This window comes from Pelophylax lessonae (genome assembly GCF_965119305.1).
Source record: "Pelophylax lessonae genome assembly, chromosome: 4".
Taxonomy (NCBI): domain Eukaryota; kingdom Metazoa; phylum Chordata; class Amphibia; order Anura; family Ranidae; genus Pelophylax; species Pelophylax lessonae.
The window spans coordinates 661,071,250-661,143,338 of record NC_138771.1 but is presented as its reverse complement, the minus strand read 5'-3'; positions in this window follow the sequence as shown (position 1 = coordinate 661,143,338).

Below are 72,089 nucleotides of genomic sequence, written 5' to 3'. Positions count from 1 at the left end.
CACACACATACACAATTAGTGTGTTGGTTGTCCACGAAACCTGGATCCAGGATTGGAGACTAGAGTTGAGCGAACACCTGGATGTCCGGGTTCAGCGGGTCGGGCCGAACTTGAAAAAAAAGTCCGTGTTCGTGACCCGGACTGAACCCGAACTTTACCCCGAACCCCATTGAAGTCAATGGTGACCCAAACTTTTGAGCACTAAAATGGCTCTAAAACAAACATGGAAAGGGCTAGAGGGCTGCAAATGGCAGAAAACTCATCTTAAGAGCATGGTAAGTGCTCTGCAAACAAATGTGGATAGGAAAATAACTTAAAATAGTATAAAAAACATACAAATAAAAAATAATAATCTTGAATGATGTAGGAGGAGGACGAGGCCCATATGGAGTAGGAGGTTGAGGTGGCGATGGATATGGCAGTGTAGGTGGAAGCGGCGGCGGCGGTGGAGGAGAAGGAGGATGAGGCCCATATGGAGTAGGAGTTTGAGGTGGCGGGGGATGTGGCGGTGTAGGTGGAAGCGGCGGTGGAGGAGGACGACGTAGCCAACACTGGTTTTTGTTTTTAATTGTATTTCTTTTTAAATTAGGGTACACCCCAAAAGAGTTAGAAAGATCAAATACAACAATGGCTGGGTAAGGCCGGTATACATGTCTATTCTGCACAAGGTACGGACAAGTCCTGTGGGATCCATGCTGGTTAATTTTAATGAACGTGAGCTTTTCTACATTGGCTCTGGACAGGCGGCTGCGCCTGTCTGTGATAACGCCCCCACCCGTGCTAAATGTACGTTCAGATAATACACTGGCTGCAGGGCAGGCCAGCACCTCCAAGGCATAAAGGGCGAGCTCAGGCCATGTGCCCAATTTGGAGAGCCAGAAGTTGAAGGGGGCAGACCCGTCATTCAGTACGTCTAGGCGTGTGCACACATACTGCTCCACCATGTTAGTGCTGGGTAGTGGTGCTGCTGGTGGAGCTCCTGTTGCAAGGAGAGGACGTGGTCGATCTGTGCCAGCTACACGCACAAGTGAAACACCTTTCTCAGCTGCGAGTAGGTGACAGAACCTTACAGCAGTATTTGGCAGGGCCTAATGCGCCTCTACAAATGTTGAGGCCAGAACAAGTACAGGCGATAGTAGATTGGGTTGCTGACAGTGCCTCCAGTTCCTTCACATGGTCTCCCACACCCAGTTTTCTGCTGAAAGGTCAGAGTTGGCACCTGCAGCTGATGTCCATCAATCTTTCACCTCACCCTCTTGCAAATCAGCCAAGCAGTCTGAGCCCCAAGTCAGGCATCAGTCTCTTCTTCTTTTTGATGACTCTGTTAGCATGGTTTCCCAGGGCCATCCACCAAGCCCTGCCCCAGAAGTGGAAGAGATTGAGTGCACCGATGCCCAACCACTTATGTCTCAAGATGAGTACATGGAAGGACCATCGCAGCATGTCTCCGATGATGACGAAACGCAGGTGCCAACTGCTGCGGCACTCAGAATTGTGGAGACCGACAAGGAGGGCAAGGGTGAAGACTGGGTGGAAGATGATGTGGAGGACGATGAGGTCCTCGACCCCACATGGAATGAACGTCATGCAGGTGACCTGAGTAGTTTGGAGGAAGAGGCGGTGGTCACACAGAGCCACCAGCACAGCAGAAGAGGGAGCAGGGTGCAAAAGCGGAGCGGCCATGCCCTAGACACTACGCCTGCTACTGCCCAATGCAGCAAGGGACCGAGCACACCAAAGCCAGCTCAAAGGAGTTCCCTAGCGTGGCAGTTCTTCAGACAATGTGCTGATGACAGGACACGAGTAGTTTGCACGCTATGCAATCAGAGCCTGAAGCGAGGCATAAACCTTCTCAACATGAGCACAACCTGCAAGACCAGGCATCTAAGTGCAAAGCATGAGCGGCAGCGGAGTAGACACCTCAAAAACCAAGAAAGGTCTCTGGCTCCTCTTGCTTCCTCTTCTGCTGCAGTCTCGGCCTCTTCATTCACCTCTGTAGTGAGACCGGCACCTGCCACCCTGCAAACAGAGGATCTGCCAGCAACACCACCACCTGGGTCACCAACAACCATCTCCCGTGGAAGTGTTCAGCTTTCTATCTCCCAAACACTGGAGCGGAAGAGGAAGTACCCCTTACCCACCCGCGATCCCTGGCCCTGAATGCCAGCATTTCAAAATTCCTGGCCTTTGAAATGCTGTCATCCTGTCTGGTGGAGACGCAGAGTTTTAAAAGCCTTATGGCGGTGGCTGTCCCACAGTACGTCGTGCCCAGCCGCCACTACTTTTCCAGGCAAGCCATACTCTTCCCTGCACAACCAAGTGGGTGACAAAATCAGGTGTGCACTGCGCAATGCCATCTGTGGCAAGGTCCACCTAACTACGGATACGTGGACCAGTAAGCACGGTCAGCGACATTATATCTCCCTAACAGCACACTGGGTAAATGCAGTGGCAGCTGGGCCTGAGGCGGATAGCAGTTTGGCGCATGTCCTTCCACCACCGAGGATTGCAGTGCACTTCAGTTTGCCTCCTGTTCCTAACTCCTACTCGGCTTCCTCATCCTCTACCGCCTCTTCATACGGTCAGCGTAACACCTTCAACACCAACTTCAGCACAGCCAGGGGTAAACGACAGCAGGCAGTTTTAATAATTGCCTGTTTGGGGGAAAAACCACACACCGCGCAGGAGTTGTGGAGGGGCATTCAACAGCAGACCGATGAGTGGTTGGTGCCAATGAGCCTCAAGCCCGGCCTGGTGGTGTGCGATAATGGGGGAAATCTCGTAGCAGCTCTGGGCCTAGCCGGTTTGACACACATCCCTTGCCTGGCGCATGTGCTGAATTTGGTGGTGCAGAGGTTCCTTAGAAATTACCCCGATATGTCAGAGCTGCTGCAGAAAGTGCGGGCAGTCTGTGCGCACTTTTGGCGTTCTCACCCTGCTGATGCTCGCCTGTCAGCGCTGCAGCGTAACTTCGGCCTTCCCACTCACGGCCTCATATGTGACGTGCCCACAAGGTGGAACTCCACCTTGCACATGCTGGCCAGACTGTGCGATCAGCAGCAGGCCATAGTGGAGTTTCAGCTGCAGCACGCACGCATGAGTCGCTCTGCGGAACAGCACCACTTTACCACCAATAACTGGGCCTCCAAGCGAGACCTGTGTGCCTTGTTGTGCTGTAACATATGGAGACTAGGCCGCAATTGAATATTTTTTCCCTAAATGGGTGTTTATTGAATAGCGGAATAGAACAACAGTATCCAATGGGTGTATCTCACTGTAACATATGCAGACTAGGCCGCAATTGAATATTTTCTCCCCTAAATGGGTGTTTATTGAATAGCAGAAACGAACAACAGTATCTAAAGGGTGTATCTCACACGAACAGATACAGACTAGGCCGCAATTGAATATTTTTTCCCTAAATGGGTGTTTTTTGAATAGCGGAATAGAACAACAGTATAGAAAGGGTGTATCTTACAGTAAAATATGCAGACTAGGCCGCAATTAATTTTTTTCCCCTAAATGAGTTTTTATTGCAAAGCAGAATACAACAGTATGCAATGGGTGTATCTCACTGTAACATAGGCAGGCTAGGCCGCAATTTGCTTTCTATCCCCTAAATGGGTTTTTATTGCAAAGCGGAATACAAGAGTATGCAATGGGTGTATCTCACTGTACCATATGCAGACTAGGCCGCAATTAACTTTTTATCCCCCTAAATGGGTTTTTTATTGCAAAGCAGAATACAACAGTATGCAAAGGGTTTATCTCACTGTACCATATGCTAACTAGGCTGCAATCTATTTTTTTCCCCCTAAATGTTTTTTTTTTTTTTATAAGCAGAATACAACAACAGTATGCAATGGGTATATCACACTGTAACGCATGAATGAAAATCTGAAAAATAATTGTCCCCTTAATTGGTGCTTGTTGAATAGCAGATTTGAAATGCAGTGTCTAAACGCTGTAAGTCACAGTAAAATATGAAGGAAAAAAATGTTTTTCTTTTTTAAATGCAGATTAAGCAGACACATATGCACTCAGCTTGCATTAATGGCCGCTACACACCCCATGCCTAACAGGTTGGATAATGTTGTTGTTCTATTCCGCTATTGAATAAAAAAAAACCATTTGAATGAAAAACTGAAAAATATATATTTTTTTCCCTAAATACTGAAATATAATTATTTTCCCCTTACATTGGTGCTTTTTGAAGAGCAGGTTAGAAAAGCAGTGTCTGTCTAAACACTGTATGTCAAAGTAAAATATGAAGGAAAAAAGTTTTTTTCTTTTTTAAATGCAGATTAAGCAGACACATATGCACTGAGCTTGCATTAAATGTGCAGCACCGCACGCCGCCCCCCTAACAGACTGATAAAAGTTTTTTTTTCTCCTTTCTCCTCCTCACTGGCCTCAGGTCAGGGCATAAAGATCGTGCCCTGCACCTCCCACACAATACAATCAATGTAGATCCCTGTCTGATTAAAGAAGATTCTTCCTATTCTTTGCCTCAAAGCAATCTCCAGCCTGACCCTACAATAACCTCCTATCTCTCCCTCAGCAGTATCAGGAACCTCTCCCTAGTATAGTTAGAGCAGAGTGATGCGCAGCGCTATGTGACTCCAGCTTATATAGACTCTGGATCACATGCTGCACTGGCCAATCACAGCCATGCCAGTGGCTGTCTTGGGTCCTTCCCAAGACACTTTGAAATCTCCAAACTACGGGGGGGGGGGACGTGACCGGAAGTCGCCTGAGGAGGACGCCAAAAAGTGAGCTCCGCGCCGGGATATATAATCTATTGCCATCCGACCATTCTGACCACCTGAAACCGGCACAAATCGATCCTCACTGTGTCTCTCTGGTGCCCTCTGTATAATTTGAGGCTTTTTGAGTGAAAAAATGGCTCGATTGCCTCCCGGGGACAGTGCGGCCTAGCGGCGGCCGGAAGCCGCGGCCTCGCCTAAACACCCCGCGGCCGCGATCAGCCATCCGGAGCGCCACGGACGCGCACTCGAACGGTGATCAGCTGGCCCGTCCTGCTAGCCATCTACCACTGTGACAACTGGGAGATTCCTCCCCGAAGCATCCCTTGGGCCTACTTGCCTCTATAAGCCGCGGCCTTGCCTGAAATCACCGTGATTGCGGCGGGGGGGGGGGCAGGGGGGCCCGAAGTGTCCATACCACACCCCCAGCCTTCCACAACTAACAATATACCCCCAGGGGCCCACCTGGACCACCACCACTAGGCACATATACCTCTGGCAACAGTGGATACCCAGGCACCCCTGTGTGGACTTTGGGGCCTTCTAGTAACACCAGCCGCAGCCTTTCCTCACCAATTGCGAGACCTGGCTGCTGGATTCCCGGTAGGTGGCAGCTATCCCCCTTCAGGAACCAACAGTTCCCATCCTCGGCCATAACACCCAGCTGAACACCCCACGCAAGGACTTATAACTCCCTCCAGTCTACATTACGGGGGTTCCAGCCATCTTGGCGGCATCCAGAGTTGTCACTACAGCCCTTCATCCCCACATCAACTATCTGATATCCATGCTGCTGTTTCCACACTCAAAGGCCCATATCCTCCTCCGCAACCAGCTCTATCTTTCCTTTGGCGGCAAATGCGGAGTCTTCTAGGCACAACATGATGGCCTAAAGCTCCGCATCTCCGGGGATAGGACAGCTCTGCCGCATCGAGTCACCATCACCTGCTTTACATCTACCAGACCCATCTACCCGTCCGACCAGAGATGGTATACGGGGGCACCAAATCAAAACTAAAAACTAAATCCGTCCGGGACGTGCTGATCAAGTCATCTTCCAGAATGGCGGGCCCGCCATCTTACAGATCACCCCACACTCCCTCCCGTATGCATTCTTCGGCCCATCCACAGGAGGGGGAATGTGACCCAGACTTTGGACTGACCCCACTTATGCTCCGGAGCGACGCCTCACAAACTGACCTCCTCCAGAAATTTGAGCGGATGCTCACCAGGGCCCTGAAAACGACCTCCGATGCTATAACAGACAGGCTCACACGTGAAATCAGGGAAGTGGGCCTCCGCACTACTGTACTGGAACAGCGTACTGAAGAACTAGAGGTTACGACGGGCAACCAGGCTGAGGAGCTTGAGACCCTCAGAGAGGAGAACCTGACCCTGCAATCCCGCTTGGAGGACTTCGAGAACAGAGCCAGGAGATCCAATATCCGGATCAGGGGAATCCCGGAATCGGTAGAGGACCTTCAATCCACCATAACAGCACTATTTCAGGAGCTAGCCCCTTCTATACCAATTGAGCGATTGGAAATGGACAGGATCCATAGATCCCTAGCCCCTCGCTCTGATGATGGACCACCAAGAGATATCATAGTGAAACTCCATTATTTCCGCTCCAAAGAGCAACTCATGGCTGCAACCCGCAACCGAGAAGCTTTAAACTTTCAGGGTCATCGCTATCAATTCTTTCAAGACCTATCACAAGCCACCCTTGCTAAGCACAAAGCTATGAAACCTCACTTGCTCACCCTGCAACACCATAAGATCATCTACCGCTGGATCTTTCCCTTTGCGGTTCGTTTCTCCTACAAAGGTACCTCCTACCAATGTAGGTCATCTGAAGACCTGCAACATGCTCTCCGGGAACTTCACTTGTCACCCCCAGAACAATCGGCAGACGGCTCTAAACGTCGTGCAGCATCTTCCTCACCACAGAAAACACAAGCCCGTGCTGGCCAAGAAGCCCAACCAGGAATCCACAAGAGAGGCCGCTACTCTTCACAGACTCCACGTCCTATCCACACTCCAGAAGACTCCATGGACTGATGGGACACCATGCCGTACACCAGCTTTCTAATACCTCGGCGAGCGCCTTATTGCTCTGCCGACCCCTTTTGGTGCCACGGTACTGATGCCTCCTTGGAACAGAAACTGTGAACCCCCTTTTATTTTTTTTTTATTTTTTTTATTTTTTTTTTTTATTTTTTTTTCTCTCTCTCTCGTGCCAGCAGCCTTTTTTGCTGCTCAATGCACTTTTGCCAGGCATTTGTGGTTGTTTAATAATCTCCACATTGACCCCCCTAAGCCAAACCCACACTACCCACGGATGGGTTGTAAAAGTTCTCACTACACTTTCTGAGCAAGCTAACGAATAGTATGCCTTGCCGCTTTATCTTCCCCCAACACCATCGCTGCCTGGTCTGAGTGCATTGATACGCAGTGGGCATCCAGGGCTTAATTCCCTGGTTGCCTGCTACTGTTTATATAGTTGGGTATAACTGTCCACCCTAATAAGTTTTATTGTTCAGAGTTTACTGTTTGACTGACTCGAATTACTTACCTCATTACATTATACTTTTCTTAGGCTGTCCTAGACCCGGGGACTGCTCACTGCACCCCACTTTTTGTCCACTAGAGCCAGCCCTGATTGGATTGGCATCTATTGGACCCTTCGATTCCTCCCGGCGGGATCCACAGTTCCTTCCGGAGGACACCTTTAGGTTTTACTAACCTTTCAAGACATTCCCTAAGCTTCCCTTCCCCAGCTTCCCTATCCTCTCTCTCCCTCCAGCCTACCTTCCCATCTCGCCCCACCCCCCCTCCCGGGGGGAGCCTCCAGCCCCTTGTGCCTGACTCCTACCTCCCTATCCTGACTTCCAATCCTCACCATGTCCACCTTGAATGTGCTTACCTTAAATGTGCAAGGCTTCAACTCCCCTTCTAAAAGAGTGAAAGCTTTCCGATCGTTTTCTTCACTATCCATTCATGTGGCTTGCCTTCAGGAGACGCACTTTTCATCACAATCGACGCCTAAACACTTTGGCCACCAGTATCCACAGGTCTTTACGGCCTCTGCCCCCACGAAGCAAAGCGGGGTACTGATTGCGTTCCATAGAACTACTCCATTTACGATTCAGAAGGAGATCAAAGACCCGGAAGGTCGTTACCTTCTCCTGACAGGTCGACTTCTTGACTCTGAGGTCACAATTGTGTCCTACTATGCCCCAAACAAAAATCCCCAGGCCTTCCTTTCCCACCTCCTGTCCGTCTCTACCACGCGAGAGAGCGGCACGCTCCTGCTCTGCGGCGACTCAAACCAAACGCTCTATCCCATGCTTGACAAATCCCCTGCCCCTACGACTCCACATCGACTCTCTTTTCAACAGCTCCTTAATGAACACTCTCTCTTGGACACGTGGCGCGAGCACAACCCCACGCGGTGGCAATACTCCCACTACTCTCATCCACATAAAGTATTCTCCCGGATTGACCACATACTTACACACGTGGGTACATCCCCACTTATCTCCACTTCAACCATTATACCATGCTCTTGGTCTAACCACGATGCAGTGATCACCTCCTTCTCCTCCATGGTCCCTAAACCTAACCTTCGCTCTTGGCAAATTAATGACAGCGTGTTGGCTAACCCTACTCACCAACTTGAAATAGAACGAGCCATCACCGACTACCTGACTACCAATTCTCAACCAGACACGTCCCCCTTGACTTTGTGGGAAGCCCACAAACCCGTTATTAGGGGGGTCTGCATTAGCAGAGCCTCTTACATGCGCAAAGAAAAGCGCCTCCTGCTCCACAAGCTAGAATCAGCCTTTTACAAGGCCTCAGCAGATTTTCAGGCGACCCCCAAGCCTTCCACGAGACAGGCTCTAGACAAAGCACGGCTGGAATTAGACCTCCTCCTGTCGGAATCGGCGGAACAAACGCTCCGAAAATCTAAACACACTCTCTATATGAAAGCAAATAAACCTGATACATTCCTAGCTCTGACACTGCGTAAAGCCGACTACACTCCGAAACCCATACGTCTTAAACTATCCAAGGACACCTACTCCAGCAATCCCCTTAAAATCCTCCGCAAATTTCGTGACAAACTCTCCGCACTCTATAAGGACCCCTCTGGATACGATCAAACACAGCTAGATGCCCTACTATCTTCTGTCCAACTCCCTTCCCTATCATCCACCCACAGGGAACTGCTGGAACAGCACCTCACAGCTGAGGAACTGCAGCAAGCCATAAAGTCTTTGAAACCACGTAAGCGCCCAGGCCCAGACGGCTTCTCCGCTACTTATTATAAACGCTTCGCTCCCCTTTCGGATCCCCCCTCTGGTAGGGGCGCTCAATTCCCTGCTAGATGGGCACCTCTTCCGGGAGGAGTCACTAACGGCTGCTATTTCTATGATTCCTAAACCCAACTCCGACCACACTTCTTGGTCTAACTTTAGACCCATCTCCATACTGAATATAGACATAAAACTACTAGCCAAAGTCCTCTCCACCCGTCTCAATACCGTCATTGGGTCATTAGTTCACGCAGACCAAACGGGCTTCATCCCGTCTCGCCAAGCAGGCGACAATATCAGACAGGCTACTCTCCTAGCCCACATCGCTAGACAACGCCGCATTCCCTCCTGCTTCCTCTCCCTCAACATTTGCAAAGCCTTTGACTCCTTATCCTGGCCTTACCTCACCTCAGTCCTCGGTCGTTGGGGTTTTGGCTCGCATTTTATGCAGTGGGTGAATGCCCTTTATCGGAACCCAAGAGCATATGTACACTACTCCGGCTTTCGGTCGGACTCCTTCCCCATTGAAAGAGGTACACGACAAGGCTGCCCCCTCTCCCCCCTCCTATTTGCCCTAGCTATTGAACCCCTCGCTATTCTTATACGCGCTGATCCTAACATTATGGGAATTGAGCTAGGGGGACATCACCATAAACTCTGCCTCTTTGCGGACGATGTCCTCATTTTTCTTACTGCCCCCCTGGTGTCGGTTCCTAGCCTCTTACGTACCCTAGAAATCTTTGGCTCCATCTCGGGCCTTGTAGTTAATCCTCGGAAATCGCTAGCCCTAAATGTATCTCTCCCGACTGATGTCCATACCCACCTTAGGTCCTCACTCCCGTTCCCTTGGGCAACCTCGTATATCCCCTATCTGGGGGTGAACCTCACGGCTGACCCTGCTAGGCTCTACTCCGCTAATTACCCCCACATGCTGTCTACACTTATGAACCTCATGTCTAAATGGTCCTCCCTGCCCCTATCTTGGATGGGGAAAATCACAGTGATCAAGATGTCCATTTTACCCAAAATCCTGTACCTCTTTCGAGTCCTCCCTATTCAGGTGCCGGCCTACTTCTTACGCATCCTACAAAAACGAGCTTTGGACTTTATTTGGAGCAAATCTAAACCTTGCTTACCGAGATCGACGCTATACCGCCCACGAATTCGCGGCGGGCTGAGCGTACCGCATTTCGCCAAATATTATTACGCAGCACAACTAGCTCAGCTCCCTAAATACCACGCCACAAAGGAAATTCCGATGTGGGTTTCCCTAGAAGCAGTGGAATGGGATCCATTATCTGTGGCCAATCTGCTCTGGCTACCACCCGCACAACGGCGGAGCATTACCAACCCAATCACGAAACATAGCTTGACCACCTGGGATAGACTTAGCCGACGCTTCCACTTGCAATCTCCTCATAACCCCCTACTCTCTTTTCTCCGCAATCCATCCTTCTACCCGGCCTGGTCCTCTCGGACCTCCTTTTCTGCCTGGACTAGTGCCGGCCTGATACGGGCCCATCAATTCTTCACTCCGCGCACCTTCTACCCATTCCCTACCCTGCGGGAAACTCACAATCTCCCGTCTGGGGAAATATTCCGCTACCTACAACTCAAACATTTCTTCACACAAGCTACTTCGGTTAGGGAGAACACCACCACCTTCTCGACTTTTGAACGCGCATGCAACACTGACCCTCACAGACGAGGGCTCCTCTCCGACCTCTATGCCCACCTCCTGTCTGTTCGGGAGACCACCCCGCCCACATACACAGCCAAGTGGGAACGTGACCTGCATATCACGCTTGATGACGAGGACTGGATACAAATTTGGCAAGCTACCAAATCGGCATCCCCAAATATTGTTGCACTCGAAACCAATTACAAAGTCCTTACCAGGTGGTATCTGGTCCCCTCTAGGATCTCTAAATATGTACCTCAGTACTCCCCCCGTTGCTTCCGGGGATGCGACTCCCCAGGTACCCAAGCACATATCTGGTGGGAATGCCCAGTGGTGCGAGCCTTCTGGTCCAAAGTACACAATACCCTGTCCACCATGTCTGGCACCTCATTTGCCCCCGACCCGGCATCTGCTCTCCTGAATCGCAAGCCACCTGTCCTTACCCACCGTCAATTTAAACTCTACCTATATGTCACGACTGCTGCAAAGCAAACCATCGCGAAAGCATGGAAAACCCCCACGCTCTGTCATCTGGCTATGCTACACAGGGTCACCCAAGCAATGCTACATGCTAAAACAGAAGCAATATTGTTGGACAACCTGACCCCCTATGAACGGCTATGGCGACCCTGGATTGACCATTGCCTCCCACCAGGCCTTGACGACAGCCTTGTACTCACCTGATTGGACGTCCTCATTACCGGCTCTCTTTCCCACCTGGGCCCCTAGGGGGCTTGAGATTCCCCTGGGCGCCTGCTGTTACCTCCCCCCGTGACCCTCTCCTACTTACCCTACTTTATTTCCAACCCTGCCAGACAGCCCCCCCCCCACTCGGCCCCCGGCGTACCCCATTGGGAGCTATACCTAGCTTTTGGTTGAGACCCCTTCTGTGTGGGGGTCCTTCCACGCAATGTGGCCTTGGCCACACCCACAGTTTGAGTATACCCTCATTGCTTTTCAGACGGGATGCCGGGTCGATCCCATTGATGTATCACCTAGTTATCTGTTATTTGAATGTTATATGTTGCAGTTTTATATTTTAAAACGCCTTGTTTTATCACGGCATGTACCTAATATTTTCACTGCATAATACTGTACCATGTTTCTTTTGCCTTTAATACAAACCGTTTAAAAGAAATCTCCAAACTACAGAGCCCCTTTCAGCTCTTTCTTTTACGCCTTCCTAAATCTGCTGATCAGCTCCTTTGTGGTTTTCGTTACCTTTATTGCGAGCACCATCGTCAGCGTTGGGTTTAACATGTGGTGCGATGCAATTACGGAGAAAGGAAGTATGCCCAACAGGAGTCATATCTGGATTTGTGACTGAGCGAGGTGTAGAGATATATATGGAATCAACCCTGGTTTATCGAAGCAGAGGAGAAAGTCCATCCCATAAGGGTTAACATCTCATGCTTAAGTGGCCCGTCCATTAATTTGGAGGCCCACTATTTGCGGTAAGCAGCCACCTTATTTAAACACACGGGTGTCTTTCCATCTCTGCTCTTCGCATCTTTGGATTTTCATTCTGAATTGGACTTTCTACCACCCCTGCATGCTGAATTAATTTTTGATGCAATGGACTCATGATTTTATGCACACTCTCGTTTGGTTTAGTGACTAACTATACTGCACTTTTAGTCTTTTAAATGCACAATTTATTTTGATGCTCCTAGCGCTGCACTATTTGATACATATTTGAGTGGGATTTCTATAAGTCCAGTGTTCTAGCTGCTATTTTGCTTGTGTCATCGTTTACGTTTTATTTGTCATTTGATCTCATTTATCATTAAGCGCAGGATTCCTCCCTTGATTTCATTAGTAGGCATGGCTTTGATGGCTTCTAAGGGTACACTAGTTAAACGCTTGCTGATTGGCTGCCTTGCACCTGTTAAAACCACGCCAAAACATCAAATAACATTACCGAACAACGGACAGTACCCGAACATACAGTGAAATGTTCGGGTCCGTGTCCAGGTATAAATACCCAAAATTCCGGTACGATCCCAAACAATACAGTCTGGGTTCGCTCAACCCTATTGGAGACTTCATCCAGGGTTGAAAACTTCTTACCACCCACATTTTTATGAAGCCTCTGGGCTCCAGGACCCAAACCAGCTTTTACCAACCACTGAGGAAACTGCAGTTTCCTCTGTATAAAAAGAAAACCCTGGAGTCCCTCAACCTTCCTAAATGAGAATCCTGGGTGACAAGTAACCCTTTTCACACCATGACAGGGCACAGCACATATACACAAGGCATGGACAAAGGTGGACAGGAGAGGCAGCTGCCCTGGGCACTGGGATATCATGCGAGGGAGACTTGTGTTGGGAGAGGGGAGAGGGGAATTGGAGTTGGAGTTTGGCATGTTTGCCCTGGGCTCTAGATGACCATTTCCCAGCTCTGCATATACACTGAATTCAGCTAGCAGGTGGGATCTCCAGGCATTAGCAGCATGGAAGCTCACACAAGAGACATCCCCCTGACATGGACAAACTTTGCAGAGACATTTTACAGGCAGTAAGGAGGTGGTATGATGCTTCCTTACCACCTGTTTTAACCCTGTTAATGCCAAGCTAACGCACAGCAGCCATGGTCATTGAGATCAGTTGCAGGGTGCCTGCAGTCCTTTCCCTATTTTCTTGCCCACCAGACATGACATGAATAGTTTTTGCCACAGATTCCAAGAAGTGCATGGTGACAGCAGCATGTGAACACCCCTGCCCGCTCAGTGGTGTATTTTGGTTTTGTGCTTCCCTAGGCAAGACTAAAATTGGGCACCCCATCTAAATTTGCCCCACCCTTTTTTTCTCATGTGGCTATTCTGGTTCTCTGGTGGCTATTCTGGGTCTCTGGTGGCTATGAGGGGCCTCTGGTGGCTGTGTGGGGTCCATGGAGAGAGAGGGGGGTTGAGAAATAGAGAGGCAGAGTGGGAGACAGGAGAATTGAGAGAGAGAGAGAGAGAGGGAGGGGGTGTGAGAGAGATAAAGAGAAGGGGTGAAAGAGAGGGAGGTGAGAGGGAGGTGAGAGGGAGGTGAGAGAGAGAGAGAGAGCGGGGACTAAGAGAGAGAGGGGAGGGGAAGGGGGTGAGAGGGAGGGGAAGGGGGTGAGAAAGAGGGGAAGGGGTGAGAGAGAGGGGAGGGGGTTGAGAGAGAGAGGGGGTGAGAGAGAGAGAGGGGGCTTCCCTATATCCCCATACAACACCAGGAGACTCTCCCATCCCCCCCTCCAAAAAAAAAAGCTGCAGTCACCACCACCTCCTGCTTCCACTTCCCTCCCCTTTCACTGAACTGTCAGTCTGCAGCCACCCCTGGTGTCCCCCCTCTGGCCAGTTTTACCCAGGTGTGGTCCACACACCCCGCACCCCTGTAGCGATGCCACTGCTTCTCAGCAGTCCTTTAAGTGTCCTTTCTTCCTGGGGTGGCGCCGCCCCTTTGAAAAAAGCCACCCAAGGCAAACGCCTTGTTTGCCTCATGGTACACCCCTACGCCCGCTGATTTTGCAGCTTAAGGGGGAGAAGTTGGGGACTGCAAAAAATACAGCTTATACTTGCACTGTTAGCGCCCCCCACCTCAAGTCTCAATAAGTCATTTACTTTGTGATTCCTCAAAGTATTCAGAAAACAGGATAGAAAACTGAAGGCTGTCATATGATGTCCTCAGCTGGCAGTGGTTATACCAGGGTGATGCCTGCAGCTACAGACAACATCCCCATATCAGAATTTTAAACTGCCAGTTCCTTTTCAGGCAGAAGTGATTCTAGCAGCTGAACAGCCACTCAATCACCCCAACCACCACCATTATTCCCGGTTTCAATTTCAATAATGAGTATTTTTAAAAAAATGCATTTGAAAAATCGCTTCCCAAATACTGTGTGTTTGCAATGACTGCCAACTGAATCCGACCCACCAGGTCTTGTCATGTGGCCCCCACGCCTAGTTTTGCAGTCGTAATGTGGCGGAACTCTATTCTGCCACCTCCGGCTCTCACCCTCCATTCACGCTCCCCATAGTGACTTGTAACCCAGAAGTGTTAACAAGGGACAGTTTGTTCTCAGCGCCTCCCAGAACTAACAGATCCCTGCATGCACTCATGGTTGGAACAAATCTCCAGAATCTGAGAGAGAGAATGATGTCCCTGCAAGGCGAGGCAGACCAGCCTACAAAGCGAGGTACTAGAACCAGGCCAGATATGAGAGAGAGATGTAAAGAAGCTTTGGGTGAGGGAAAGTTGGGGTTGCACACTACAGAACACCCCTGGACTATATACATAACCTAACTCACTCCTGAGCCCTGCACTCTGTATGTAGCACACCCTTAAACTCTGCACTCTGCATAGGGCAACCCTGCAACTGCACTCTGTACATAGTGCACGCCTGAACTCTGCACTCAGTACATAGTGCGCCCCTAAACCTTGCACTCAGAAAATAATGCACCCCTAAACCCTGTACTCAGTACATAGTGCACCCCTAAACCCTGCACTCAGTACATAGTGCACCCCTAAACCCTGCCCTCAGTACATAGTGCACCCCTAGACCCTGCACTCAGAACATAGTGCACACCTAAAACCTGCTCTCAGTACATAGAGCACGCCTAAACCCTGCACTCAGTACATAGCGCACGCCTAAATCCTGCACTCAGTACATAGCACATGCCTAAACCCTGCACTCAGTACATAGTGGACCCCTAAATCCTGCACTCAGTACATAGTGCACCCCTAAATCCTGCACTCGGTACATAGTGCACCCCTAAATCCTGCACTCAATACATAGTGCACCCCTAAACCCTGCACTCAGTACATAGTGTATGCCTAAACCCTACACTCAGTATATAGCACACGCCTAAACCCTGCACTCTGTGCATAGGGCACCCCTGGATCAGAATTCTGTACATAACAGTCCTGAATGCTGCACTCTGTACGTAGCGTGCCTCAGATACAACTGGCCCTTTGAGGGCAACCATACTGCTGATGTGTCACATCTAGGGTTGAGCGAACCCAGACTGTATTGTTCGGGATCGTACCGGACTTTTGGGTATTCGGTACCCGGACCCAAACCAGAACATTTCACTGTATGTTCAGGTACTGTCCGTTGTTCGGTAATGTTATTTGATGTTTTAATGGCGCGGTTTCAACAGGTGCAAGGCAGCCAAACAGCAAGCGTTTAACTAGTGTGCCCTTTAAAGCCATCACAGCCATGCCTACTAATGGCATGGCTGTGATTGGCCAGTGCAGCATGTGACCCAGAGTCTATATAAGCTAGAGTCACATAGCGCCGCGCATCACTCTGCTCAAACTATACTAGGGAGAGGTTCCTGATGCTGCTGCTGAGGGAGAGATAGGAGATTATTGTAGGGTCAGGCTGGAGATTGCTTTGAGGGAAAGAATATGAAGAATCTTCTTTAATCAGACAGCGATCTACATTGATTGTATTGTGTGGGGGTGCAGTGCACGAACTTTATGCCCTGACCTGAGCCCAGTGAGGAGGAGAAAGGAGAAAAAAAAAACTTTTATCAGTCTGTTAGGTGGGCGGTGTGCGGTGCTGCACATTTAATGCAAGCTCAGTGCATATGTGTCTGCTTAATCTGCATTTAAAAAAGAAAAAAACTTTTTTCCTTTATATTTTACTTTGACATACAGTCTTTAGACTGACACTGCTTTTCTAACCTGCGCTTCAAAAAGCACCAATGTAAGGGGAAAATAATTATTTTTCAGTATTTAGGGGAAAAAAATATTTTTCAGTTTTTCATTCAAATGGGTTTTTATTTAATTCAATAGCGGAATAGAACAACAACAGTATCCAACCTGTTAGGCGTGTGGTGTGTAGCGGCCATTTCATGCAAGCTGAGTGCATATGTGTCTGCTTAATCTGCATTTAAAAAAGAAAAACATTTTTTTCCTTCATATTTTACTGTGACATACAGCGTTTAGACACTGCATTTCAAATCTGCTATTCAACAAGCACCAATTAAGGGGACAATTATTTTTCAGATTTTCATTCATACGTTACAGTGCGATACACCCATTGCATACTGTTGTTGTATTCTGCTTATAAAAAGAAAAACATTTAGGGGAAAAAAATAAATTGCAGCCTAGTCTGCATATGGTAAAGTGAGATACACACATTGCATACGGTTGTATTCCGCTTTGCAATAAAAACCCATTTAGGGAAAAAAAAATTAATTGCGGCCTAGTCTGCATATTTTACTGTGAGATACACCCTTTCTATACTGTTGTTCTATTCCGCTATTCAATATACACCCATTTAGGGAAAAAATATTAAATTGCGGCCTAGTCTGTATCTGTACGTGTGAGATACACCCTTTAGATACTGTTATTCTATTCTGCTATTCAATAAACACCCATTTAGGTAAAAAATATTCAATTGCGGCCTAGTCTGCATATGTTACAGTGCAACAAGGCACACAGGTCTCGCATGGAGGCCCAGTTATTGGTGGTGAAGTGGTGCTGTTCAGCAGAGCGACTTATGCGTGCGTGCTGCTGCTGAAACTCCACTATGGCCTGCTGCTGATCGCACAGTCTGGCCAGCATGTGCAAGGTGGAGTTCCACCTTGTGGGCACGTCACATATGAGGCGGTGAGCGGGAAGGCCGAAGTTTCGCTGCAGCGCTAACAGGCGAGCAGCAGCAGGGTGAGAACGCCGAAAGTGCGCACAGATGGCCCTCACTTTCTGCAGCAGCTCTAACATATCGGGGTGCTTTCTAAGGAACCTCTGTACCACCAAATTCAGCACATTCGCCAGGCAAGGGATGTGTGTAAAACCGGCTAGGCCCAGAGCTGCTACGAGATTTCGCCCATTATCGCACACCACCAGGCCGGGCTTGAGGCTCACTGGCACCAACCACTCATCGGTCTGCTGTTCAATGCCCCTCCACAACTCCTGCTCAGTGTGGGGTTTTTCCCCCAAACAGGCAATTTTTAAAACTGCTTGGCTGTGCTGAAGGTGTTACGCTGACCGGATGAGGAGGAAGTAGAGGATTAGGAAGCGGAGTAGGAGGAGTTAGGAACAGGAGGCAAACTGAAGCGCACTGCAATCCTCGGTGGTGGAAGGACATGCGCCAAACTGCTATCCGCCTCAGGCCCAGCCACCACTGCATTTACGCAGTGTGCTGTTAAGGAGATATAGAGTCCCTGACCGTGCTTACTGGTCCACGTATCCGTAGTTAGTTGGACCTTGCGACAGATGGCATTGCGCAGTGCACACCTGATTTTGTCACCCATTTGGTTGTGCAGGGAAGGGATGGCTTGCCTGGAAAAGTAGTGGCGGCTGGGCACGATGTACTGTGGGACAGCCACCGCCATAAGGATTTTAAAACTCTGCGTCTCCACCAGACGGAATGACAGCATTTCAAAGGCCAGGAATTTTGAAATGCTGGCTTTCAGGGCCAGGGATCGTGGGTGGGTAGGGGGGGTACTTCCTCTTCCGCTCCAGTGTTTGGGAGATAGAATGCTGAATGCTTCCACGGGACATTGTGGAGATGGTTGTTGGTGATCCAGGTGGTGGTGTTGCTGGCAGATCCTCTGTTTGCGGGGTGGCAGGTGCCGGTCTCACTACAGAGGTGGATGAAGAGGCCGAGACTGCAGCAGAAGAGGAATCAGGAGGAGCCAGAGACCTTTCTTGGTTTTTGAGGTGTCTACTCCACTGCAGCTCGTGCTTTGCACTTAAATGACTGGTCTTGCAGGTTGTGCTCAGGTTGAGAAGGTTTATGCCTCGCTTCAGGCTCTGATTGCACAGCGTGCAAACCACTCGTGTCCTGTCATCAGCACTTGGTCTGAAGAACTGCCATGCTAGGGAACTCCTTTGAGCTGGCTTTGGTGTGCTCTGTACCTTGCTGCATTGGGCAGTAGCAGGCGTAGTGTCTAGGGCACGGCCGCACCGCTCTTGCACCCTGCTCCCTCTTCTGCTGTGCTGGTGGCTCTGTGTGACCACCGCCTCTTCCTACAAACTACTCAGGTCACCTGCATGATGTTCTTTCCATGTGGGGTCGAGGACCTCATCGTCCTCCACATCGTCTTCCACCCAGTCTTCACCCCTGCAACCCTTGTCGGTCTCCACAATTCGGAATTCCGCAGCAGTTGGCACCTGTGTTTCCTCATCATCCGAGACGTGCTGCGATGGTCCTCCCATATACTCATCTTGAGACATAAGTGGTTGGGCATCGGTGCACTCAATCTCTTCCACTTCTGGGGCAGGGCTAGGTGGATGGCCCTGGGAAACCATGCTAACAGAGTCATCAAAAAGAAGAGAGTGCTGCATGACTTGAGGCTCAGACTGCTTGGCTGATTTGCAAGGGGGTGAGGTGAAAGATTGATGGACATCGGCTGCATGTGCCAACTCTGGCCTTTCAGCAGAAGACTGGGTGAGAGACAATGTGAAGGAACTGGAGGCACTGTCAGCAACCCAATCTACTATCGCCTGTACTTGTTCTGGCCTCAACATTTGTAGATGCGCATTAGGCCCTGCCAAATACTGCTGTAAGGTTCTATCGCCTACTTGCAGCTGAGAAAGGTGTTTCACTTGTGCGTGTAGCTGGCACAGATCGACCATGTCCTCTCCTTGCAACAGGAGCTCCACCAGCAGCACCACGACCCAGCACTAAAATGGTGGAGCAGTATGCGTGCACACGCCTAGACGTACTGAATGATGGGTCTGCCCCCTTCAACTTCTGGCTCTCCAAATTGGGCACATGGCCTGAGCTTGCCCTTACTGCCTTGGAGGTGCTGGCCTGCCCCGCAGCCAGTGTATTATCTGAACGTGTATTTAGCACGGCTGGGGGCGTTATCACAGACAAGCGCAGCCGCCTGTCCAGAGCCAATGTGAACAAGCTCACATTCATTAAAATGAACCAGGCAAAACATTTTGTATTTTGTAAAGGTGTTAGTGGTGAATTGTATTTCCATACAAAATTTTTTGCACCGGGGAAGAGAGGGAACACGGTAGATGGATCGAAGATGAGGATGCACGGGTGGGAGACATAATAGAACAGGGGAAAAATTATAACCTTTACAGAATTAAAAGAAAAAAAAGATGAACTGGAAAGTATATGAGTGAAGGTACTGTCAGTTGAGGCATTTTGTAGCCTAACTACCTCAGCCAGTAAGGGATATGAAAGAACTACGGCCTTATGAACAAATGTGTGTTTCAGATAAGATAGTAAATAATATTTCAAATATTTATAAAATTATGATTGGAGAAATGAAGAAGACAGGGCCTTCACTCATAGAAAAATGGGAGAGGGAATTGGGGCCATGTAGTGAGGGGATACAATGGGAAAAAAGTTTAAAACTCCTGCACATCTCAGCAATAGATACAAATACAGAAGAAATGAATTACAAACGTATCTCCAGATGTTACAACACCCCGGATAAAGTGGGTAGTTACCAAATGGAGAGTTCGAAAAACTGTTGGCGGGGATGTGCGGATGTGGGTACGATAACACATATATGGTGGGAGTGCCCGAAAATTAAAAAATTCTGGAGGGAAGTATTAACCTTGATTAATAAAATTACAAACAAATACATCCCTGAGGATCCTTGGAGATGCTTATTTCACGGTACAAAAATGTCAATAAAACAATGTAAGAAAACATTAATTCCTCACTTGCTAAACTCGGCAAAAAGCCTGATACCCCTAAAATGGCAAAAAGAAGACCCTCCCTCGTGTACAGAATGTCTCAAGAAGGTAGAAACAACGAAAAAAATTAGAATTATTAAGAAACTGGGGGGAAGAGGAACAAGGAAATTGGGCAGAAATATGGTTAAAGTGGCAAGATTTTAAACAAACATGTGATTATAAAACGATTCAGGGAGAAGGTGAGACATAGGAGAGGTGAGATGGGGGAGGGAGGGGGGAGGGTAAATAGTACAACTTTAGATTTCAGAAGGAAAATATATAGATGGGAAATATTGATTTAAAAAAAAAAATGAACCAGGCATGGATCCCACAGGACTTGTCCGTACCTTGTGCAGAATAGACATGTATACCGGCCTTACCCAGCCATTGTTGTATTTGATCTTTCTAATAGGAATGATCAAACTTTTCAAAAGTTCGGTACGACCAGAACACCCGAACTTAGAGAAAGTTCGGCCCGGATTTCAGACCCCCATTGAAATCAATGGTACCCGAACTTCTGGAATCAAAAAACACAATTTTGAAGCCCCTAAAAAGTGCCTAGGGTTCTGGTTCATGCCTCAGGGACTATTAATCACACAAAAAAAAGTTCTTAAAAATTGTCATTTTTGATAGAGAGCCAATTATTGAAAAAAAAAAAAATAGATTTCTTTGGATTTAGTGTCTGGTGGGTCTAAAATGTGTACCTGTGAATTTTCAGCTCTGTAGCATGTCCAGAACCAGAAAAACAAGGTCATTTGTATTATAATTAATATAGAACAGGGATATGGCTCCACTATTTTCACACCTTGCCGGTTTTGTAGCAAGCGTTTTTTTGGGCATTTTTTGGGGGTTATTGGAGGCAGGCATAACATCAGAACTTCTGTGTAGGGGTATATACACACACACTTATATGTATATATACACATACACATATATAGGTGTGAAAGTAGCAGAACACTATACTTGTGCTAATAAAATAATTAACGGTCATAGGGCTCCGCTCCTATAACACCTATATATGTGTATGTGTATATATACATATAAGTGTGTGTGTATATATACCCCTATACAGAAGTTCATATGTTTTGTCTGCCTCCAAAGACCCCCAAAAAATGCCCAAAAAAACGCCTGCGCCAAAAAAAAAAACGCCCAGGTGTGTTATTGCAGGCTTTTTTTTGGGCATTTTTTGGGGTCTTTGGAGGCAGGCATGACATCAGAACTTCTGTATAGGTGTATATATACACATACATGTATGTATATATACACTTGCACATATATAGGTGTGAAAGTAGCATAACACTATGCTTGCTCTAATGAAATAATTAACAGGCATATGTCTCCGCTCCTATAACACCTATATATGTGTATGTGTATAATACATATAAGTGTGTGTGTGTGTATATATACCCCTATACAGAAGTTCAGATGTTTTGCCTGCCTCCAAAGACCCCAAAAAAATGCCCAAAAAAACGCCTGCAATAACACACCTGGGCGGTTTTCTTTGGCGCAGGTGTTTTTTGGGGCATTTTTTTGTGGGTCTTTGGAGGCAGGTAAAACATCTGAACTTCTGTATAGGGGTATATATACACACACACACTTATATGTATTTATACACTTACACTTATATAGGTGTTATAGGAGTGGAGCCCTATGCCTGTTAATTATTTCATTAGCGCAAGCATAGTATTCTGCTACTTTCACACCTATATATCTGTAGGTGTATATATATACATACATGTGTGTGTATATATACCCCTATACAGAAGTTCAGATGTCATGCCTGACTCCAAACATGTCCTCAAAAACCCCTATAAACACCTGCAGCAAAAAGCAGGCTGACCGGCGAGAAGCCATATCCCTGTTCTGTAAGTGACCTAAGAGAAACGATCTTTTCTCTATAGCGGTCACCCTGACATGGAAGGGTTTTGTCTCCCTGCCATAGCAGTCAGAGTCAGTTCACCCTACACTACACTACGGTCACCCTGGCACTTAACACTTTCCCTACAGAAACTAGATTTTTGAATCGAACTAAAGTAGAAAATAGCACCCTAACTACACTAGATATCCCTTTCCTCACACTAATAATTGCTAAATGACACTTTTGAAGCAGAAGTAACAGAACTGCTTCCACTCTCTTCCACATCCCTGTAATACAATGCTAGGAATTTGGCAGGGCTATCTTATATACAGGGGGGTGTATTCACTACTGATTGGCCTCTGGACCCCCTAGTCACTCCAATCACATTCCTAGCATTCTCCTGCCCCCTCAATTGGCTTTTACTAATGGTTCTGGTCCAATCACATTTAAAGCCCATTTCCTGTCCCATTGCATTTTGGTCGGTTCTGGTTGCTGAATTCCGAACTTTTTCAGCAAAAAGTTTGGAATTCGGCCGAATTTCGAACAGCCAATGTTCGGGTCGAACCGATGGTCGACCTGAACCGGTCGATCATCCCTACTTTCTAACTCTTTTAGGGGTGTACCCTAATTTAAAAAGAAATAGAATTAAAAACAAAAACCAGTGTTGGCTACCTCGTCCTCCTCCACCGCCGCTTCCACCTACACCGCCACATCCACCGCCACCTCAACCTCCTACTCCACAAGGGCCTCGTCCTCCTCCTCCGCCGCCGCCGCTTCCACCTACACTGCCATATCCATCGCCACCTTAACCTCCTACTCCATATGGGCCTTGTACTCCTCCTACATCATTCAAGATTATTATTTTTTATTTTTATGTTTTTTATGTTATTTTAAGTTATTTCCCTACCCACATTTGTTTGCAGAGCACTTGTCATGCTCTTAAGATGAGTTTGCTGCCATTTTCAGCCCTCTATCCCTTTCCATATTTGTTTTAGAGCCATTTTAGTGCTCAAAAGTTCGGGTCACCATTGACTTCAATGGGGTTCGGAGTAAAGTTCGGGATAAGTCCGGGTCACGAACCCGGACTTTTTTTTCAAGTTCGGCCAGACCCGCCTAACCTGGACATCCAGGTGTTCACTCAATTCTAGTCACATCCCTTCCTGACTGTCACGGAACTGCGCTGAATTATGCAATGTTAAGTGCCGGCTTTTGTAAGTGTATCTCTGAAATAAATTGTCTTTACATGATCCAACGGAGAGCATTAGATTTTGTTATATATTCTCTCTAATATGTGCCCTTGATTGAGTTGGACTGGAGCCTGAAATCTTCACCGTATTCCCTTGGGTGATCATCATATTTTTACCCCAGTGAGGGGACAGCTGTATTAGACCCTGAGTGACTCTTGGGTCAATAAGTAAGGTGAGAAGCCACTGTAATTGGTGGTGGGTTTTCCTAAATGATCGCCGAGGTGCAGATCACTGGAGATTATTTTTATTGGACTTGATTTGATGGACTTATTTTCTGCACTATATATGTACATTATGTATTTCACTGTGTGAGGATATTATTCACGGTGATATATGCACTGATATAGATTTTCCTTTATTTGATATCCATTTTTAAACCTGGGTGTCCTATCCTTGATACACTGGTTCTGGTCCTGAGGAAGTCTGGTCCGATCTGCAATACCCCCATGGACTAGGTGGCATATACACCAGCATTGGGGAACCAGTTGGATGGTGCGCTTGTCTGGCAGGCTGATTGGGTCAACCGGATAAACAGTTGCCAAAATTAGACTGTCTGTTATATGGGTGACAACTGTCACATTGTTAAAAATGTATGACTGTGAATACATTTATATAAAAAGATTAGATTGGTGCAAAACATACTGACAATGTGATATGTTTTATTTTTTTTTCCTCTTTGTCTCTTTTCAAAGATATAAGGATACAAAATCACTATGATGGTTCCTGAAGAAGCTATCTTTCATTCACTTGTGAAACGCGTTGAACTATATATAGGATGTCCTTGTATTATGACGCCTACAGTTTGTAACTTATATTCAACAGTCAGTTTGATGTTTTTATCAAGTATTCAATAACATTTCTGAATTTTATCTTCATGTGTGCTCATTAGAGTCAACCCATGCCCTTTAAAGTCTGACAACCTCAGGTCCACTATGGTTAACTGGTCCTTATCTCCACATATATAGTGAGGCCTGTCTCTTCCTCTTTTGTTATATGCTTTATACAGATGTGGGCAATAGGGCTGCCTAAAGGTTACTTGCAGGTTCCCAATTTATATTATTCAATTTAGGGTGCAAAACCTAGTCATCTAAACTGCAAATAACCATACAATAATGAATCTATATGAAAATTAGCTAATACTACTTTTTCTCTACCAATGTAAATGTTGATGTGTTCATAAGGTATTGTAAAATCTATGGATAAATTCATTGAGGCAAAATTAGTATAGTGAAGGGTGTTGTTTTACCCAGTAGTTTATCTGCTGGGGGTTGTGGTTTTGTGTTTTTTTTTCCTTCTCCCCTCCTTCTCATATTACTATACAATTAAGATTCAAATGGCTCAGTTATTTGGCTCCGGATGGGAGAATTTCTTGGACTCCATCCAGCAAACATGTACTCTGCACACAGCTACAGATATAGGAGTAGAAGTGTATTCCCAAAAGCTTAAGAGATTATTGGAGCACAAATCCAATTTGGGCTGGCACATTAGGTACTTTGATAAGTACCTAAGGGAGGATGTCAACCCCGTTGGATTGCGCATCCAGATATTTCCATCATTTGAGATATCTGACCCGCAGTTCCGTGAACAATGGAAAAAAAAAATTAACATCATGTTCAGCAAAAATGATGCAAATTCTAAAGGAGAAATACATTAAAGATCTTGAGGAGGTAGACAAAAACATCAGCCTCATACAAGTGAGCCCGGAATTTGTCAGAAGGGAGCAGGAATTGATCCGACACTTAGAAAGGTTTAACAAGAAACTAATACTTAAAAAAGACTTTAAATTTCTCAAGGACAAACTAGTCTTCACTGGTGGACATGCCTACAAATGGCATAGAGGCACCTGGTCTAGGAAAGGTAAATCACAAGCCAATAGGAACACATTTAATTCAGACATTACGAGGTCTGATGTGTCAATTTCCTCCTCTGCCTCATCCCAAAAGAGTCTAAATACATCACAGAGAGGGGGAAAAGCACGAGGTAGACGGTCCAAGAGGGGCATGGGAGGTAGGACAGACCCCCAATACACAGGTAGACCTCAAAAACGTATGGTCTCACCTCATGAGACCACCCCAAAACCCAAACATCAAAACTGTATAGAAAAGGGATATGGGAATATACAGGGACAGAGAGTTGAATCTTCTCAACTCTCTATGTTCAATGTGGATGCAGAATCCCCACAGCCAACACATTCAAATCTAGGAGCAAAACCAAAGATCCAAAAAGGATCAGATGGCCCCAACATCAAATGACATCCCTTTAGGACCAAGTCCAGCATCGGTTGCACCCACCATGCAGCAGATGCCAGGGGAAATGAGAACAGGGACACTGGATCCATTAATGGTGAAATAGAACTGGCCTCCCCAAGACTAGATGTGATCAACTTATCCTCATATCAAATATCCAGGGAAGAAACTGAGGTTTTACGACTAGGTCTTAGTTTCTGTCCCCTGGAAAAATTTAACAAATTTGAGATCATCAAAGACCTTCATCTCTTTGCCAGGAATTTAACTTTCAAATTCCTGTTTAACAAAGAAAAGGGTGGTGGAGAAGGGGGAGATGACGATCCATACAAATGGTTTAAGGTACAGGACTTCAGAATCCTCAAAATTCTCATCCAATTGTTGGATGAAACTATCAAATGATGGAGGACTCCGAATCCTCATACTCCAGTGATGATGAGCTTGAGATGCCCTATAAAGAAACACAGTTTAAAGAAAATCTACCAATTTCCCTATACTACAGACCTGCCCGGCGGTATGGGCATTCTTAGAACAGACTACTAATGATATTGAGAAATTGTCCCCTTCCATTCCCTTTGTGTCCAACTTCACTGAGACACAGAGGGCAGCGCTTGACAACTTGATCCATGATGACCACATTATCATCAAACCCTCTGACAAGGGTGGCAATGTGGTCATCATGGATCGTTGTCAATACGAAGAGATGTGCTTGACTATCCTATCTAACCAGGAGTGGTACAAACCAGTGCTGGCATCATTAATTGCAGAAAAAGCACTTGCATTTAGGACCCTCGTCTCCAATGCACTCTCCAACCACACTATCAATCAAGATTTATACGAATATCTAAATGTAAAGTGGCCCATTACGCCCACATTTTATTCATTGCCCAAAATGCATAAGAAACTTAGTCCACCTCCCGGACACCCAATCGTTTCTGGTATCGGCAGCATCACTGAAATGGCCAGTAGATATATTGACAATCAGCTTCGCCCCCAAGTGACGAGGTTGCCATCATATTTAAAAGACACCTTAGATTTACTAAAAACCTTGGAGGGGCTCACAGTGCCCCCAGATTCACTGTTGGTGGCCATCGATATAGAGGCATTGTACTTATCGATACCACATTCAAGTCCTTATTCCTCCGAGAACAGGAGCACTCCAACTGGTCGGTGGCAGATTTTGTCTTCAAACTGCTCGACCACATTTTACATTCTAACATCTTCACCTTTAATGGTGATACATTCCTCCAGGTACAGGGGGTAGCGATGGGGACAGCTTGTGCCCCATCTTATGCCAACCTGTACCTGGGGGGGTGGGAGCGCTTCCTGTTCTCGGGCGAAAAGGCGTCAACATTTTTCCACCATATACTGCTTTGGAGACGTTATATAGACAACGTGCTGGTAGTATGGACAGGATCCCAGCAGGAGCTTACAAGCTTCATGGAGTTCCTATCAGTGAATGACTTCAATCTGAAGTTCTGAAGTTCACCAAGCAGCATACCCTTTTTAGATACAAGGATTTACCTGTGTGAGGATGGCTCAGTCTACACGTCCCTATACTGCAAGGAAAGGGCGGGGAATACTATTTTGCACTACGATAGTGGTCATCCACGATCGTTTGTGCGGAGTATACCCTATAGCCAATATTTAAGACTACGTAGGAACTGTACAAAAGACGAGGACTTTGAGCAGGAAGCAGCAGCACTTAGGGAGAGATTAAAAGTTTGTGGATACAGTAACGAAGTACTGAAAAAAGCGTACCAAAAGGCAAAAATAGAAAGGAGGGAAAATTTGATTTTTGCCCCCAAAAATCGAAAACCCCTGGAAACCACAAAGATAGTGATTAAGTTCAATGCTCATCATCAGCAGCTAACGTCTATTATTTCCAAAAACTGGCATTTTCTAACAGATGATCAAATCATCTCTGAATATATTCATATTAGACCAGAAAAGTTTTTTTTAGAAAATCGAGGTCAATAAAGGACTCACTGGTCCACAGCCATTATCTACCACCGGCCCCCCCTTTAGGGGCCGTGGGTAGATTTAGCACCCACAGGTGTGGGATGTGTGACCAGTGCCCTTGGGTTAGGGAGGGCTCCCCTCTCCCTTTGCCCAGGGGAGTTACCCTAAGACCTCGATTTTCAGCAGACTGCCAAACAGAGGGGGTTGTGTACTTGGCAAACTACCAATGCGGCGCCTTTTTTATTGGCAAGACAAAAATAAAGTTCTCTAAAAGAATCAATGACCATTTATACTATTTAGATACAGGTTTAATCTACACGCCTATCTGTAAACATATAGGTTTAAATCATAGCTATGATGTCTGCTTTTCTGTCTTGGAGGTTATTCCCAAAACTCCGCGTGGCGGTGACCTAGACAAACACATCCTGCAAAAGGAAGCGAAATGGATATATGACTTACAGGCCACATCTTGGCCTGGACTAAACACAGCAGTATCGTTTAAGCCCTTCCTCTAAGTGTTTGATCAACTAATGTTCCTGCTACTGTATTATCATTATTTATTTGTCATTGTGGGATTCAATTATTATTTTTTTTTTCCTTTTCCCTTTGAAATTATGCTATATGTCCAATACTGTAATAATAAAACTGCATAATATTGTATATTATTTAAAAAATGTTGTGATATTAAGGGTTTATATATAAATGTAAAGGACCTTATTGTAATTGGCATCTGGTTTCCCTAAGACCCATTCCTCCGCTACAGGCCACTTCCTATGATTGCAGATCCGGGCGCCAAGCAGGAAGTAAACAGGGGCTCTCCCTGTCTATGCCTCCTTCCGATCCCTCTTATAGGTATCGGAGATGTGCAGTGCTGCCACGGTGGGCTCCGGTTTGCGGTCCACCGTGGTTTGCGCATGCCCAGTGACAGTGCGCCAGCACCGGAAGTGACGTCAGGGATGCGTCCCGGCAGGTAACTTCTGGATGTACTGGCTTCTTATAGGTGCACATGGCGGGGACACCGCAGTCGGCTTCCTACCGCCGTTACGACACACACCAGGCTCCAGACCGCTCAAGGTAAATAGGATTTATTTATGTTGACCATATACAGTACAAAGCAGCCCTATACCCTTACTATGACTAGCCACTGTGGATATAGATTTATGCCAGCTTGATGATGCACCTCCCCTGTCTGCCCCCCCTACCATGTTTATACCTGTGTGGTTTTCATGGAAGAGTGGGTCCACAATATATGTATCTAACATTGAGGAACACTCTGCTTCCCCGCTTAAACCTCTGCTTTACGAAAAAAACGATATATATAGATGGACAGATTTAGAAATTCCTTTATGATTGGCCCTCCCTCATGTGTGGCATTTAAGCTCCCTAATCATCTTCATTGGCAGTATATTCTTATATACATACACAGAGCACACCTGCATATGGGTAAATACATATTAGGCAAGCTGTTTTGTTTTAAGCCATATATAATGCTTTCAAATACTTAATGTATTTTATAGACACTTGGTGGTCCCCACTTTCCATCTGAGAGGCCCGCCTTTATTTGATATCCATTTTCAAACCTGAGTGTCCTATCCTTGATACACTGGTTCTGGTCCTGAGGAAGTCTGGTCCGATCTGCAATACCCCCATGGACTAGGTGGCCATATACCCCAGCATTGGGGAACCAGTTGGATGGTGTGCTTGTCTGGCAGGCTGACTGGGTCAACTGGATAAACAGTTGCCAAAAGTAGATTGTCTGTTATACGGGTGAGCACTGTCACATTGTTAAAAATCTATGACTGTGAATACATTTATATAAAAAGATTAGATTGGTGCAAAACATACTGACAATGTTATATGTTTGTTTTTTCCTCTTTGTCTCTTTTCAAAGATATAAGGATACAATATCACTATGATGGTTCCTGAAGAAGCGATCTTTCATTCAATTGCAAAACGCGTTGAAATATATATTGTCCTTGTATTATGATGCCTGCAGTTTGTAACTTTTATTCAGCAGTCAGTTTGATGTTTTTATCAAGTATTCAATAAAATTTCTGAATTTTATCTTCATGTGTGCTCATTAGAGTCAACCCATGCCCTTAAAACAGGTAGTATACTCATTCATAGTATCTTACATTTTTAAAATCGTATTTATGCATATAATATTTTTACCTTTCTCCTTTGCCACTCACTTTCTCCGTTTCTTAGATATTTTGTTAGTGATTTCTAATTACGTCACCCGCGCATGCTCTGTTCAGCCTGATTTTCCGGCAAGTTATTAACTTGCCGGAATAATGCAGGGTCTCTGCCGGGGCTGGGTCATTTCCTTTGCTGGACGTCAGCCCCGTGCTCACGCGAGACTCCGTCCGTCCCCATTCAGCAATTTCTACACTAGCCCATGTGACTTGCAACGTCACAGGGGAGTGATAGTGGACAGCCTCCTATTGGCTGTCAAACTGGTTCATGGACCAAAACGAGGCTTGGTTTCGGCGGCTAGTGCGCATGCGCAGGATTTCGGAACAGAACGAACACTGAGGGCGGAAATACTTTAAAGATAAGGACACGGAAACAATAGTAAGGATGGTGGCGCTAAACATGAGGAAAAACGCCGCAGAATGGGATCAATAAGAGATGTAAGGATGATTTTTATCATTTGCTTTACGGGCTATGTGATTAAGAATGACTTATTACAGGCTTTAAACTGAAATTGAGAAAAAAAAGGTCTGAGTATACTACCGCTTTAAAGTCCGACAACCTCAGGTCCACTATGGTTAACTGGTCCTTACCTCCACATATATAGTGAGGCCTGTCTCTTCCTCTTTTGTTAAAGCAAAAAGTTTTTTCAAAACATTTTCTCTCTAAATTTTTTAATATGTCATTGTAACTACTCTGTGTTTTCAACATGTAAAGAGAACATGTCACCTGTCAGAACCACCGCATCCAGAGCTCAGATAATTACCAATTCTTCCTTGTTCTCCAAAATCAGAAGAATGCTGTAATTCTTAGCACATTCCTCCTGGCTCCTCTCCCAAGTTTCCGAAGTTTTTTGGAAATAGTAACATTTGGAACCAATCGATATCCAGCCTGCGGGACAGCAGATATTGTTTCCTGGATGAGAAAAGACAACCTTGAAATTTCAAAAAGTTTAAAGTCCAACTCCGGCAAATCTGAAACTTCTCCCTTGCAGTGGGGATGTACATCTACTAACCCAATCCTTAACTCTTTCTGCAGATGGCCCTCCCTCATACTCCGGCAATGGACTGTCCTTCATTGTCCTCATGTCCAATGGAAAACTATGACATCAGAGGACCTTAGACCACTAGAGAATGGGGGAAAAGACACTGTGTGGACCAGTCTAGCAACATGGAAGAGCAGAGGATCAGTAAGTAAATCCACTTTAAATCAGCTTCTTCATGCCCCCTGGACCTAAACTAGCAGGTAACCTTTGCCCTTGCCTCACTGCAAGAGAGGATTTTCAGGCTTCCTGGAGTTCATCTTTAAAGTGTGATCTATATATTGTGATCTGGTACTTGAAATTATGTACCCCCATCCCTAATAATACAATCCAACAAAACATTTCAAGTGCCCATGGGACTTTATATGAGGTACAACACAATACAAAGACAATTCAAAGATTTGTATTCGATAAAGACATGTCAATCTAAAAACAACAAGCTAATTTGTTGTAATTGTAGTCAAAATCAAAGCGCATCCCAAATCTCCACACGTTTCCTAAATATTCATTCACTTCATCAGGAGTAGATTCTACTGACATAATGTCTATATCTATTTTCAGACTCTGGGCATCCTAGACATGCCCAAAAACATGTCCTCATTGTACACAGGGAGTGTCTAGTACATCCCATCCTTCTACTCTGCTTCCGGGATTTCCCCTGTCTATGTACAATGTAATGAAGCTGTGATTAATCAGCAGGAGCTGTAAAAAAAAAGCCATCTGGCAATGTTTATCAACAACATTGCTCAGACGGGAATGCAGAAAGTTACATTGAAACATTGTAACTTTCTGTTTATTCATTTACAGATCAAAGTGATGAACTTCAATCTCAAAGTGAAGAGAGTTAAAGCAACCTTGACAAGTAAAAAATTAATATTTAAATGAATACCATTAAAGGGGTTCTGTTGAACCCCTTATTGACCCCTTAGTTTACTCTAATCAGCACTAATTAACTCCATATTCTCCTTCTCCATTCAATTGTAATTTTCCTGGTGATATTTTTTCTATTATTAACTAATAGTTAAGGTGTTTAAAAAGTCAGAAGGTTTTTTTTTTTTATCTTAATGCATTCTTTGCATTAGGATAAAAAGCCTTCTGTGTGCAGCAGCCCCCCCCCCCCCCTAATACTTACCTGAGCCCCACCTCTGACCAGCGATGTCCATGAGTGCCTTGGCCATCCGAGATTCTCCTTCTGATTAGCTGAGACACAGCAGTGGCACCATTGGCTTGCGCTGCTATCAATCATAGTCATTCAGCCAATCAGGAGAGAGAGAGGGCAGGGCCCGGGCCACGGCTCCATGTCTTAATGGACACAGGGAACTGTGACTCGGCTCAGGTGCACTCGCCAGGAGGGAGGGGCCCGGAGCATAGAAGAGGGACCTGAGAAGAGGAGGATCCAGGCTGCTCTGTGCAAATCCAACAGCACAGAGGAGGGAAGTATAACAGCTTTGTTATTTTTATTGAAAAAAAAAATTACAATCACTTTAAACTTTTTTTCTGTTTTTGTTTGCTTTGTTTATTAATATTTTTACACCTTTTACATATATTTACACGTATCACACTCAAAAAAGCGCAAAATTGAAAAAAACACACTTTACTTCTTTTGTAAATAACTTTACAATGCTTTGTACCAAAATCATAATTTTTGTATTCTTTTAATCACTTCAATACCGGGCACTTTCACCCCCTTCCTGCCCAGGCCAATTTTCAGCTTTCAGCGCTGTCACATTTTAAATGACAATTGCGCGGTCATGCAACACTGTACCCAAATAACATTTTTATCATTTTTTTTCCCACATAGAGAGATTTATTTTAGTGGTATTTATTCCCCGCTGGGTTTTTTATTTTTTACTAAAAATAGAAAAAAAGATAGACAATTTTGAAAAAAAAAACATTTTTTCCTAATTTCTGTCAGTAAATTTTGTAAATAAGTAATTTTTCTCCTTCACTGATGTGCACTGAGGAGGCGGCACTGATGGGCACTGATGAGGTGGCACTGATGAGGAGGCACTAATATGCCACACTGATGGGCACTGATAGGTGGCACTGATGGGCACTTATAGGTGATACTGGTGGGCAGCACGGATGGGCACTGACGGACGGCACTGATGGGCACTGACAGATGGCACTTGTGACGGTATTCACCATCACTGGGAGTGAAAGACAGACACCAAGTGACAGATACCTAATGGACACTGAGAATATGGTTTGGATAACTTCAAATGGGAGAGTAATATTTTTCAACAATATCTCTCAAGAAATATGAAGATTTAATCCCACTTTACACTGTGAGACCTATAGCCTGTTGCCATGAAGTCTGTGACTCCTAAATAATAAAAGCAATACTTAGAAGTGTATGGAGATAATGTGTGTTGTATTTCAGAGCTCGAGGACGGCTGTCTGCTACTTAATTGGCTCAGGTTGATTGAATAATTGTCATCTGTTAGTTGCTGAGTGGAAATAGTATACTGTTTGTGTTGGTTGTTCTTCAGATATGTTAATTATATTTCTGTATATAATTTCATCTGCATAGGATAATGTAATCAGGCAACCCCTGACCTGATGGGGTAATTTGATCAGGATGGGGATGTGCTCAAGTGTGTATAAATTGAGTGTGAAACTGTTCAATAAAAGAGAGATTCCAGTACAAGCTAAGTTGTCGGCTAGCTTTGTATGGGGGCGGCTGGGAAAATCTGGTATATATGTTCAAGACTGTAGGAAGTTGTATACTGATGGAAGTTCAAAAGTACAGTGTGGGTTGAAGTTTCGTTACAGCACTGTTGGGCACTGACAGATGACACGTATAGGCACTGATGAGCAACACAGATGAGCAGGCACTGATGGCCACTCACTGGCATCACTAATGGGCACTGATTGAGGTCACTGTGGACACTGATTGGTGTCACTGATGGGCATTGATTGGGCACTGTTGTTTTACTATGTTGTACTTTACTGTAATCAGGGCACTGATGATAAGTGCCCTGATTACCTTTCCTGGACTTCTCTCTGAGGAGGAGCCGCTGATCGGCACTTCTCGCCACACACTCTGACAGTGTGAGGCGAGGAGTGCCGATAAACGGCACTTCCTCATTGACATGTGACCAGCTGTGATTGGACACAGCCAAATACATGAGTAAAGAGCCACATCATTGGCTCTTTACCAAGATCGGGGTCAGGCCATATCCTAGGAACACAGCACGGCTATGATCTGTGTGCAAGAGTGGCCGTTCTGGGGAGCCAGAACGAGAGCCAAACCGCTCAACCGTCATTTGTCAGTGGGGCTGGTGGCAAGTGGTTAAACAGGACAAATTACAGAATAAGATGTCATCTTTTAATGTGCAGTAACGCTATTGATGTTTTAACTAACACTGTTCAAAAAAAGAAAAAATGCCTTTTGTTTAGTTTTATTACGTTCATTTGTGTTAGGATTGCGAAAAAAAATATATAAATTGTTGCAGGACAATATTCACAAAAAGAAAGCCTTGTTTGTCCTTAAAAAAAACAATGTACTGGATGTATTGCGTTGTTATGTTAAGTAATGACAAAATGATTGCCAAATAAATAGACTCATAGCAGAAATTTAAAAATTGCAAAGAAAACATGATAACCTTAACGCAACGGTGACCACTCATCGAAAGACAGCTCCACTACCTGTCATCAACAAGAGTGGTGACATCATTCTATTTTTATAGTCACATGACCATATTTTGCCAATAACATATGATATGATCATATTTGGGTAATAATGTGTCAATGACAGTTCAGGGAGCTGTCATTTGGTGAGTGGCCATCATCATGTTAGGGTCATCCATTTTTTTATTTCGCTGGTCTCTTTCCTTGTGAATGACGAGGATCTATATCACTGGATTATGTGTTTTATGGTGGATTTACTTTTTGGGGTATTTATGGGGATTTGTTTTATTTTGCTGTCTCCCTCTTGCTTTGCACTCTGCTTAGGCCAAAAAAAAAAAAAAAAATCCCACTTTCACCATGTGCATTTTTTATTAGCTCTTAATTGAATAATTTTTAACCTCCCCCCACCCAATCTCAGTACAAATTCAGTTCAACTCTTGGGACGGCTTGCGAGGGTAGGCTGGCCACTTTTTGCGCAAAATGCCACTTCGGGGTTAAAGTGATTGTAAAGGCAGAAGGTTTTTTATCGTAATGCATTAAGCACCCCTCAGCCCCCCTAATACTTACCTGAGCCCATCTTTATCCATCGATGTTGCAGGAGTGTCTAAGCTGCCTGGGACTCACCTCCTCATTGGCTGAGACAGCAGCACGGCTTGATTGGTTCCCACTGCTGTCAATCAAAATCATTCAGCCAATTAGGAGAGGGAGCTGCTGGTCAGCTCTGGTGCCCCCATAGCAAGCTACTTGCTGTGGGGGTACTCAACAGGAGGGAGGGGCCAGGAGAGCCAAAGAGGGATCTGAGAAGAGGAGAATCAGGACTGCTCTGTGCAAAACCAACTGCACAGAGGAGATAAGTATAACATGTTTGTCCCATCAGCTAAACAGCACTTAAACTTGTTGCTGACACACACAAAAATGTCTCTCTCCCTGACAGCGCTCCTCTATAGAATTATATATGCAGGGTCTCCTCCTCCATAGAATTATGTATGCAGGATCTCCTTCCACTACCTCCTCCTCCACAGAATTATGTATGCAGGATCTCCTTCCACTACCTCCTCCTCCACAGAATTATGTATGCAGGATCTCCTTCTACTACCTCCTCCTCCAAAGAATTATGTATGCAGGATCTCCTTCCACTACCTTCTCCTCCACAGAATTATGTATGCAGGATCTCCTTCTACTACCTCCTCTTCCAAAGAATTATGTATACATGATCTCTTTCCACTACCTCCTCCTACACAGAATTAGGTATGCAGGATTTCCTTCCACTACATCCTTCTTCACAGAATTATGTATGCAGGGTCCCCTTCCACTATCTCCTCCTCCACAGAATTATGTATGCAGGAACTCCTTTCACTACTGTCAGGAAAGACTTTGTCATAGTACAGATGCTGTTTCCAGGCGCACACATATGAGCATGCACCAACCAAGAACAAACCGAACAGATGTGGGCAAACATGCACACACAGCTGACCCTGCTTCCAGCTCTTCAAGCCTGCTACAGCTCCTTCAGTCCAGCTCAGCATCTTTTGGCACCTGCTTCCTGCTGTGCATCCACAGTCTGTAATCAGCCAAGCCAACCCAATCTGCCTGCTTCCACCTATCCTGCTGGCACATCTGCTTGCTGTCTCATCTGCCTGCTGTCAGCTACTCCTCACTTCCTTCCCAGCTACCAGCTGCACAGACTTTTGGACTGATCATAGGCACTCTTATCCCACCGTGCTCCAGCGCTGACTGTCTCACCACCAGTGGCCCTCGAGCCAGAGCTGTACGAGAGGCCTTCCTCTGCACATCAGGCTCACCAACCAGGTACGTGACTATACAGCCATGAATGAGCCTGCAGGAGGACCCTCTCCCTTGCTTGAAGTCTGCCAGCATCTCGCAGGTCTCACACAAGCAGTCAAGACCCTGCAGGAGGGATACGTTCACCTGGAGGAACAGGTGCAATCCCTATTTTCATCTGCATCCCCTGCTGTTTCTGCCTCCGCTTCCACTACAGCAGCTGCTAAAAACAGAGACCCTGCAGTAGTAATGTCACCTACTGAGACTCAAGTGCCAGCTCCTGAAACGTTCTCTGGAGAACGGACTAGGTTCAGAGCATTTCACAATGCATATTAGCTCTACTTTACACTACAACCACAGACTTTCTCATTAGAAACTACAAAGGTGGGGTTCATCATATCCTTGCTCCAGGGTGAACCTCAAACCTGGGCTCATTGTTGGAAGTCTGGTAGTGTCAAGCTCCAGTCACCATACTACCAAAAACACTGCTTGTAAAAGCCAGCTGTGTCACCTTCTACCTTGCTATGTATGGACAATGATGCTGAGCTCTGCCAAAGGGGGCCAAAGGCTTATCATGAATACCTGGACATTTTCAGTAAATGGGGAGCAGATACCCTTCCCCCACACAGATCCTACAATTGCCCTATTCAACTTCTTCGGGGGGCCTAAATTCCCTTTGGCCCGGATCTTTCCACTATCCAAAAGGGAATTGGGGGCTCTGAAGGAATACATTGATGAGAACTTTCAGAAAGGGTTCATCCACCCTTCTGCTTCACCTGCTGGTGCGGGAATATTCTTCATGGAAAAAGGCCATTCTCTGTGACTGCGTGTGGATTATCATGACCTAAATAAAATCACTGTGAAAAATCGCTATCACCTTCCTTTGGTACCAAAACTCTTTCAAAGACTTTGTTCTACTACTATCTTCACAAAATTAGATTTATGAGGAGTTTATAACCTAATCCGCATGTGAGAGGGGGATGAGTGGAAGATATATTCGGTTTCACAGAGAGACATCAGGCAGCTGGTAATCAAGACAATAACATTAGAGGGTAATATTTCCAAGGAATAAGCCAGCCAAATATTGTACTGATCCTTGTGGCAGGGCACATGGATCCGTGATCGACGGAAGATACGTGTCACCGTGGTTCCTGGCCTCGGTGAGATAAGAGCCAATGATTCTGTGTCAGCAGCAGCTAGTGCTGCTTGACACTTTTCTATTTTTAGTGTGGCTGCAAAGCCACACACCAGAAGGCTGGAGAAGTCGGTGCTGAGGCCAGAAAGGCTACAAACAAACAAAGTAATAGATACAAACCGATCTATTACTGTGTGTGAGCAGCACCAAAGAGACACAGGTGAATGGACTTGTTGTTGTGTTTAAACCTGCCTCAAAGACTGTCGTTTTCCTTTTTTGTTGGGTGTGAATTAACACCAAAAAGGACTGTTACTTATGTGTTCCTGAAATGTGAATAAAACACTCCTGATTTACTCTAAGAACCGTCTGTGCTGCACCCGCAAATCCTGCTTACCAGAGCAACTCCCCCACATTTGGTGGAGGATGCGGGCAAGCGCAGTGAGGCTGGTGTAAGACGCCAAAATATTTTTGTTCTGCTGAACGTGACTGTACATGTCTTATATTAAGCCTGCTAAGCTGCAGCCACCGGAAAAGATGGAAGAGATAAGGCAGCTTACCCAGGCCAATTTAGGACAACAGCAGACCATGGAGTTACAGCGGGAGACTAACCTGCAACAGCAAAAAAGACATGAGGAGGCTATGTGTGCACAGCAGGAGACTAATCAACGGCTGCTGCAACATGTGTTGGCTTTGGAGAAGTCTGGGGTGTCTCAGGGAGTGCATGATGTCCGGAAAGCGGTCCGTGCAGCGATACCTAAGATGGCTCCCACGGATGACGTTGAGACGTACCTCGCCATATTTGAAAAAGTGGCGGTCCGGGAGAAGCTACCTCGTGACCAGTGGGCTGAGGTGGTCGCCCAGTTCCTGGCATCCGGACCCCAGCAGGTGTTTTTCGATTTGGCAGATGACCAAGCTGCCGACTACCCGACCGTGAGATCCTGGCGAGACTGGGCGTAAATGTCTTAGTCCGCGCTCAGCGAGTGCACCAGTGGGGCTACAAAGCGGCCGAACCGGCCAGGCCACAATATTACGATTTACTGCACAGATTGCAAAAATGGCTGCAGCCTGATCTGTTAAATCCCACTGCTATGCTGTACCGCTTGTTGGCTGACATGTTTTGGAGGGCCTTGCCTTATCCCCTCCAGCACTGGATCGGCCAGGCTTCTCCTGACAATGCTCTGGATATGGTTGACCTGGTGGAGCGCTATGAGGCCACCAAGAACTTGCAGGGATGTACAGGGGGGAGGGGGCCAGTCAAACCCCGGAAATCTCCGCCACAGACCCAACGCTTGGTGGCAATGAGGCACACTCGAGACGTACTCCCTGCACGCCTGGCCCCAATAGTCTGCTGGCTGTGTCAGGAGCCAGGTCACGTGAGGGCTGAGTGTCCACAACAGGACGAGCCTATGGAGACTAACTATGGACACCGCCACTCGTTGTATGCACGAAAGCTATGCGCCACAGGCACCGGTGAGGTGATAGACAGTAACCATCTGTGTCAGGTGGAAGTGGGAGACACTTTGGCGGTGGCTCTGCTGGACTCAGGAAGTCTGGTGTCCCTGGTAAGAATGGCGTTAATACGGCCTGCTGAGTATACCAGCCGCAGAGTCGGGGTCGTATGTATTCATGGAGACTTAAAGGACTATCCCACAGCGCTGGTAACTTTGTCCACAGCGGCCGGCAAGTGGACTCATGAGGTGGCTGTCGCTACCAAGTTGCCACATGAACGAATACTCGGAAGGGACTTTCCAGGTTTTCCGGCACTGTGGCCTATGGTAAAAGGGTCTGACAAGCCTGAGACAGGGACAACCCTAGCAGAATGGCCTGGTTCCAGTGCGAGGCCAGAGCCCTGGGAGCCTGAGTCCGAAGGGCCCTCGGTAGGGGTGACCATAGCTTCTGTGATAGAGGGGGACACCACCCCACTAAATGTAATGGTGGGAGACGTGGAGGACTTGCCATCTGGCCCTGAGTTGGCAGACCTCAATGTCTCCGGGAAAATTTCGGAACCGCACAGCACCTGGATACGTCCCTAAGCAGGGCCTGGGAGAATGTTGTAATAATTAATGGTAAACCCAAAAAACCTTGGGCTGAATTGATGTTTCCACGTTTTATTGTTCAACAGGAAATGTTATATTGAGTGAATCAAATCCGGGGTGAACTGGTTGAACAGTTGGTGATGCCCACAACGTACCGCAAGCTTGTTATGGAGCTTGCCCACCAACATGTTCTTGGGGGACACTTGGGGTGGCAGAAAACACAGGTCCGCATACTACAGAGGTTTTATTGGCCCAGTGTGTTCAGAGAAGTGGAAGAGTATTGTAAGTCATGTCCGGTCTGTCAGATAACTAGCCCCCAGCTCCATTTCCGTAGTCCCCTGATACCTCTCCCAATAATTGAGATCCCATTCGAACGAATTGCTATGGATCTAATCGGCCCTGTTCCAAAATCTGCCAGGGTTCACCAACATATTCTAGTCATCCTTGACTATGCCACTCGCTACCCGGAGGCAATACTCCTGCGACATACATTCACCAAGCTTATAGCTAAGGAGTTAATGGAAATGTTTTCACGGGTGGGACTGCCTAAAGAGCTCCTGACTGACCAAGGGACACAGTTTATGTCCAAGGTTATAAGAGAACTCTGTAAGCTGCTCCACATAAAACAATTACGTACATCCATCTACCATCCCCAGACAGATGGCTTAGTCGAGAGATTTAACCAAACATTAAAAAATATGTTAAAAAGAGTAGTTTCCAGGGATGGTAAGGACTGGGACCTGCTTCTACCCTATCTGATGTTTGCAGTGCGAGAAGTACCTCAGGCTTCCACGGGGTTCTCGCCCTTCGAACTGTTATATGGTAGGCATCCTCGCGAGTTGTTGGATATAGCCAAAGAGGCCTGGGAACAACAACCCACCCCCTACAAAAGTGTTGTTGACTATGTTACCCAGATGCAGGAACGGATGGAAAATGTGATGCCATTGGTCCGGGAACACATGGAGGCAGCCCAACGAGCCCAGAGTAGGATCTACAATCGACAGGCTCGGGTCCAGAACTTTAACCCGGGTGATCGGGTAGTGGTACTAGTGCCAACAGTAGATAGCAAGTTCCTAGCTAGGTGGCAAGATCCCTATAAGGTGCTCGAAAAGATAGGGGAAGTAAATTACAAAGTACATCAGCCAGGGCGGCGGAAGCCGGAGCAGGTGTACCACGTGAATTTACTAAAGCCGTGGAAAGATAGGGACTTGTCCGAGAACGACAGCCCCAGCCAGGTTTTCTAGGTGAAAAGGGTCCAGCCCCTCCTCTTGAAGCCTGTGAAGCAGTAACCACGGTAAAAGCTGCAGATAGCCTGTCCTCCAAACAGGTCCAGGAAGTCAGGGAGTTCATTAGTCGGAACACAGATGTGTTCTCAGACCTCCCTGGACACACATCTCTAATCCGACATGATATTGTCACTGAGCCCCGGGTCAAGGTCCGGGTAAAGCCATATCGGGTACCCGAGGCTCGGCGACATGCTATTGAGGAAGAAGTACAACTCATGTTAAAACTGGATGTTACTGAAGAGTCTAAAAGTGAATGGGCCAGTCCCATAGTCTTAGTACCCAAACCAGACGGGACGTTGCGGTTCTGCAATGATTTTCGTAAGCTAAACGAGGTCTCCAAGTTTGACGCATATCCTATGCCCCGAGTAGACGAGCTGATTGAGAAATTAGGCCAAGCCCGGAATTTTTCAGTGTTCGACCTCACAAAAGGGTACTGGCAAGTACCCTTAACGAGGTCTGCCAAGGAAAAAATGGCTTATGTTACTCCTCAGGGCCTATATCTCTATAAGGTGTTACCCTTTGGCCTGCATGGTGCCCCTGCCACCTTCCAAAGACTAAAGGACATAGTGCTGCGACCTCATCGTCAGTATGCCTCGGCTTACCTGGACGATGTCGTCATCCACAGCAGGGATTGGGAAAGTCATCTGCCTAAGGTGCAGGCGGTAGTGGATGCCCTTAGGAAGGCCGGGCTGACCGCTAATCCAAAAAAGTGTTCAATAGGATTAGAGGAGAATAAATACCTAGGGTATGTTATTGGGCGAGGAGTCATCAAACCCCAAGTAAACAAAATAGAAGCCATACGTAGTTGGCCCCGACCAGTGACCACTAAGCAGGTCAGGTCATTCCTGGGAATGGTGGGATATTATGTGAGGTTCATTCCCCATTTTTCCACCTTAGCTGCTCCACTAACGGGGCTACTAAAGGGACGAAAGTCCGTCGTGGTTCACTGGGATGATAAGGCGGAAGAGGCCTTTTCCGCTTTGAAGTCGGCACTATGTGGGTCCCCAGTCTTGGTCACACCAGACTTCAAGAAGGGATTTATAGTACAGACCGATGCCTCGGAAGTAGGGCTAGGGGCTGTACTATCACAAGAGGTCAATGGGGAGGAGCATCCTGTCGTGTACCTCACCTGGAAGCTCACCCCAGCAGAGACCCGATACAGTATAGTGGAGAGCGAGTGCCTGGCTATCAAATGGGCACTCGAGTCTCTCCGCTATTATCTGTTGGGGAGGAAATTTTGTCTGGTGACCGACCATTCCCCTCTCCAATGGATGAGCCAGGCCAAGGAGAGAAATGCTCGGGTCACCAGATGGTTCCTGTCCCTTCAGAACTTCAAGTTCTCAGTGGAACACAGGGCAGGCAGCCTACAGGGAAATGAGGATGCCCTGTCTCGCATACACTGTATGACATGTGTTCCCCCCCCCTGAGGGTTGAACAAAGGGGGGAGGTATGTGGCAGGGCACATGGATCCGTGATCGACGGAAGATACGTGTCACCGTGGTTCCTGGCCACGGTGAGATAAGAGCCGATAATTCTGTGTCAGCAGCAGCTAGTGCTGCTTGACACTTTTCTATTTTTAGTGTGGCTGCAAAGCCGAATCCGGGCCGGCTCTTATTGGGAGCAGGTAAGGTATGGGTGGGTGGCTGCTACCCATGCTCCAGGCCGGGTCTTGCCTGAGGTTTATAAGGCAGACAGCCTAACAGGTGGGGGAGAATGATCTCCACACACCAGAAGGCTGGAGAAGTCGGTGCTGAGGCCTGAAAGGCTACAAACAGGTGAACCGATCTATTACTGTGTGTGAGCAGCACCAAAGAGACACAGGTGAATGGACTTGTTGTGGTGTTTAAACCTGCCTCAAAGACTGTCATTTTCCTTTTTTGTTGGGTGTGAATTAACACCAAAAAGGACTGTTACTTTTGTGTTCCTGAAATGTGAATAAAACACTCCTGATTTACTCTAAGAACCGTCTGTGCTGCACCCGCAAATCCTGCTTACCAGAGCAACTCCCCCACACCCTATACACAGTATTTAAGTACTTTTACAAGACCACATATAGAAATGGAGACCTCAGTTAGCTTTTAATTAAGAAATAATCAGTATTTAGCAGTTTTACTGGGACAATTTATATAACAGGAGAGACACTGGCCATGAAAATGTGATATAATTATAAGCCCTCCCCCGAAAAAAAACAAGAGGGTCCCAACAGCAAATAAAGTTGTTGCTGACATACACAAAAAGGTCTCTCTCTCTGAAAACGCTTCTCTACAGAATTATATATGCAGGGTCTCCTTCTAATACCTCCTCATCCACAGAATTATGTATTCAGGATCTCCTTCCACTACCTCCTCCTCCTCCACAGAATTGTGTATTCAGGACCTCCTTTCACCAACCTCCTCCTCCACAGAACTACGTATGCAGGATCTCCTTCCCCTATCCTTCGCCTCAAAGGATTATGTATGCAGAATCTCCTTCCACCACTATCCTCATCCACAGAATTAGATATGTAGGATTTCCTTCCACTACCCTCCTCCTCCACATAATTATGTATGTAGGATCTCCTTCCTCTACCCTTCACCTCCACAGATTTATGTATGCAGGATCACCTTCCACTACCTCCTCCTTCACAAAATTATATATGCAGGGTCTCCTTCCACTACCTCCTCCTCCACAGAATTATGTATGCAGTGTCTCCTTCCACTATCCTTCTCCTCCAAAGAATTATGTATGCAGAATCTCCTTCCATCACCATCCTCCTCCACAGAATAAGATATGTAGGATTTCCTTCCACTACCCTCCTCCACGGAATTATGTATGCAGGGTTTCCTTTCACAACCCTCCTCCTCCAATGAATTATGTATTATGCAGAACCTCCTTCCACTATCCTCCTCCTCCACAGATTTATGTATGCAGAATAACCTTGCACTACCTCCTCCTCCTCCACAGATTTATGTATGCAGGGTCTCCTTCCACTATCCTCCTCCTCCACATAATTATGTATGTAGGATCTCCTTCCTCTACCCTCCACATCCACAGATTTATGTATGCAGGATCACCTTCCACTACCTCCTCCTCCACAAAATTGTATATGCAGGGTCTCCTTCCACTACTCTCCTCCTCCACAGAATTATGCATGCAGGATCTCCTTCCACTACCACCTCCTCAGAATTATGTATGCAGGATCTCCTTCCACTACATTCTACTCCACAGAATTATGTATGCAGGATCTTCTTCCACTACCTCTTCCGGCACAGAACAATGTATATGAACTAGAAAAGATCTAGTAAAAACTGGGATGTCACAGGGAAATAATAGCCTCACCTACTCACAGCCAACACAAAAAAGAAGGGTTGGAGGTGTGGGATTTCCCAAAAGTAGGTTACCAGTAACAAAAAGAGGAGATAGCAAGGGGGCTATGCAAAAGTAAGGAAGAAACCCATGCAGTGTTAAGGCTTAAAAAGTTGGTTTCTTTATTGAAAAGATTAATACGTGAACATATATATCGGCAATAAGTCACACAAGAGACATACAAACACTTAATAAAAATAGCCCAGACGGTAAACAGGGATAATTTAAATTAACGGGCCAGCCACCTCGCATTAATAAACATATAAATGACACAAACAACTGATGATGGGGCTGAACACAATGTGAGAGAGATTCTGTGTAATTCTGAACTAGATTTTTACCACAAGGAAAGCATTGCTTCGCCTATTCCAGGCCCCAAAAATTAGCCCACATGCGTTCACCTGACAGCTAAGAACGTTGTATTCTGTGGCTGAAGGTACATTAGGCATTCACAGGATACAGAAGTAAGTGTCGCCCATTCCTGGCCCCAAAAATTAGCCCACATGCATTTACCTGACAGCTAAGAACGTTGTATTCTGTGGCTGAAGGTACATTAGGCATTCACAGGATACAGAAGTAAGTGTCGCCTGGCCATTCCAGGCCCCAAAAATTAGCCCACATGCCTTTACCTGACAGCTAAGAACGTTGTATTCTGTGGCTGAATGTACATTATGCATTCACAGGATAAATAAGCAAGTGTCGCCCATTCCAGGCCCAAAAAATTAGCCCACGTGCGTTTACCTGACAGCTAAGAACGTTGTATTCTGTGGCTGGAGGTACATTAGGCATTGACAAGATAAATAATTGTCGACCATGAAAGGCCCCAAAAATTAGGCATTCAATGGACATAAAATGCCTTTTATGCCGCTGTATTTACTGAAGACAAGGACCATGAATTCTTGTGGGTGGATGGCGGTCTGGCGGATATTTGTGGGCTGTCATGAGGAATTTTAATCAAACATGGTTCTACTGGTCACATGTGTTGAATTCCTCTGAGATCCATGCCTCATTCATTTTTATAAATGTGAGGTAGTCAACACTGTCATGAGCTAGGCGAGTGCGCTTATCGGTCACGATCCCCCTTTTGGACAGGACACTGGAAGGGGCAAGCTAACAGTTCCATTGCAAATTGTGCAAGCTCTGGCCAGAGGTTGAGCCTGCCCACCCAGTAGTCCAGGGGTTCATCACTCCTCAGCGCGTCCACATCAGCCGTTAACCCGATGTAGTCGGACACCTGTTGGTCTAGGCGTTCCCTGATGCTTCATCCGGAGTACAGCTGTCGATGGTTCGGCTAAAAAAAGAATCTCATATCTGAAGTGACCAAGACATCTTCCAACCGTCCTCTTCTTGTAGGCGCTGTTAGATTGCTACCCGCAACTGTCTCTCTGTGACTGGAAATTCCTCTGCCAGCACACAGAAAAGCAGAATGCAGCATTTCCTGCAGCAAGGCCTGGAAGCCCTGCATTCTGACCGCCCTCTGTGATTGTGGTAACATTTCCGCCACTTTGTGTTTGTACCGGGGATCTAAGTACGTTGCCACCCAGTACTGGTCCTTGGCCTTTATGCGTTTTATATGGGGGTCCCCCTTAGAACACTGGAGCATGAAGGCCCCCATTCGCACTAAACTGGAAGCAGTGTAGTGGCCTGCTTCCAGCTCATCATCCAGGATAATGTCGTCCTCGTTCTCCTCCCCCCATCCACGGTTAACACCAGGGATCCCAGAAAGGTTTAAAGCATGCTCTCCTTGCTCCTCCTCATCCCCCCTGCACCATCCTCCTCTGACCCCTCTTCAGACTCCTAATGTTGATTTGTCTCAGATGGAGTAGCAGCCCCTGGGAATTCATCCAACATTGCGACTTCCTCATCTTCCTGCTCCTGCTCCTCGACGGCTTGATCAATGACACAACGCAATGCACGCTCCAGAAAAAAGGCGTAAGGTATGATGTCACTTATGGCGCCCTGGCTGTCACTGACCAGTTTGCTGATCTCATCGAATGGCTGCAGAAGTCTGCATGCGTCGCGCATGAGCAGCCACTGGCGAGGTGAAAAAAACCCAAACTCCCCAGAACCTGTCCTGCCGCCGAGTTCGAACAGGGAGTCGTTAACTGCACGTTTCTGCTGAAGCAGCCTATCAAGCATATGCAACGTTGAGTTCCATCGCGTCGGGCAGTCACAAATAAGACGCCTGAGGGGCAGGTTGTGTCGCCGCTGAATGTCAGCAAAGTGAGCCATAGCTGTGTAAGATCTTTGGAAATGGCCCGAGATTTTCCTGGCCTGCCGCAAGATGTCCTGGACCCCAGGGTATTTGCCAACGAATCGCTGCACCACCAAGTTCAGGACATGTGCCATGCATGGCACGTGTGTTATTTTGCCCTGTTTCAGCGCGCCCAGCAGATTGGCACCGCTGTCACACACCACGTTACCAACTGTCAAATTCAGCGGTGTCAGCCACTGATCTGCCTGTGAACGCAAAGCTGAAAGGAGTGCAGGACCAGTGTGGCTCTTGGCTTCCAGGCACAACAGACGCAGCACAGCATGGCAACGTCTCACCTGGCATGTGGAATAGGTTCTGGGGATTTTGGGCGGCGCAATGGAAGAGACGGTAGCAGCGGAAGAGGAGGAGGAGGAGAGGGAGGATGGAGGAGGAGGAGGAGGAGGAGGAGGAGAAGAAGAGACAGGCCTGATTGCAATCGGTGGTGGTACAACTAAATCTACATGGGTGCCACGGGTTACATGCTTGACGGTGGTTAGAAGGTTCACCCAGTGGGCAGTAAAAGTGATATATTTTCTCTGCCCGTGTTTGCTAGACCATGTGTCTGTGGTCAGATGTTTGTTGGCACCAACACAGTGTGCCAGAGATATATTCACTTGCTGCTTAACCACTTCCATAAAGAGCAGTTTGACACCCTTCCTGCCCAGACCAATTTTCAGCTTTCAGCACTCTCACACTTTGAATGACAATTGCTCAGACATGCTACACTGTAACCAAACAAATTTTTTATCATTTTTTTCACACAAATAGAGCTTTCTTTTGGTGGTATTTGATCACAACTGGGGTTTTTTTTTTTCGTGATATATGCAAAAAAAGAGCAAAAATTTTGAAAAAAAAACACTTTTTTTTAGTTTCAATTATAAAATTTTGCAAAAAATTAATTTTTCTTCATACATTTGGGCCAAAATGTATACTGCTACATGTCTCTGGTAAAATTAACCCAAATTAGTGTATATTATTTAGTCTGTGTGAAAGTTATTTAGTCTAGAAGCTATGGTACCAATTACTGAAAATTGATCACACCAGATGTACTGACTGCCTATCTCCGTTCTTGAGAACCTGAAATGTCAGGACAGTACAAATACCACCCAAATGACCCCTTTTTGTAAAGTAGACAGTCCAAGGTATTTAGTAAGAGGCATGGTGGGTTTTTTGAAGTTGTAATTTTTTCCCACAATTCTTGGGAAAATGAAGAAAAAAATTTTTTTTTCTTTTTTTTCCCACAAAGTTGTCAATTTATAAGCTATTTCTAACACATAGCATGTACACAGCAAAAATTACACCCAAAAATACATTCTGCTACTCCTTCCGAGTATGGCGATACCACATGTGTGAGACTTTTACACAGCCTGGCCACAAAAAGATACTCCACGTCCAAGAAGCACCTTCAGGCGTTCTAGGAGCATAAATACACATAAAACTTTCTTACTACCTATCACACTTTTCAAGGCCCTAGAGCACCAATACAATGGAAAAGTCCACAAAATGACCCCATTTTGGAAAGCAAACACTCCAACGTATATTCTATGAGTCATTATGGGTCCTTTGAACATGTCATTTTTTTCCACAGGTTTTTGGAAAATGTGGGAAAAAAATGAAAACTTTTTTTTTTTTTACACAAAGTTGTCAATTTATAGGATATTCCTAACACATAGCATGTACACAGCAAAAATGACACCCCAAAATTCATTCTGCCACTCCTCCTGAGTATGGCAATACCACATGTGTGAGACTTTTTCACAGCCTAGCCATATAGAGGGGCCCAACATCCAAGGAGCACCATCATGCATCCTAGCCACTTGCCTAGGCCTATTTTTGACATTTGGTGTTTACAAGCTAAAATCAGTTGTTTTGCTAGAAAACTGCTTAGAACCCCCAAACATTATATATTTTTTTTTAGCAGAGACCCTAGAGATTAAAATGGAGATTATTGCAATATTTTTTATCACACCGTATTTGCGCAGCGGTCTTCCAAACGCAATTTTTTTTGGAAAAAAATCACTTTTTTTAATTAAAAAATAAGAAACCAGTAAAGTTAGCCCAATTTTTTTCCATAATGTGAAAGATAATGTTAAGCCGAGTAAATAGATACCCAACATGTCATGTTTCAAAATTGCGCACGCTCACGGAATGGCGACAAACTTTGGTACTTAAAAATCCCCATAGGCGACAATTTAAAAATTTCTACAGGTTGCCATCTTTGAGTTACAGAGGAGTTATAGGGCTCAAATTATTCCCCTTGCTCTAACGATCGCGGCGATACCTCACATGTGTGGTTTGAACACCGTTTACATATGTGGGCGGGGTTTCCGTATGCGACGCTTCTGCGCGCGAGCTAACGGGGACAGGGTGCTTTCATTTTTTTTTTTTTTTTTTTTACTATTTATTTTATTTATTATTTTTTATTTTTACACCGTTTAACAAAAAAAAAAAAAAAAGGATCATTTTTATTTCTATTACAAGAAATGTAAACATTACTTGTAATAGAAAAAGGCACGACAGGACCTCTTTTTTGTGAGATCTGGGGTCAAAAAGTCCTCAGATCTCACAAGTACACTAAAAGATAGAAAGAAAAAAAAAATTATTATATAAAATGAAAAAAAAAAAAAAGGACCTTTAAACCGGTTGCTAGGCAACAACATTTTCCGTAGCTCTGGTCCTCCAAGACCATAGAGTCAAGTGAGGGCAAGCTTGCCCTCACTCGACATCCTGTCTGTGAGGATCCGGGACCGGATAGTTTTCCCCGCTGTCGGCGGGTCCGGTAAGCGGGGAAAAGGACCGGACGTGGCGGGAGGGGGGGGGGCACCTCTTCCGCCATCCCAGAAGGGTGATCCCACGGCGAATCCGCCGCTGGGACCACCCTTATCCGAAAGCCAACCGTCCACCGTTTAAAAAAATCTATCTGCTGCCATAACACCGGTATTTAGGTTTAAACGGAGGACGTATATAAACCTTTTTGGACTTAGACATGGTGGCTGTATGAAGGGCGACAGGTACTCGGGTACTTTGTTGGGCAGGTGACAGGTACTCTGGTACTGATGAGCAGGTGGCAGGTACTCGGGTACTCTGATGGGCAGGTGACAGGCAGGTGATAGGTACTGATGAGTAGTACTGATACTGATAGGTGATACTGATACGTGATAGGTACTGATGGGTACTGATGAGTAGTGATGGGTACTGATGAGCAGGCGGCAAGTACTCGGGTACTTCAGGCGTCAGGTACTCTGATGAGCAGGTGGAAGGTACTCGGGTACTCTGATGGGTAGGTGACAGGTACTCAGGTACTCTGATGACGGGTACTCCGTTGACAGGTACTCAAAGTACCCGAGTATCCGTCATCAGAGTACCCGAGTATCCGTCATCAGAGTACCCGAGTACCCGTCATCAGAGTACCCGAGCACCCATCATCAGAGTACCCGAGTACCCGCCATCAGAGTACCCGAGTACCTGTCATCAGAGTAACCGGGTACCTGTCATCAGAGTACCCGAGTACCTGTCATCAGAGTACCCGGGTACCTGTCATCAGAGTACCCGAGTACCTGTCATCAGAGTACCAGAGTACCCGTCATCAGAGTACCCGAGTACCTGTCATCAGAGTACCCGGGTACCTGTCATCAGAGTACCGAGTACCTGTCATCAGAGTACCAGAGTACCTGTCATCAGAGTACCCGAGTACCTGTCATCAGAGTACCCGAGTACCTGTCATCAGAGTACCCGGGTACCTGTCATCAGAGTACCCGAGTACCTGTCATCAGAGTACCCGAGTACCTGTCATCAGAGTACCTGAATACCTGTCACCAGCCCATCAGAATACCCGAGTACCTGTCATCAGAGTACCTGATGGGCTGGTGACAGGTACTCGGGTACTTTGATGGGCTAGTGACAGGTGCTCTTTATTGGGGGGGGGGGGGCAATCAGTGTGTTTGGGGTGCACTGTAATTGGTAACTAGCTGTTACCACACTCTCTTCCTCACACAGGATCAGTGTGTGAGGAGGAGAACACGGTGACAGCTAGTTACCGTGTTCTCTGTTGACATTTGTGACCGGCTGTGATTGGACACAGCCGGTCACGTGGTAAAGAGCCAATTTCATTGGCTCTTTACCTAGATCGGGGATCGACTCTGTCCGAGGGACGAGCCTCGTCCCCGATCGCTGCTCTGCGCGCCCCCGGGGGCGCGCATTGCAGAGAGAACGAGCGGCTCGTGCTGGAGCCGCTCATGTGATCGGCTGTGATTGACACAGCCGATCACGTGGTAAACAGCCAATTTCTATTGGCTGTTTACCTTGATCAGGGATGGGCTATGTCCGAGGGACGAGCCTCACCCCTGATCGCCGCGCTGCGCGCCCCCGGGGGCGCGCAGTAGCAGCTAGAGCGGGCGGACGTCATATGACGCCCGCCCGGATCCGTACAACCACCATGCCGACGTCATATTACTATGACTCGGTATGGAAGTGGTTAACATGGCCATATAGCTCTGGAATGCCCTTCTGCAAGAAATATTTTCCTCCTGGGACCTTCCATTGTGGTGCTCCAATGGCCACAAATTTACGAAAGGCCTCCGAGTTAACCAGTTGATATGACAGTAGTTGGGGGGCTATCAGTTCCGACAAGCCAGCAGTCAAACGTTGGGCAAGAGGGTTATCCGGCTTCATCATTTTTTTTTATGCTCCATCATATTTACCACAGAAGCCTGCCTTTTTCCAGGACAACGTGACGACGGCATCATGGGAGGTGGAGTGGAGGGCAAATTTGAGGAGAGAGAAGGAGAAGGGGCTTGACGGTGAGAGCCTCGAAAGTGTGGCTTTGTGGATTCTGACAGTGTTGCTCCCACTGGGCTCAGTGATGGGAGTTCGGGTGCCTTCTTAAGGCGGTTGTCCCTAGGTAAGTGTTGGGCTTACCGCGACTTATGCGTTTACTACACAGGCTGCAGATGGCAACACTATTGTCATCAACGGACACATTAAAAAAAGCCCACACTGCGGAGCCATGTGCTGGCGTCCTGGAAGCGTCAGATGTGACTGTACATGGTTGATGGCTCACTCCTGACACATTTACAGTCTGCTTTGTACCTCTTGTGCAATGCAAGTTCTGCCGGCCTCTCCTCCCCATCTGCCGGTCCGTCTCTCCCTCTGAACTCCCTTCCTCTTCCTCTCTTGTGGCCACCCACGTGATGTCCATAGACTCGTCATCATCCACGTCACCTTCCCCACCACTAACATTCAAGATCTCAGAGTAGGCAGCAACAGCGGGGACCAACCTCCTTGGGCTGAACTGGGTACTGTCGTCAGACTGCTGAGTGGCGGCTGTTGTTACCTTCTCTTCCTGATCCGATTCCAACAATGGCTGCGCATTGCAAACGTCTTATGATGGATCGGAAAATAATTCCAGTGACTCGAACGGAGGGTATGTGGTGGTGTCTTTGGGGATGCACACAGCAGCGCGTGAAGAGGGTGCAGATAGAGAGGATGAGGAGGGTGCAGAAGAGGAAGGCTGAGTGAGCCACTCATCCAAGTCTGGTGCATCCTTTGACGTAATTGCACGTGGCTTTTGAAACTTCACAGTTTGGCTCCGGCCTACTGCTCCTGCCCTATCCCTACCACCCCTGCGTACGTGTCTGCCTCTTCCTCTGCCTGTAATGTTTTTTAATTACCCTGTGACAAAAGTCTCTAGAGAAACGCAGTATATCTGGAAAAAGGTACATAACACTCCGCTTCAATCTGTGGTATTGGCGGGCCACAGGTTTATCACACCAGTTCTACAAATAATCGGCCAGTATATGTTGTCACTGTGTGTAGCACAGTCAACACAGCATGAGAGGCCAAATTTTTGCAGGACTAAAATACACTCTTAGAAAAGAATACTGTTAAATAACACCCCACTTCAATATGTGGTATTTGGGGGGCCACTGGTCTATCACACCAGTTGTTGAAAAAATTGGCCAGAGAGTTTGGCACTGTGTGCATCAGACTTATCTCAGCAAAAGAGGCAATATTGTTGCAGGACACAAATACACTTGTAAAAGTATACTCAGATAACACCCCACTTCAATATGTGGTATTGGGGGGGCCACTGGTCTATCACACCAGTTGTTCTAAAAATTGGCCAGGGAGCGTGGCACTATTTGTAGTATTGCTGCAGCAATGCTCAGTCACCACACCTGTCGCAATGCTGCAATAATACTACTAATCCACTATAATATGCTTTCTACAAAATATATTATACTGTGGATTACCCCCCTTTTAGTGCACTGCACAGCAATACCAACAAATTTGCAGCCCTTTAAATGACTTTTGTGGACATTAACAGAGTGTTTTTTGTCACTGCAGATGCTGATTAGGGATGATCAAACTTTTCAAAAGTTCGGTTTGACCAGAACACCCGAACTTCCTAAAAAGTTTGGCCCGGATTTCAGAACCCTATTGAAATCAATGGGACCCGAACTTCTGTAATCAAAAAACACCATTTTGAAGCCCTAAAACCCAATAAATGCCCCTAAAAAGTGCCTAGGGTTCTGGCTCATGCCCCAGGGACTATTCATCACAAAAAAAAAGTTCTTAAAAATTGTCATTTTTGATAGAGAGACAATTATTGAAAAAAATATTTAAAAAAAAATTAGATTTCTTTGGATTTAGTGTCTGGGGGGTCTAAAAAGTGTACGTTTTTTTTTGGCATTTTTTGGGCGTCTTTGGAGGCAGGCAAAACATCTGAACTTCTGTATAGGGGTATATATACACACACACTTATATATATTTATACACATACACACATATAGGTGTGAAAATAGCAGAAACCTTATGCTTGCGCTAATGAAATAATTAACACCCATATGGCTTCTCTGCTATAACACCTATATGTGTGTATGTGTATAAATACAAATACCGAAATACCAGCCCCGAAAAGGACTTTTGTGGATCTTCACAGAGCTATTTGTGTCTAGCAAACTCTCCCTGACGAGCACAGCAGACCTCTCCCTACACTGGCAGAAAGCGGAATGTGAAATGGCCGCCAGGTCAGGTCTATTTATAGGGTAGGGGGACTGTCCATGTGCTGGAATGTTTCAATTGGCTGTCCCGTTCCACCTGACGGCTGTGTCATGGGTCAAAGTTCTCCCCAATGTAAACTAATACGGCCGCCGCGAACAACGCCATGTGTTCAAAAAATTGGCGGGAAGCGAACAAGCAAAATTTGCCGCGAACCGACCGCCGGGCGAACCACAAGGCCATCTCTAGCCGTGAATAATTGGAGGCAATGACCCGCAGATATCCTCTGTAAAGTAGCCTGGTAAACTTGCAGTCGGCCTATCCAGAGCTTGCGGCTAATATCAGCAATCACTTTCCGCCATGCAACTTGGCTCGCATGGGACGCAGGGCAACCCGGCTGAGCCGGCTCACCACCTGGGGTTTCTGACGTCAACTGATGACGCATTTCGTTCACCCAATCGGCGAACTTCTTCAGATCAATGAGGAGGTTCTCAGGGCTGTCCTTTATACTGAACAAACCATCAGGCTAATTAGCAATCCTCTTTCACAAAAAGACTGTCAGAAAACATTTAACTTGTTGCAACACCATGGCATACAAAGTAGCAGAGATAAAAACACAGGGAATGGCTCCACAAAATGATAACTTCAAAAGAGGATCCAAATCAAGACTGTCCAAATCTTGCCGCCTCAGCCTCCGCAACATCTCCAAACTACGCCCCTTTCTAACCAAAGACACAACAAAGCTCCTAGTTCACTCCCTGGTCATCTCGCGCCTCGACTACTGCAATTCCCTTCTCATTGGCTTACCTCTACACAGGTTATCCCCCCTTCAATCCATCATGAATGCTGCCACCAGAATCATCCACCTCACCAATCGCTCAGTGTCCGCTGCTCCTCTCTGTCAAGCCCTCCACTGGCTATCTTACAAAGCCATCCACAGTTTAGCCCCTAGCTACATCACTAGTCTAGTCTCAAAATACCAACCTAATCGCTCTCTTCGTTTCTCTCAATACCTCCTGCTCTCTAGCTCCCTCGTCACCTCCTCCCATGCTCGCCTCCAGGACTTTTCCAGAGCCTCTCCAATCCTATGGAACTCCTTACCCTTATCTGTCCGATTATCTCCTACTCTATTAGCTTTTAGGCGATCTCTGAAAACCCTCCTTTTCAGAGAAGCCAATCCTACCCACACCTAACAAATATACCTCCATTTTCTCCATCAACCCATCCCCCACGGTTATTGCTTCTGTAAGCTCTAACGAGCAGGGCCCTCTAATTCGTCCTGTATTGAATTGCATTGTAACTGTATTGTCTTCCCTCATATTGTAAAGCACTGCGCAAACTGTTGGTGCTATATAAATCCTGTATAATAATAATAATAATAATAATAATAATAATAATAATAAAAGAGGAATAGTTAGTGACTGGATATAACAAATTAATAAATAAATAAATGACCCACATAATGACTTGCAAAAAAAATGAAAACTTTTTAAAAAAATTAATTCAGTATTGTTTGGAGTTATGGGGAATTTATAAAGTTTTTTGGTGCAAAGCACCCGTTGCCTGCGCTCAGAGTGGTGTAGACTTTAGTCCACCTTATTAGGGTCTTTCAGCTATTTTCTGGAGCTGTGGACACGATAACCCAGGAAGAATGCTACGACCTTGCTGCCCCTTACACGACCAGGGAAGTCTGGAAACACTGTAACAACAAACAAACACAGGGGCGCACCGGCCTAGTGCATTATTATTTGGATGGTTTATTTAAAAATAAAGATTAAAAATACTCACAAACGAGTTCTTATTAAAATCATATCACATAAGGAACGCAGACCTCAGTCGGGGTAGGGGATGTTATGCCACAGTGCAGGACTACACAACAGCACGCAGAACCTACCCCCTGCATACGCACATACACATCTGTCATGATCATGGCTGCCCCAGCATGGCTCACCTCTCTCAATAGCCTTGTGACAGAAAAACCTTCTGTCCTATAATACACATCACCATCCTGGATCACATACAGTACCTCCATAGCTACACACTTTCCATGATTGCATGTATTTGCATCTAAAATCTGAGATCACAAACCTCCATGGATACACATGTTTCATGACTACATTTATTTTCATTTATTTGCATTTATAAATTAAGATCATAAATCTTCGTGGCCATACATTTTCTATGATTTTTTATGATTGTTTTATGATTGCTTGCATTATGTTCCATCACCACTTTGCACATCATTAGACAGTTTTACTGTGTTGTACCCTCTGACCAAAATATTCTTAGGGGGAGGCACCCTCCATAATGCATAGGGCTCTACCACTGCCTACTGATGATGTAGGGGGGCACCTCTTGTACACGTCCCCAGGAGGAGGGCCTTACCCCGATCTGTGTCTGGTTTCAAATGTCATTGTATAGTATTTAAGCAAGGGCCTAGGCTCTAAGGATGAGGCTAAGCCTCGAAACGCGTTAGCCTTCAAGAATTCAAGGGACAATCCACCCTCGGATCCCTTACTGAGGACTGTGTTCCTTATGTGATATGCATTTAACAAGAACTCATTTGTGAGTATTTTTAATTTTTTAGTTTTAAATAAACCATCCAAATGATAATGCACTAGGCCGGTGCGCCCCTGTGTTTGTTTGTTGTTATGGTGAGTTTATACCTGAGCAGAAACAAGGAAGAGATTATCAGCAGCAGTACAGATAGTATCATACTTGGCACACGGCCAGAGGGAAACCCATGTCTATATAATTGCTAGTGGATGTTTTGAGGAATAGGAAGAGGTAATAATGGTAATTGCTAAATTTAATAATTGAGGAGGATACTGAGGTTAAATTCTGTGTTTAACCCCATAGGCACTAGTGTATCTAAGGTATATATCCAATATTTGTCCTTACGGAGCAAAACCTTATCAAAATCACCCCTCCTAGGGGGTAAATCCAGAGAATAGATCCCCTTAATTATAAGGTCATCAGTTCTTCCTCCATGATGATCCCTAAAATGTTTCCCCGAAGCGTATCCTCAATTGCCGTTTTGTTTTTCCAATATAGAGTTTTTGACATGGGCATTGCAACATGTAGATTACCTTGGAGGATGAGCAATTCATGATTTTTTTAATAGCAAAGGTTTTATCATGTTTAGCATTAGTAAAGACTTGCGTTTTTTCCACCAAAGGGCACTTTTGGCAATGCCCACACGCAAACATACCAGACATTTCCGGTAGGTCCGTGAGCCAATTACCCCGATGATCTCTCTTAAATTCGGAATGGACTAGCATGTCCTTTAGGTTAGAAGCTCTTTTTGCTACCATCAGGGGCCTAGGTCCCACAATTTGTGCAATACAAGGATTGTTGGTAAGAATATTCCAATGTTTTTGAAGTACCATTTGTACTCTCCCCCACTACCTGCCATATTTTGTTATAAATCTTGAATGGCCTTGGGGTTGTTTGTTCACAATCTTTTTATTTGTTTTTGTAGTGGCTAATAACGTTCCTCTATCGGTATCCAAAGCTCTTTTTTGGCCCTTCTCAAAACTCTATGAGAGTATCCCCTCTCACGGAATCTCTGATAGAGCTGAGTTGCCTCTTTGCGGAATTGTTCAATGTCAGCACAGTTCCTCTGTATACGAAGGAACTGCCCGATTGGAATACCATTCTTAGGCGAGCTGGGGTGATGGCTAGTGGCATGTCATAACATATTCGCAGCTGTCTCCTTCCTGTAGGTTTTTGTAATAAGGGAGCCGCCGATGGACATAATTTTCAGATCGAGAATGGGGATCTCCCATTCAATTTGATATCCAAATCATTGCAATTTAAATCACATTGAAACTCCTCCAGCTGATCCACTGTACAGCCCCAAAGGATCAAAATATCATCAATGTACCTCAGCCAGTGTATCACATGGCTGAAGTACAATGGGGATGGATACAAATATTTCTCTTCCCAGAAACCGAGGTGTAGGCATGCATATGCCAGCACCCACGGGGCACCCATTGATGTTCCACCGATCTGCTGGTAGCTTATATTCAAAAACTGAAAGAAGTTATTAGTCAACATAAACTTCAGCAGCTCCATTATAAATTCATTTTGTGCACCCATATTGGTGGTAATGGACCTCCAAAAAGTGGGACGCCGCTCTAAGACTGCAGGAGTGGGGGATTGAGGTATATAGTGATTCCACATCCACATCCACTAAAATACTGCCCTCTGGGAATTGTAGATCCTGGATTTTTCAGAGGACATCCCTAGTATCCTGTACAAATGATGGTAAGGACATGACCATGTCTCATGTCTTTGATCATCTCATCAACATACCTTCCAATCCTTTCCAGGGGCCCACCAACCGCTGAAACAATTGGCCTTCCGGGAGGTCTTAAGGGGATCTTGTGAATTTTTGGGATAATGTAAAACGTTAGAATATTATAAGTATCAACTTTCAGGAAATTAGATTCACTTCTAGTTAATAAATTTGCCTCAAAATCCCAATTAAGTTTATAATTCAAGTTATCCACAAGTCCCTGAAAAGGACCGGAAGGCAGTCTAAGGTAAGTATTGACATCATTCAGTTGTCTTTTTATTTCATTTTCATAATCCTCACTCCTCATTACTACGATGTTACCCCCTTTATCGCTACTTTTAATTACAATATTAGGGAAATTTTTTAGTTTCTCAAGAGCCAGCCTTTCACAGTGATCAAGGTTATCACAGGTATTATCCTGCCATTTAAGGGACCTCAGGTCCTTTTGTATCAGGTCCAAAAAGATGCCAATCCATTTATTGTCAATAAGGTTGGGCATCTTTTTAGAACTGTTTTGTATTCTCATCGTTCTCTTCCAGGGATTAGTGGGGATACTATCATTACCCTCAGCTTCAGAGGGATCTTCCTCTTCATTTTCATTAAGTAATTCTTCTAACTCATAAAGGGCCTGTCTTTCTCTCTCTGGAGTTATTTCTAAAGTTGGAATAAATGTTTGATAAAATACTTTTCTGAGGAAAAGGTTAACATCCTTAAAAACCTCAAATTCCTCCATATCTGTACTAGGTGAAAATGATAGGCCCCTTTGAAGGAGTTTGATATGATCTTGTGTCAATGGAAAATTGGATAGATTTATAAATTTGAGGTCCTGATTCCTACTACCACCTGCAGACTGATTGGTATTCACTAATTCTAATCCCTTTGCCTCCGGGTGCGTCTGCCCATTTTTCCTGGGGTCTTGTGAGTGTTTTGTACAGCCGGTACACTGGACTGTTTTTGTGTATTTGATTTTATTGACTGTTCCTCCTCCTGTGCCTCTCTATTGCCCCTAAAAAATGAACCGATTTCTCTGGGATCCCATCATCACTATCTGAGATTGTATTACTCCTATAGTTTTGGGAACGCATTCTGAAACAGGATCTGCCTCTCCCCCTGGTCTTGCTGAGATCAAAGATATCATCTTTGGTCCAATCATAAAGATCTCGTTGTCATTTTTTGTTGTTTTGTGGTACACAGGTTCCTTTGGGTCTTTTCTACTTATTTTTTTAAAAGGTTATTATACTTAATAAACTCAGGGTTTTCTTAATATGGGTCCAGTGCATTCAGACTCTCCTCTATCTGTTCAGTAAGTTCCTCTAGTTGCAACTTCTCCTCTTCAACAATCAAACGCATCACTTCAATACCATGATTGATGCATTGAATTTTCCATTTATCAAGGAATCTTGATTGATGAATGTGTGAAGTAGGAATCACCCTTTCCCAAAGTCCCCTTGGAATGATTTTATTATCAATATATGATTCCAAGGAGGTGATATCCCATTTTCTGTTAAGAGAATTTATAGTTAATTTTTTATGTAATTTAAATTTCTCTTTTATTATTTCATCGGCATCATCACTTACTGGATTCAAATTCTTTACAAAGCCATCCTCATTTCAGCATTTAAGTCTTCTCCTATCTTGTATGCCATATGAGCAACACAGAAAAAATCTAAAAATATGTATAATTGCCAATATATATGTATATGCACACAACTATCCATTGTATTATTGACCCTGTACAAAGGAATAGGTTTATAATAAACCCAGAGTAATGTATATGAACTAGAAAGGACCCAGAAAAAACTGGGATGTCACAGGGAAATAATAGCCTCACCTACTCACCGCCAACACAAAAATGAAGGGTTGGAGGTGGGATTTCCCAAAAATAGGTTACCAGTAGGGATGATCGAACGGTTCGGGTCCACCATCGGTTCGACCCGAACATTGGCTGTACGAGGTTCGGCCGAATTTAGAACTTTTTGCCCAAAAAGTTCGGAATTCGGCAACCAGAACCGACCAAAATGCAATGGTTCAGGAAATGGGCTTTAAAAGCCAGTGATTGGACCAGAACCATTAGCAAAAGCCAATTGAGGGGGCAGGAGAATGCTAGGAATGTGATTGGAGTGACTAGGGGGTCCCTAGACCAATCATTAGTAAATACGCCCCCCAGTATATAAGATCGCCCCCGCCATATTCCTAGCATTGTTATACTGGACATGGAAGAGAGTGGAAGCAGTTCTGTTAATTTTACTTGAAAAGTGTCATTTAGCATTTATTAGTGCGAGGAAAGGGATATCTAGTGTAGTTAGAGTGCTCCTTTACACTTAAGTTAGCTTCAAAAATTTAGTTTCTGTGTTAAAGTGTTAAGTGTCAGGGGACCGTAATGTAGTGTAGGGTTAACTGACTGCTATGGCAGGGTGACCAAACCCTTCCATGTCAGGGTGACCGTAATGTAGTGTAGGGCAACTGGCAGTGACTGCTATGGCAGGGTGACCACTATAGAGAAATGATCATTTCTCAAATTATCTTTTTTTTTTTCTGGTTCTGGACATGCTACAGAGCTGAAACTTCACATGTACACCTTTTAGACCCCCCAGATACTAAATCCAAAGTCAAAATAAAAAAAATCTCTTTTTTTTTGTTTTTTAATTTTTCAATAATTGGCTTTTTTATCAAAAATGACAATTTTTAAGAACTTTTTTTTGTGTGATTAATAGTTAATGGGGCATGACCCAGAACCCTAGGCACTTTTTAGGGGCATTTATTGGGTTTTAGGGCTTCAAAATTGTGTTTTTTGATTCCAGAAGTTCGGGTCCCATTGATTTCAATGGGGTTCTGGAATCCGAACCGAACTTTCCTGAAATTCGGGTGTTCTGGTCGAACCGAACTTTTCAAAAGTTCGATCATCCCTAGTTACCAGTAACAAAAAGAGGAGATAGCAAGGGGGCTATGCAAATAATACCACTAATTTGACACAACTCATCCATAAATTCACCTGACCCTGCTGATCGGGCTGGCTGCTTTCAATGTGATTTTTTAATGAATCTTTTTGCAGATGATTCCCTTGTGGTAAAAAATCGAGTTCAGAATTACACAGAATCTCTCTCACATTGTGTTCAGCCCCATCATCAGTTGTTTGTGTCATTAATATGTTTATTAACCACTTAAGCCCCGGAAGATTTTAGCCCTTTGACTTTAACGGACAATTGCGCGGTCGTGCAACGCTGTACCCAAATGAAATTGACGTCCTTTTTTTCCCACAAACAGTGCTTTCTTTTGGTGATATTTGATCACCTGTGCGATTTTTTGATCATGCACTATAAACAAAAAAAGAGCGACAATTTTGCAAAAATAATATTTTTCACATTTTTTATATGACATTCCCCCTCAAAAAAATGTAAAAATCTAAATTTTTTTAACATTTTAGGCCAATTTGTTTTCTGCTACATATGTTTGGTAAAAAAAAAATTGCAAAAAGCGTATTTTGATCGGTTTGCGCAAAAGTTATTGCGTTTACTAACTAAGGGAAAGATTTTTGTCATTTTTGTGACGGCGGTGATCTACGATTTTTTTTGCACGACTGCAACATTGCGGCGGACAGATCGGACCCTTGACTGACATTTTTTACACTTTTGGGGGTACCGGTGACATTACTACAGTAATCAGTTCTGTACATATGCACTGTTACTGTAAAAATGACACTGGCAGGGAAGGGGTTCACTTTATTGGAGAGGGAGGGGTTAAGTGTGTCCCTAGGGGCGTGATTCTAACTGTGATTGGATGTGGCTTGTGATGTAACAGCAGAGATCTACGGTCCTACATAGCAGGACCGTATCATCTGTGCTGTTACACAGGGGAGAATGACAGGTGGCTGTGTTTACATTAGCCGCCTGCCTTTCTCCCGGTGTAACCGACGATCGCGAGTGACCAGTGGACATCGGGTCCGCCGGTCACACGTGTGGGGGGGGCGAGAGGGAGCGGGAGTGCACCTCCGGCGGCGCGCGCTCGCTCCCTAGAGCCTCACAGGCAAGCGACGTAGTACTACGTCACTTTGCCTGTGAGGGGCTGACCGCCGCAGTAAATAGTCGTGCGGCGGTCGGCAAGCGGTTAATGCCATACAGGTGGCCTGTTAATTTCAATTATCCCAGTTCACCGCCTGGGCTATTTTTATTAAGTGTTTGTATGTCTCTTGTGAGAATTATTGCAGATATATATGTTCACGTATTAATCTTTTCAATAAAGAGAACAACTTTTTAATCCTTAAAACCGCGTGGGTTTCTTCCCTACTTTTGCATAGCCCCCTTGCTATCTCCTCTTTTTGTACAGAACAATGTATGCAGGGTCTTCTTCCACTATCTTCTCCACAGAATTATGTATGCAGAACCTTTTCCAACTACTCTCCTCCTCCCACAGAATTAAGTATGCAGGACCTCCTTCCACTACCCTCCTACTCCATAGAATCATGTATGTACAGTCTGCTTCCACTTTCTCCTTCACAGAATTATGTATGCAGTATCTCCTTCCAATACCTTGTCCTCCACATAATTATGTATGCAGGATCTCCTTCCACCACATCCTCCACAGAATTATGTATGCAGCATCTCCTTCCACTACTTTCTCCTCCACAGAATCATGTATGCATTTTCCATTAGATTTTACTTCTTTGTATTCATGAGAACGAATTGCAAATCCAAGTTAAAAACAATCTGGGAGCATAAAATACTTACTATTAGCCTGCAGTTGGGTAATTTTATCTTCACATTTTATTTCTGAAAATGGAAAAGAATTCAAATAAGTGAATATTCCTTAATGTTTGATGACTCACAAGAGCAAATATTTTCATGCTTGCAAGGCACAGCCATGGTATATAGGAAGATATAGTATTAAATGGCTGTATGCTTAGTGTAAATGGAAATATAAAATAATTGTGTAAACTCTTAAAGAGGTTGTAATTAGGGTTGAGCGGACACCTAGATGTCCGTGTTCGACGGGTTCGGCTGAACTTTAAAAAAAAGTCCGGGTCCGTGTCCCGGACTTTTACCGAACTTTTCCCGGACACCGAACCCCATTGAAGTCAATGGGGACCCGAACTTTAAGGCACTAAAATGGCTCTAAAACACCAAAGGAAAGGGCTAGAGTGCTGCAAATGGCAGCAAAACGTAATTAAGAGCATGGTGAGTGCTCTGCAAACAAATGTGGATAGGGAAATAACTTAAAACAACAACAAAAAAACATAAAAATAAAACAATGTTCTTCTTCATCTCTGAAGGACGAGGCCCATATGGAGTAGGAGGGAGGTTGAGGTGGTGGTGGATGTGGCGGTGACATAGGCATGCGCACAGGGTGTGTCGGGTGTGCCTGGGCACACCCTAATCACCTAGGGCACATAGCATTGCCAGTGAGGAGATGGGAAAGATCTCTCTCGGACCTGCTCTGCTCTATTTCTCTTTGCCAGCAGGGAGAGTAATGTATCGGGGCCATGTACCTGTAGCCAAACACATGCATGTGTATTTCAACTTTGGGGTGCACACCTTAATGCAATAGGCTGCGCACACCTATGGGCGGTGTAGGTGGAAGCGGCGGTGGAGGAGGACCAGGGCCGGATTAAGAGCATCATGTGCTTGGTGCTGAGGATTTTGAAGGGCCTTAAGGGCCGTGCCTTGGCATGCACCCAGAGGAGGAAGGGTGCAGCCATGCATGCCTAATTCAACATGGGATGCTGTCTCTGAAGCCCATAAACACATCCATGCATCGGCAACTGTCCCTCCTTGTCCGGCCTTCGCGCTGTGTGGGGAGGTTCTGAGGGTGCTGCCTGGGGAAGCGAGCATAGAAGCCAGACTTCTGTGTTTACAAGTGACAGAAGAGCGGTCACAGTGAATATGGCCAACCCGGGGCCTATATAAAAGGTAGGGGCCTGGAGCTGCAGCTCCAATAGCCCCTACGTTAATCTGGCCCTGAGGAGGAGGACGAGGTAGCCAACACTGCTTCTTTTCACAAATTTTAAATGAGGGTACACCCCAAAAGAGTGAGAAAGAGCAAAAATGGAACAATGGGTGGGTAAGGTCGGTATCCATTGCTATTCTGCATAAGGTACGGAAAAGTCCCGTGGGATCCATGCCTGGTTCATTTTAATGAACGTGAGCTTGTCCACATTGTCTCTGGACAGGCGGCTGCGCTTGTCTGTTATAACACTCCCAGCCGTGCTAAATACCCGTTCAGATAATACACTGGCTGCAGGGCACGCCAGCACCTCCAAGGCGTAAAGGGCAAGTTCAGGCCATGTGCCCAATTTGGAGACCCAGAAGTTGAAGGGGGCAGACCCGTCATTCACTACATGTAGGCGTGTGCACACATACTGCTCCACCATGTTGGTAAAATGCTGCCTCCTGCTAAGACGTTCCATCTGAGCTGCTGGTGCTGCTGTTTGTTGTGGCGTGCTGACAAAGCTTTTCCACATTTCGGCCATGCTAACCCTGCCTTCTGAGGTGCTGGCGGTGCCCTGGTTGCGTTGGCGACCTCCTCCTCCTCCTCTGCCTTGTGCTTCCACTGCGGCCCCGCTGTCAGATGGGAATGCCAGCAGCATGGCGTCTACCAGCGTGCGCTTGTACTCGCGCATCTTGCGATCGCGCTCCAGTGAGTGAATTAAGGACGGTACGTTGTCCTTGTAACGGGGATCCAGCAGCGTGGCCACCCAGTAATCAGCACAAGTTAGAATGTGGGCAACTCGGCGGTCATTGTGGAGACACTGCAGCATGTAATCGCTCATGTGTGCCAGGCTGCCCAGAGGCAACGAAAGGTTGTCCTCTGTGGGAGGTGTATCATCCGTGTCCTCTGTATCCCCCCAGCCACGCACCAGTGATGGCCATGAGCTGGCCTGGGTGCCACCCTGCTGTGAACATGGTTCCATCTCCTCCTCCAGCTCCTCCTCCTCCTCATCCTCCTCATCCTCCAGAACTGTGCCCCTGCTGGACAATTGTGTCCCTGGCGTTTGTGTGTGCAGGAACCCACCCTCGGAGCCCCTTGCGAATGACTGCCCTGAAAGCCTTGGAAATGTTACCTCTTCATCCTCCTCCTCCTCCTCATCCTGTGCCACATCCTCTTCCATCATCGCCCGAATTGTTTTTTCAAGGAGGCATAGAAGTGGGATAGTTAAGCTGAGAACGGCGTCATTGCCACTGGCCATGTTGGTGGAGTACTCAAAACAGCGCAACAAGGCACACAGGTCTCGCATGGAGGCCCGGTTATTGGTGGTGAAGTGGTGCTGTTCCGCAGAGCGACTCACGCGTGCGTGCTGCAGCTGAAACTCCACTATGGCCTGCTGCTGCTCGCACAGTCTTTCCAGCATGTGCAAGGTGGAGTTCCACCTTGTGGGCACGTCACATATGAGGCGGTGAGCGGGAAGGCCGAAGTTACGCTGCAGCGCTGCCAGACGAGCAGCAGCAGGGTGAGAACGCCGAAAGTGCGCACAAACGGCCCGCATTTTCTGCAGCAGCTCTGACATATCGGGGTCGTTTTTAAGGAACCTCTGCACCACCAAATTCAGCACATGCGCCAGGCAAGGGATGTGCGTCAAACCGGCTAGGCCCAGAGCTGCTATGAGATTTCGCCCGTTATCGCACACCACCAGGCCGGGCTTGAGGCTCGCTGGCAGCAACCACTCATTTGTCTGCTGTTCCATGCTCCTCCACAACTCCTGCGCGGTGTGTGGTTTGTCCCCCAAACAGGCAAGTTGTAAAACTGCCTGCTGTCGTTTACCCCTGGCCGTGCTGAAGTTGGTGGTGAAGGTGTTACGCTGTCCGGATGAGGAGGCGGTAGAGGATGAGGAAGCGGAGTAGGAGGAGTTAGGAACAGGAGGCAAACTAAAGCGCCCTGCAATCCTCGGTGGTGGAAGGACATGCGCCAAATTGCTATCCGCCTCAGGCCCATCCGCCACTGCATTTACCCAGTGTGCCGTTAGGGAGATATAACGCCCCTGACCGTGCTTACTGGTCCACGTATCGGTAGTTAGGTGGACCTTGGCACAGATGGCGTTGCGCAGTGCACACCTGATTTTTTCCCCCACTTGGTTGTGCAGGGAAGGGATGGCTTGCCTGGAAAAGTAGTGGCGGCTGGGCACGACGTACTGTGGGACAGCCACCGACATAAGGTTTTTAAAACTGTGTGTCTCCACCAGACGGAATGACAGCATTTCAAAGGCCAATAATTTTGAAATGCTGGCATTCAGGGCCAGGGATCGCGGGTGGGTAGGGGGGTACTTCCTCTTCCTCTCAAGTGTTTGGGAGATGGAAAGCTGAACGCTTCCACGGGACATTGTGGAGATGGTTGTTGGTGACCCAGGTGGTGGTGTTGCTGACAGATCGTCTGTTTGCGGGGTGGCAGGTGCCGGTATGACTACAGATGTGGCTGGAGCGGCCGAGACTGCAGCAGAAGAGGAAGCAGGATGAGCCAGAGACGTTTCTTGGTTTTGAAGGTGTCTACTCCACTGCAGCTCGTGCTTTGCACTTAGATGCCTGATCATGCAGGTTGTGCTTAGGTTGAGAAGGTTTATGCCTCGCTTCAAGCTCTGATTGCACAGGGTGCAAACCACTCGTGTCCTGTCATCAGCACATTTTCAAAAGAACTTCCACGCTAGAGAACTCCTTTGAGCTGACTTTGGTGCGCTCGTTCCCTTGCTGCGTTGGGCAGTAGCGGGCGTAGTGTCTAGGGCACGGCCGCTCCGCTTCTGCACCCTGCTCCCTCTTCTGCTGTGCTGGTGGCTCTGTGCGACCACCGCCTCTTCCTCCAAACTACTCAGGTCACCTGCATGACGTTCATTCCATGTGGGGTCGAGGACCTCATCGTCCTCCACATCATCTTCCACCCAGTCTTCACCCCTGCCCTCCTTGTCGGTCTCCACAATGCTGAACGCCGCAGCAGTTGGCACCTGCGTTTCGTCATCATCGGAGACGTGCTGCCATGGTCCTTGCATGTACTCATCTTGAGAAATAAGTGGTTGGGCATCGCTGCACTCAATCTCTTCCACTTCTGGGGCAGGGCTAGGTGGATGGCCCTGGGAAACCCTGCTGACAGAGTCATCAAAAAGAAGAAGAGACTGCTGTATGGCTTGGGGCTCAGACTGCTTGCCTGATTTGCAAGGGGGTGAGGTGAAAGACGGTTGGACATCGGCTGCAGGTGCCAACTGTGACCTTTCTGCAGTAGACTGGGTGGGAGACAATGTGAAGGAACTGGAGGCACTGTCAGCACCAAACCAATCTCCTATCGCCTCCACTTGTTCTGGCCTCATCACTTCTAGGGGCGTATGATGCCCTACCAAATACTGATGCAGGTTCTGTCGCCTACTCACACTTGAGGAAGGTGTTTCACTTGTGCGTGTAGCTGGCACAGATCGACCACGTCCTCTACTTGCAACAGGAGCTCTACCAGCAGCACCACGACCCAGGCCACGGCCCTTATTTGACGGTCTCCTCATATTTCTGTAATTTAAGATCTTGCCCTAGAAAGGTTTTTATTGAATAGCGGAATAGGAAATATGATCCAAAAAGGGTATGTATCTCGCACGTACACAACCACACTAGGCCCCAATTACTAAAAGGATGGTTGAGCAGTAAGAGGAGGAGTATGGAACAGGCAGCACCCTCAAATCTTCAGAAGTATGAGATGAACCCCAAAAACTTGGAAAGGTGGATCTCACACGTACCGACACAGACTATCACGCAATTTAATTGATCCCCAAAGGTTTTAATTGAATAGCGGAATAGAAAATATGATCAAAAAGAAAGTGTATGTATCTCACACGTACACCACCACACTAGGCCCCAATTACTATTGTTTGTACACCTAAAAGGATGGTTGAGCAGTAGGAGGAGTATGGAACAGGCAGCACCCTCAAATCTTCAGAAGTATGAGATGAACCCCAAAAACTTGGAAAGGTGGATCTCACACGTACCGACACAGACTATCACGCAATTTAATTGATCCCCAAAGGTTTTAATTGAATAGCGGAATAGAAAATATGATCAAAAAGAAAGTGTATGTATCTCACACGTACACCACCACACTAGGCCCCAATTACTATTGTTTGTACCCCTAAAAGGATGGTTTAGCAGTAGGAGGAGGAGTATGGAACAGGCAGCACCCTCAAATCTTCAGAAGTATGAGATTGTGTTCACTGTACCCCACAAAGATTGTGTTCACTGCACCCCACAAAGATTGTGTTCACTGCACCTCAAAAAGGATTTTGTTCACTGCACCCCACAAAGATTGTGTTCACTGCACCCTAAAAGGATTTTGTTCACTGCACCCCAAAAAGATTGTGTTCACTGTACCCCCCAAAGATTGTGTTCACTGCACCCCACAAAGATTGTGTTCACTGTACCCCACAAAGATTGTGTTCACTGCACCCCACAAAGGATTTTGTTCACTGCACCCCAAAAAGATTGTGTTCACTGCACCCCAAAAAGGATGTTGTTCACTGCACCCCAAAAAGGATTTCGTTCACTGCACCCCAAAAAGATTGTGTTCACTGCACCCCACAAAGATTGTGTTCACTGCACCCCACAAAGGATTTTGTTCACTGCACCCCAAAAAGATTGTGTTCACTGCACCCCACAAAGATTGTGTTCACTGCACCCCACAAAGGATTTTGTTCACTGCACCCCAAAAAGATTGTGTTCACTGCACCCCAAAAAGGATGTTGTTCACTGCACCCCAAAAAGGATTTTGTTCACTGCACCCCAAAAAGATTGTGTTCACTGCACCCCACAAAGATTGTGTTCACTGCACCCCACAAAGGATTTTGTTCACTGCACCCCACAAAGATTGTGTTCACTGCACCCCACAAAGATTGTGTTCACTGCACCCTAAAAGGATTTTGTTCACTGCACCCCAAAAAGATTGTGTTCACTGTACCCCCCAAAGATTGTGTTCACTGCACCCCACAAAGATTCTGTTCACTGTACCCCACAAAGATTGTGTTCACTGCACCCAAAAAGGATTTTGTTTACTGCACCCCAAAAAGGATGTTGTTCACTGCACCCCAAAAAGGATTTTGTTTACTGCACCCCAAAAAGATTGTGTTCACTGCACCCCATAAAGATTTTGTTCACTGCACCCCACAAAGGATTTTGTTCACTACACCCCAAAAAGATTGTGTTCACTGCACCCCAAAAAGGATTTTGTTCACTGCACCCCAAAAAGGATGTTGTTCACTGCACCCCAAAAAGGATTTTGTTCACTGAACCCCAAAAAGATTGTGTTCACTGCACCCCACAAAGATTGTGTTCACTGCACCCCATAAAGGATTTTGTTCACTGCACCCCAAAAAGATTGTGTTCACTGCACCCCAAAAAGGATTTTGTTCACTGCACCCCACAAAGATTGTGTTCACTGCACCCTAAAAGGATTTTGTTCACTGCACCCCAAAAAGGATGTTGTTCACTGCACCCCAAAAAGGATTTTGTTCACTGCACCCCAAAAAGATTGTGTTCACTGCACCCCACAAAGATTGTGTTCACTGCACCCCACAAAGGATTTTGTTCACTGCACCCCAAAAAGATTGTGTTCACTGCACCCCACAAAGATTGTGTTCACTGCACCCCACAAAGGATTTTGTTCACTGCACCCCAAAAAGATTGTGTTCACTGCACCCCAAAAAGGATTTTGTTCACTGCACCCCACAAAGATTGTGTTCACTGCACCCTAAAAGGTTTTTGTTCACTGCACCCCAAAAAGGATGTTGTTCACTGCACCCCAAAAAGGATTTTGTTCACTGCACCCCAAAAATATTGTGTTCACTGCACCCCACAACGATTGTGTTCACTGAACCCCAAAAAGGATTTTGTTCACTGCACCCCAAAAAGATTGTGTTCACTGCACCCCACAAAGATTGTGTTCACTGCACCCCACAAAGGATTTTGTTCACTGCACCCCAAAAAGATTGTGTTCACTGCACCCCAAAAAGTATTTTGTTCACTGCACCCCACAAAGATTGTGTTCACTGCACCCTAAAAGGATTTTGTTCACTGCACCCCAAAAAGATTGTGTTCACTGTACCCCCCAAAGATTGTGTTCACTGCACCCCACAAAGATTCTGTTCACTGTACCCCACAAAGATTGTGTTCACTGCACCCCACAAAGGATTTTGTTCACTGCACCCCAAAAAGATTGTGTTCACTGCAGCCCAAAAAGATTGTGTTCACTGCAGCTCACACACAGAAAAATGGATGTGGATCACTGACACCTGCCTATCTCCTATCCCACACCACACAGCAATATCGATTGTAGTTTGTAGAACACAGTTTCCCTAAAATTCAGCAGCAGCCTCTCCCTAACAGGATTGAGAAGAGATCGTAGATCAGGATTGAGTGCAGACCCCACCCCCCACACAGCAATATCGATTGTACTTTGTAGAAGACACTGACCCTATAATTCAGCAGACTCTATCCCTAAAATGCCTACAACTCGCCCTGCCTAAACACTCCGACCTGTCCCTCAATTCTATCCGGACACAAATGGTTTTTTCCTTCCTGTCTTTCCCTAATCAGCAGCCAGCACGTTGATGTGTGCTCTGTCCCTGATCTAAGCAGCAGAATGAAGCCGCTGCGGCTGCCTGGAACTTATAAAGACTTGGTCACATGCTTCAGACAGCCAATCACAGCTACTGAGACATTTGCAGGCATGGCTGGGATGGCTTAAGGCACACCAGTTAAACGATTGTTGATTGGCTGTTGAAAGCCCGCCATGAAAAGAGCGCCAAAGCATGCAAAACCCGGAAATAAAACGACCGAACACGGATTTTTACCCGAACATACAGTAAAGTGTCCGTGTCCGTGTTCGGGTACAAAAAATCCAATAATTCGGTACGAACACAAATAATACAGTCCGTGTTCGCTCAACACTAGTTGTAATCCTTGGGGGGGACAAAACATGTAAGACAAAGGCATAATGAGCTAGTATGCATTGCATGGAGATATCTGTTAGAAGGGGCAGCTCACCCAATACTGATCTATACAGATCACAAAAAACCTTGACTATCTGAGAACTGTTAAATGTCTAAAAACTTGCAAGGCCCCATGGGCACTTTTCTTTTCAAGGTACTCATTCCACATTACCTACAGACCCGGGTCAAAGAATGTCAAGCCTGATGTATCGTCACGCATGTTTGAGGACCCTAAGGGCTTGCCAGCACCAGATACTATCCTGCCAGCAGGGAACCTTCTGTTGCCACAGACTGATCTCGTATCACAGCTGAAGCAAGCATTTGCAGTTACCTCCAATCCTATCAAGGACACATTACAGGCAAAAGAGGGACTTCTTTGGAAGGGAGATCAAATCTTTGTCCCAGAAGATGTTCAAGTAACAGTACTGGGGTTCTGTCATGACCATCCCTTAGCAGGACACTTCAGAATCCGCAAGACAGTGGAATCAGCACAGCGCACATTCTGGTGGCCTGATCATGAGAAAGATTGTAAGGGCTACGTAAATGCATGCATTACCTGTACCCAAAGCAAGAGTACCTGAAACAAGGCCTGGGGTCTGCTCAGACCTTTGCCTGTGCTGGACAGGCCATGGAAAATTATCTCTATGGACTTCATAGTGGAGCTGCCATCCTCTGAGGGCTGTACAGCCATCTTTGTCATAGTGGGCCAGAGGAAAACTCCTGGGAACCTGAGCGTAATCAACATGCTGTGGACCTGGTTTGTATGTTTTTCCGCAATCACCCACAGAAGAGCCAGCTGGGCATCCGGAGGCTGCCCATAAGGAAAGTCTTTGCCATAGTACAGATGCTGTTTCCATGTACACATGCGCCAGACAAGAATGAGCCAAAAAGACATAGGCAAACATGCATTTGCGAGCGTGCATCTGTCACCAAGGCTGGTGCCAAACAGCCTATTGAAACGAAGCTTCATCAATGGCTAATTGCTGTTTGGTCTACAGCATTCTGTGTATGTTCCTGCATTCCTGCATTCCCGATTCCTGCGTTTGACATCTGATCTTGACCCGACTTGCTTCAGACTGATCATGTCTGCTACTTGTCCTGACCCATGGCTTCACCTCGGATTCTGTCTCTGCCTGCTGCACCTATTTATCCTGCATCCATTGCCGACTCTGTCTGTGACCCGACTACGCTACTGCCTGTTGTATAAGCCTGATCTGTCCATCTGTTACCAACCTGGCTCGTCTGACCCTGCTTGCAGCTCTTCCAGCCTGCTACAGCTCCTTCAGTCCAGCTCAGTATCTTCTAGCACCTGCTTTCTGCTGTGCATCCACAGTCTGTCATCAGCCAAGCCAATCTGACTGCTGGAGCTATATGAGAGGCCTTCCTCCTCACTTCAGGCTCACCAACCAGATAAGAGACAACTACCCTCCTCTAGATAATTCCAG